The following is a 60,948-nucleotide window of genomic DNA, read 5'->3' on the forward strand; positions in this document are numbered from 1 at the left end:
AAATTTGAAAATACATCATTTTGGTCTTTGGCCCACATTTAGCTGGATGTTTTCCTCACACAAACACTGAGGCATTTCAGAAAGTGTGCTCCAGCTTTTCTGATAATCTCAAAATTGATCCACAGAAATCTAGCAGAGCTGATTCTGACCAATTCGTTAACAGATGCTGGCTGTGGTGCACCATTTTGTTGTTTGCTGACTGAAAGAGGAGAGAGATGTCAAGATGTTTCAGTGTGGAGGGCGAACCTTTCAACCAACTGAAAGTGTGGATGCAAGTCATTTCCACATGTAAACAACGCTCTCAGATGGATCTGCCTCAGTATAGCATAGCCTGTGTTCCTACTTTATCATTCATGTGTGCAAGAGAGACAGTGCATGAAAGAGATAAAGAGCTCTGGAGTTAATGAGAGAGGGAACACAGCACTTTATGCTCACACCCAGATAATGAGTAAGATGCTGAGCAATGCACAAGAAAGGAAGAAAGGACTCTCACAGAAGCCTTAAATAGTACAAATGAGTCCCAGTCCCTCTTTAGCATGTATCCGTCAAAAGGAACAGGATGTGTGTGTGTGTGTGTGTGTGTGTGTGTGTGTGTGTGTGTGTGTGTGTGTGTGTGTGTGTGTGTGTGTGTGTGTGTGTGTGTGTGTGTGTGGGAGCAAGTTTACAGGACACAGGCAGTAACAAGCCTTGTCATCATGTGTCTACTGTGAGAGGATCCCAAGCTTTTGACCTCTTCCAAGATGTCTGTATGATTATTATGGAAATCTAATATTTAGAGATGGTGTCAGTGTTCAAACAAGCCGCTTGTCACTTTGGACAATTTTAAGACTAAAAGTATGTGAGATGTTCAGCAACAAAACTCTGTCTACCGTGCATTTAGCCTTAGAAAACCCTGAGTACAAGCACACCAACTCCTCAGCAGAAAGGTTCCTCATTGGACTAGAAAAACCTCTCAACCAGCAGTGAAACAATGTGACAGTAAACCGCTCCATTGAAAAAGCAGCACAGTTATTTTTTTATTTTTTTTACATCACTTTAAAATAAGCTTTTAACAATTCGCATGTTTGTGAGAAATGGTCACATTTCCGCAGCAGGAATTTGACAGGAGTTTGACAAAATAGTGGTTGTCATGACAGTAAACTGATCATTCCTGTGGTTTTTAATGTTTTAGCCTGTTAGCTTTGAGTCGCGTGTAATTTGCATTGGTGGCAACCATTTTCCAAAGCATACCATAAGTTTCAGACTGATTTCCTACCCTCCAGCCAGCCGTTAGTTTCCACTCAGCTCACTCAGTAAGAAAATCAACTTGAAGACATTTGAAACCTGCCTGACATCACAGAAAGGGTTTTGTCCTGTTTATTACGTTAATTCATTTTTTTATTTATCTGTGAAAGCTGCATTACCAGGGCACGGTGATGCAGTTGCAAGCAAGTCTGTTGTCTTTGCCAACCTGGTGCATTTAAGGACACTCACTCCAAGATTGGTGAGCGTGCCATCAAACAGCAAACTTTTTAATGCAAGAAAGGATCAGATTTTCATGATCCTTGAAAATAGTATGAAACATGAAACATGGCAGTTTTTGACAGTTGGCAGATCTCTGGTGAAAACTTACGAGATGAGGTGTGAAAAATGGTTATCACTGAAAAAAGCATATACGAGTGGGCTAAAACTTGCTAAGCTAGCGATATGTTCCTTTAATGTGCGCCATAGATTTCAAGTGTGCGTGTGTGTGTGTGTGTGTGTGTGTGTGTGTGTGTGTGTATTAGGGGGTTAGTTACAGGATCATCTCCTACCGTCGATGAAGTGTGAACCCCAGACTTCTCACGTCCTCCACCCCCCACCTTTACACCAGCCCAGGTGTCAAAGCCCCCACTGAGGTGACACTTATCACTGGTCTGGGAAAGAGCTGTTCTGCAACAACACACACACACAGACACACAGATAGCAAAGGATGAGTTGGGTCGGAAAATGTTTCCCCTTCTCACCAGATATTAAGGTCTATAGATTATCAGGTCCAGACAAGACTGATAAGATGACCGTGTTTCGTAGATGACGCAGTCTTGGTTCTGGGATCGTCATTTACTTCTTAAAACTGCCTCAAGTCTGTCTATTAAACTGCCCTGAAGAGATTTAGACCCAGCTACTATTCACTGATCTACATTTTCTGGCTCATTAGCTTGCTCAGCATGTTGGGCCAAGTCTCTAAAACTAATACCCACACACACACACACACACACACACACACACACGCACAGATTTATCTACGACTACCTGCATGGTGTCTGTTTTTAGGCAGCGTATCTTGCTCTGCTCTCCCTCCTCCTTTCCTCTAAAGATAAATATGTCACTCACACTGCAGAGGATGTTTGAGTGTATGTGTGTGTGTGTGTGTGTGTGTGTGTGTGTGTGTGTGTGTGTGTGTGTGTGTGTGTGTGTGTGTGTGTGTGTGCAGAGACAATTTGGGATGTTGAGTCACCCGCTAAGGGCAGATAACACAGCAGACAGACAAACACATCAGCATTAAGAATCCAAAACCATTCACATATGTCTAATTTAGGGCAGACTTACCAAATGCACACAACATTTACAGTTCTGCTTTGTTATTATCACCTCAACAGCAACTTCAGTTTGAGCTGTGCAGGTTCACCATGCAACAGAACACTTCAACAGGACACAGAGGACAAACATGAACACAGAATATAAACATTTGTGGAGGACAGTAGCCAAATGGTTGCAGAAGTGACCTCCTGACCAGAGGGTCACTGGTTCACATTCCTGGACTGGCAGGCAACGAAAGTGGCTGAGACACAACAGCTTCCATCAAGACAGCTGTAGAGCAAGGTGGCCAACACTCACTGCACTGGATCTGTCCAGCGGCATCAGTGGCATACTGTGGTTTGTACTTGACAAATGCTAAGATGCTACAGACAAATAAAACAGCCTCTCTGCTACAGCACTAAATCTGTTGTCAGTGGAAATGCTCTGCCTAACGTTCACAAGACGATCATCAGATTACCACTGTGAAACACAGCTTGCAGACAGACATAAGAAGAAGTTGCACTTTTTCAGACAATTCTCTGAAATGGTATCTGAGTCCCAGCAGTGCGAAAGCCTCGTGAAAACTCTGCTGCTGTGTGGTGCCTGCAGCTGAGTTCTGCTCACTGCTTTGGTGTGCCAGGCGGCCTGGTTGAGTCCCGGTGGCTCCCTCTAGGCAAATTGTTTGCACACATGTTAGCACACTAGCAAAACGTGCAGGGTAAGATGATATGGTATGTCAAAGCTTGTTGCTGTGAGATTGTTTTGGTCAACTCTGTGCCAGCTTGACTGCAAGCTGTATCCTGTATTATCTCGAAAACAACTGTTAAGCTATGTTTTTCTATCAGACATCCCAAACAACCTCAGCTATTATATGACATTAGGACATAGTGTGTCTTTTATATGAGGTCTCACATACCCCTGGAGTCTCCTCCAAGTTAAACAACTGCATTTGATTCTCTTCTAAAAATGGATCATCCTGTTTGTCTGGGCTTGTGTGCAGTCACTACTTGCAGCAATTATTTTAAAGAGACCGGACAGCACTGTATTTCTCCAAACTGATGTTTTATCTTTATACAATTTGTGTCTATCCACCTGGTAAACACAACTCATGCAGCTTTCCTTTGGTGACGCTGCCAAATGGCTTTACTGATGAGCTCTCCAGTCACACAAAGTGGGAAAACTTGTTGCTGCTGCTCATGAGGGAAGATAAAGGCTTCGCTGCTCTCTTGTGGTTCCCCACTGTCTGCTGACAGGCAGTCTGCCACAATCTCTGCAGGAGTAAGTTGTTCATGTATTAGTGGGTTTAGTTGCCTAATAGGCCAAAAGTCTAAATCACATTTTATGCTCTCTCAGAGCACAGATACTGCTACTGTATGCATTTTCCAAAATGTAATATCTGAAAGCAGACTTTCATACAGACTGAACTGAAAAGATTTCTTTACAAGAATTTGTTTTTCTTTTGACTGGAAGACACAAGACCGTTGTGACCTTTGATGTTTGACAAGGTTTCACTGTTTCTCTCTTTGTTGGAGACAGTTCAAACATTGTTTCCCCAAACTTTCTAATGGAGGGTGAGTGAACCTTTTATTGCATGATGTCTTAATCTCTCCTGTGCCATCATCACATTTTAATTCTGGAAAGTCTAGAGACCCCTGCACTCGTTTTTCATGAGAAGTACAATATTGAGCAAAGAAGAATCTATGCAGAAAACTACAGAACTTGTCGTACACTGTATTAAAACAATTCAAATAAATACATCAGCAGAGATCTCCCATGGTGCTGTGTGCACTTAAAGCATGATGAACCTTCATATGTACCTGACCTGCAGCCCTTTTGAACATATTTTAAACACTGTCTCAAGTTGTTTCTCTGTCAACAAGAAAGACAACTCTCCATGTTTATCAGTCAAAATGGAATAAATCGCTAACTATCACTTGTGCTGTCTATATAATTTGTGTTTTCCCATTAAATGAAGGTGTCTTGACTTGCTGGATCTCAGTAATAACAGGTTGCCACTTCTTGTAGACCCTATGTAAGTAGTCTAGTCAGTTGTACTGTAATTGTCCCTGTAACTGGGTGTGCCATCACTTGTGACATCCCTGTGATAACAGCCGATGTCCTCATAATTGGTGTTATCCATTGTGCTGTCCCTGTAATCTGCAGTGCCCCACATGAGGAGTCCTCCAGGTGACACTTAGACTGCCTCCAACAGGGCTGATGTTTGATCTGTTACAATTCAGCATCTTGGCCTTCACATGTAAATGAAATTTGATGCAGGGATGTAAGTATTCATCACACCTGCCCGGAGTCTGCATGTGGTTACCATTTAAAAACCATTCAAATTAGCCTTCATTTAAATTCTGGCCTTTGATGATCATATGTTACCCCAAACCAAAAGATCCAAATGTCAATGTGATGGACTGCAAAAATAGCTAAACACAAATGAGATTATGGATTAGAACAGAAAGTGTCAACCTGATTTCTGTCATAATTGTGGTTTTTTAACACAAACACAAGTCTGCGGAATCAAGCAATGGCAATCAATTCATATCTGTCAAGAGGGGCACACTTGATAGCAACTTAAACATAGAATAAACCATCAAACTGCACACCACACTCTATTGATTTATTATGATGTTTTGGCAAACAATTGGATTTTGCAAGCATATTTTCTTTATGTATACAAAACATGCACTTAAAAAGTCGTCCACCACCTGATAGCAATTATGTTAATTATGAAGTTTGTACCATAACTAGCACTTCTGGTGTGTGTTTACCACTACTAGGTTTCAGTAGCATGGATAAAAAATATTTTTAAACTCAAAAGACAGACATAAGGAGGAAAAGGAAGAATAAAATACTATAATCCCAAAACACTATGGACAATGATAACCCAGCACACTCAGCCACACATATCATTTCTAGTCCCTTTACTGTGTCTTCAAAGGAGAAGCACATCAAAATTATTTTTATGTCTGGGACGGTTTTTGTGTGTCCTCAAAGCTAGCCCAGAACCAAGGGATCATGTTTTATTCTATGGTTTTATTGAACCAGTTCAACTGTTCACTGAGCCAATGCAATAAAAGAGTGGAGGTAAAAAGAGCAGATGCGCCATCTAGTGTCAGCAGACAGGAAGCACAGCGCACTGCTGAGCACAATTCAAAGAGTCACAGGCCTGTAATGTGAGTTCATCCTAACAGAGATTGTGATACTTTGAATGGAACATTTTCAAGCACATTTATATTTTAACAGCATGTGACGTGTGTTTCATTTGTACAACGAGTTTCTGTGTGTCATTTGTACAGTTGCTTTATCAGTTATGTGCTCTTATTTGTGGCTGTGTCCAGTGTTCAGCTGTTGAACTGAGGGATGTCAGGTGTTTGAGCAATATCATTATTGCAAGCGCTTAGAGTTTCTGTTTGAATGCATGTGTTATCTGCTTTAAACATACCATATGGATGTCCTATGTATTTTAATTCAATATAAGAACACGTGCTGTATGGAAAATCCAAATGTTATTTTATTTCACATTTCCTAAGAAATTTAGCAGCTACAGCTACAATCAAATAAATAAATAAATAAATAAAAATTAAAAAATGGCGTCAATGACAAAACTTTTATTTTGAATTGTTGTAGCTTCGTACTTCCTTCTGCAAGCTTGAACCTGGCGACGAAGACGAAGCGCGACCGACGAAAGGACTTCGCGACGAAGTAAATAAACAGAAAGCAAAATGAACGCGACAGAAAAGAAGCTGGCGGACTTGATACGTGAACACCCGAATCTGTATGACCAAACACGGCGGGACTACAAGGACAATCTGAGGGGACATTTGTCGTGGAAAGAAATCGCAGACAGCATGGGAAAGTCGGAGGAAGAGGTGAAGCTGAAATGGAAAAATCTGCGCGACAAGTTCTGTAAGGCGAAGAAGCGAATGGCCAAGAGAAGCTTCCCTCTGCTGACCGACGACGACAGCCCGGCGGAGCGGCCCGTCCCGGTGCTCTTCAGCCAGCTGGCCTGGCTCAGCGTCTACGTCAAACCCAGACCAGGAAGTGGCATGGGAGACACTGACGAGGTGTGTGTCCACCTGTCTGTCTTTCACTGACAAAAATGTGTTCATGTCTTTGATTTTAAAATATTCGCCAGGTGATGTAACTGAGCAGTTTTAGCTAACTGCGTTCACTCAGTGATTAATCTGTGCACCTGTGCGCAGTACAACTTATCCAACGTATCCAGCGACATCGTCAGAGCGACACATCGCTAACACTGAAGACACTGATTTTTCCTTAATGCTAATCGGAGGAGAACATCAATCGCTAACTGCATCATTATTGACGTCTGTCTCTCGGGATATCCGGCTTTAGTTTTCAGAATAAAAGCACTTGGTGGAAAACCGATGATCAACAACAAATTTAGGTGGGACTCAGCAAAAAAAAAAAAAAAAAGGGGGGGGGGGGTCGTAGTCAGTGGTTCATGAAATTAGATATAAGACCACCTTGGCTTTTGATGTACACAAGTTTATTTCGACATCATAGCCAAAATGTAGGGCACCAAAATCAATAGTGCAACAACAATAAGTGATAATTACATATTCTGAAAAATGGTAAATTGGCTGTATTCACCTAGTTTGACTTTTCCACAAAAAGCTGTCTGAACAACATTGTTATTTTTATATTTTAATGATAAAATAAACAATTGCTTTAATTTCCAAATGAGAGACAAACTGTTTCAAAAATGAAGATTTTAAAAATTAAGACTCGTGTCACTATTAGTTCACCATCTAGCATCAGAAAATAGGGTGCATCCTTTTGGATTTCCTGTAAATTGAATATTACCAAATGCTGTATATAAATAAATGGGAAGTCAGATCTCTCATCAACTTATAAACTCTATGTGTGATCGTAGACACATCGTAGACCTAGACAGAAATATGCTTGTAAACTTTAAAACACATGTAGTAAGTTGTTGCTTTGCTGCTCAGTGATCTCGTGCTGTAGGCTGTCAGGCACGTCAGCTGGCTCCACGTTAAACAGCAAATATGTTAAAATTATGTCCAGTTCCCTCTGTTTACTTTTCATGTCCTGAATCCTCTCTCCAAACGCCTGAAGGAGGTTTCACACTCAGCAGCAGATTCAGGTGTCAGAGCAGGCTTTAGCTCTTGCAGATTAGGAAAATGTTCAGTGTTTCCTCTTTCCAGTTGCACATGGCTCAACTTTAATTTCACTTCAAATGATTTCACATTTGAAAGCTGAGAAGCTGCTGTAGCTTGAAGTTCAGCTCTGAGAGCTACTTGGTAATGTTCACCATGAAGGCCAAATCACACGGACACTTTCTATCACTGAGTTTCATGTCAAGCTTTTCTTCCATCCATCCATCCATTTTCTATGCTGCCTGTCGGGGGGGCTGGAGCCTATCCCAGCTGTCAACGGGCGAGAGGTGGGATACACCCTGGACCAGTCGCCAGTCGATCGCAGGGCAACACATACAGACAAACAACCATTCACACTCACACTCACACCTAGGGGCAATTTTAGTCACCAAATAACCTAATGAGCATGTTTTTGGTCTGTGGGAGGAAGCCGGAGTACCCGGAGAGAACCCACGCATGCACGGGAAGAACATGCAAACTTCACACAGAAAGGCCCCGCCCGGGGATCAAACCGGCAACCTTCTTGCTGTGAGGCACGTGCACTACCTGCTGCACCACTGTGCTGCCAGGCTTTTCTTCATCTGTATGAACTGTTTCAGACAAACTGACACTTGGAAACAGTTTTACTTTGTCCGGTGTAAGCAGCAACAACACAACATCCTTCACAAATTGTCCTCCTTAATGAGGTTTTAGCTTCTTTGCTATTAGCTCACTCACCACAAAATTTGCCTGTATGACACTGTCTCTGTCAGAATGTGGTTTTGTGAAAGCTGCATCCAAACTCTGCCAAAGAGTGTCAACAAGCACATTTGTCCCAGCAGCTCATCCAGTTTAGCGTGTTTGTAGCTGTAATGACTCTTGAGATCGGCCTTTATCATCTCTGTGTTATGCTTTGTGGTCATTGAGCAAGAAAAAATAAGGTGTGAACCCAAAAGTGCAGACTTGACAAAAGAAGCTGAGCAAAAACGGTTCAAAGTGACTTATTTAACAAAAGAAGGCAACCAAAAATCCACCAGTTCAAAATCCAAAGCCAAAAGCGATACTAGAAAAAAACCACAAACTAACAACCAACAGGGAAAACCAAGACTAGACCAGGAATACTCACTGTAGTCACAGGGACCAAGAAAACCACACACAAGGGGATGATCCCACACAGACAAAGGAAAGACACAGACTTACATAGACCAGGGAACTAAACATACTCAGGTGGACACAATCACAATCATAAAGGTGGGAAACATACAGGAAGTAAAGTAACTCAGACACAAGAGGGAAGGCTACCAAAATGAAACAGGATCCTAACACAGTGATCGGGTCCCCTCAAAATAACTTAATCACACTGGTTTACCTCCTACTTCAATAAAAACAGTCACTTGTCTGTTTGTCCTAGAAAACATTACACTCCATCTGCCCCACGTCTACTTTTGTTTTCTTGACAGTCGCTGTGATGCATTGATGTGATATCAGTCCCCATCTGTTCAGGCATGATGCATTCAGGGAAGGATGTGTTAGTCTGTCTTATGTCTTATCTTATTTTCTTTTGTTGCTGAAAAAAGGTAATTGATGTCTAGATAACTTGTTTTGTATTTATGAATTGCCTCATGGGCCATATCAAAAGGTCTCGTGGGCCTTATATGGCCCAGAGGTCCTGCTTCACAGAGAAGTGGAAAATACAAAATTGCATTTTTAAAAATATATTTTTAAAATTGTTATTTTCATCTGTAGAGTTGCAAAAAAAAAAGCGTAAACCTGGTCAAACCTGCCACCCTGTTTCATCCCCTGTGGACTTACAGGTTGCATTGGGAAAATGAAGCTTGTAACCACTGTTTCTATTAACCAGTGATGCTATATCCTGCCACACAGGGAGCTGGAAGTGGCGATGACCTGGAAAAAGAGCAAGATAAAGACGGGAAGCACGGCCCCCTGCCTGTCGTTAGCACTAGTTTTTCTCCTGTGGAGTCCTGTCCAAACAGCCATCAGGAGACGGGGGTCTCTCTTAAACGTAAAAGGCAGACTGCCACAGAGAGCGAGATCAGCTCTGCAGACGCCCTCGCCAACCTCAGAGATGAAGATGAACTGTTTTTGCTCAGCCTGCTGCCTTCACTGAAGAGGCTCACCATTAAAAAGAGAATGGAGGTGCGGATGAAATTCCAGCAAGTGCTGTATGCTGCGGAGTTTGAGGACTGAAAGCCAATAGAGGCATATTATGGTCAATGGAAGGGCTTATTGTAAAGTTCCAGTTCTTCAAGCATTTCAACCCATAAATGTATATTTCTAACAATTATAACTTGTTAATATTTATTTTTGTATCACCACCGCTGTTAATAATATCAACATGTAGATCTCTCTATTCTGTTGTTATCAGAGTTGTCCATGTATCAAGAGTTTTATGTCTTGGTTTGAAAGCAGAGAAATGTGTCTGTCACTTTGAATGTAGGTGATGGAGCCTCCCATTTGTTACTCGTTCTGAAATTAGAGTTACCAAAAGCAACCAAAAACACACTGTGTGAAACACAAATAAGCCAGAATGTGATAACTGGCTCACCCCTTTGACATATACTCAATAAAAAACAGAACAATATATTTAATGTTTATAGTTCATATATGTTCGTAGTCTTTATTCATCTCACCTTTGAGGTTATATGTTGTGCTGTTGTTGTATTAAACTTCATCATATTAAATGATGCTCTTAATATTTTGTCCACACCTATTTGTATAATTGGGCCTTGGACTGGACAACTGTGTGCGTGTGTAACCTGGATACTCAGAATAATGAAAAATCTGAACATGTCAGAGCCATTGGTCGGTTAGCAAGTTGAACAAAATAAATTCCAGTCAACATTTTGAAATAACTGCAAAAACTGTTAAAATGCAGCTGTTTTTCTTCGGCTGTGAAGCTATAACATAGACATCCTCTGTGCCTTGATGGTTTATAGGAAAGTATGAGCTTTAGCTTACATTTCACTGAGGGGACTTTCTACCTGCAGTGATACAATTTCATTGTCTTAGCTGCAAAGTCATTCACTGCCAGACACACACACACACCGATCTCTGGTCCATCTCAACAAGAACCTCCCTCTCTCTCAGTCATCGGTCAGGGATTGGTTGGTATCGACAGGCCTGACCCTCCTCTGATGCAGGAAGCCCTGTTCACCAACATGTGTATTTCTGTGTTTTCATTCATAGCTGCATGTATTTCATTCACATCAACAATGTGTTATGCTGGTGTGCGTGCGTGCGTGCGCGCGTGTGTGTGTGTGTGTGTGTGTGTGTGTGTGTGTATGGTGTGTATGTATTAGTGCCAGTCAGTGCCCCTCTTGTGTTACTGTCTTTGTGTTTTGTCAACACTCTGCCCCCACCCCACCCTCTCTCTCCTCTCATCTCCTTTCCTACACACTGTATTTATACCCCTACAAGCCTCCTCCCTCCTTTGCTGTGTTACCCCCAAACCCCTCCCCCTCTCCCAGGCTTCCTGCTCTCATGTCATTGGGTGCTGTGTGGGGTGATGGTTGTGGTTTCCGTCGGTGATATCTCCAGCGCGTGTACCGGCTTAATGCTTCAGAACTACAGGAGCTTCCACTGAGTCATTGCCTCAGACTCTGCATAGTGGACCAGAGCATAGACTTATCCTTTTTCTGACCAGGCTGCTGAGTGCTGACAAGCTGCAGAAATAAGGATCAACTTCCTCTTTCTACTGCCTGAGGTAAGATACAATATTGACATAATAGCACATTGTACATGTTCATAAAGGATGATAGTGGGAAACACACAGATGGTAGAGTCACATATTCAGTCATCACTTACAGGTTCTGATGATATTTTAACTGTCGTCTTCTAATTTGTAAAATTTACTCCTGCTATTTTACAACTTACCTCTTCTGCTGTTATGGGACAGTATCAACATTGTTTTCTCATTTCCTGCTAATCAAAATATTAATCACTGGCTGTATCAGAATCTTTGTGCATAGCACCACGCCATTTCCAGCACTGCTGCAGAATGAAAGGCTGGCTACTACGATGAAACCGCATCACACCCCTATTGGTGGGAGGGAGTCTCATGGAAGACTATTGATTGGTTGTTCTGGCTGTCTGTCACGTGGAAGGGCGTGTTCCTACAGTGATGAACATGGACATATGGTACAAACATATCACCCTGGAAGTGATGTTCAGTAGTGTTTGTTTAGGTGTGGTTCAGAGACGAAGGGAGCATTGAGACAGTGTGAGGAGGAAGGTGGGTGGAGGGCCGGAGGAGAGAGATGGAAAAGTGATGCTGAGGTAAACTGGAAAAGAGCCCGTGTCATATATACTGTGGATGTGAAATGAGCCTCCTACGCAGGTTGCATGTATCAGATACAGACATGGTTATGCGTTTTCCTCTTGCATCAGGATGAAAATCAGTAACTTACATTAAATTGAAACATGCTGATGCATAGCTGTTTGTTGGCATTATTGGTGAACCGTGGCACAGTGTTAAAGGTAGTTTAACAGACCAACGGACTGAAAATGTATGAGCAGCCTCATGAAAGCACAGGCAAACAACGGAAAGCCAAAAAAAAATAAGAGGTTTACACATTTCTGATAGTGACTCTTGTGATGTGAGTAGGAGAGCTAACAGGTAGTAGAGCAAACAAGTCAAGGCAAACAATAACTCAAAGAAACAGGATACAAAAGACGTGCAGATACAGAGAAACTGCACGCAATGCTCGAAACAAGCTAACAGAGAGAGAAACAAAAGAAATAAAATGTATGGACATCAACACGAAGGCGGCAGCGGCCTGAATTCTGGACTGAGAAGCAGCTATTCAGAGGATTAACACAGGCAGTTTACAGCCAGCTATGGAGGTACTGATCTGCAAGAAACCAGTCATATGATCCCTGGTCAGCCCAGAGCTATTAGAGTCTGGCAAACAGAGGAAGAGAGCAGAGCAGGAGAAGTGGTTCTTGTAATGCAGTTTACTGAGGCCTCCATGCTCTTACAGTTTCTCTCGCTGCATGCTATAATGGATCTGACTTTCTTCAGTTGGTGTACTTGGAGGCTTTTACTTCCATACTATGGTGAGGTGGAGGCCCGCTGAATGCATTCTTCATAAGCTGCTACTGGAAGGAAAGGCAAAGCTTCTATTTGGTAAAACAAAGTGTCAATTTTGAAGGGGATTGTAGTGCTTTCGTGTGTATTAGAATTTAGTAGAATATCTGAGGGAGGAACCTTTTGGCATTTATTATTTATGGAGGTGAACGGTCTCATCCTGCGCTGTTTGTTGGAGGAATGGGAGGCAAAGATGTCTCTGTCTGTCTGTGATCTATCTGTCTGTGATAGAGACTACAGACAAGGACTAAACTTTAAGTCTGTGTTACACAAGTGCATTTTGAGAGAATAAAGTAGCTTGATAATCAGCCACATTGTTTTATTTTATCCATGAATTCTACTGGAACCAGGCCTGAAACGTCAGTTGTAAGCTGTTTCCAGGATTGCTGCCCATCTCGCAGGTTAATGGTTGTGCACCACCCACCTAGATGTGTAGGCATTCAACAAAGTTGGGATGTCCAGCAATATAATCCTTGAAGATATCCTTGTTTTGTGTCTCCTGTCCCATCTGCCTGCTTCTATACCATCTTACTAGCTCTGTCTCCACTGTCTGTTTTGTCCCAGACTGCCCTGCTCAGCTCAGCAGAAGGCCAGCACACGCAGAGACCATCACCGAACCTGACCAAACTGGAACACGCCATATGAGAATAAGACAAAACAGTCCACGTCAGTTCAGGAGGGAAGGCCATCTGGTTCCAGGGAATCAGAGAATCCAGGGAAAAGGAAACCAGACCAGAATCTGCTTGATTTATCGTCTTGCAACAAGGCAGTGGGTAGAGGAGAGTCCCACTCACCATGTACTCCCCTCAGAGTCTCCACCGCTGGGGCATCACTCACAGTGAGAGTATGGAGCGGTTAGCCTACAGCCAAGGTAGGCTGGCAAGTGCTATTTCAATGAATGATCTCATGACTCCCGCTGCAACCTGGTCTCATGTTCTTGTAATGGCTTATGAGTAACAGATACATACCAATCAATGGATTCGTATCACTGCACTAAAACAAATTAGTTTTAAAACAAGGCTGGTGAAACTGCAAGAGGTAATGAAAGATCTTGGCTAAGGTTTAGGAAAACCATCCACTTAAAGTTAACTTCACAACAGATAACACATCTGTGAGTCAGGAATGAGTCACCAGAGGTTAACGCACATGCATAAGCAGCCAAAAGCATCTCTGCGCCTCACTCCTGTCTGAGTATTAGTTTCTACTCTGACCCTAACCTTACAGATACACAGGAATCTATGCGTTTTCCTTAGGAATAATGTCAGTGAAAATTAATTAAGAGCACCTAAGAGTAAATGACAATAACTCTTATAGTAACCTCACACGTCATCACATTTAACGTAGTCACCATCAGTTGAATCAGTGAGGTTGCGCTTTAGCACGATCCATGAAAACAGGAAAGGTTGTGAATAAGTCATGTTAAGAAGATGACAGCTCCTGATACTCTCATAGTATTATAGAACAATTCAGAAAAATGATTAAGATTTTTAAGGAAAAATGTCACAAATTCACAAGTTGCAGCTTTTACATTTGTCATTATTTGCTGGTTTTCTTCATCTTCCATGATTTAAAGACGTCACCTTGGCCTCTTGGAAATGGTGATGGGCATTTTTCACAGTCTTGTGACTCTATAGACTAAAGCAGTGTTTCTCAACCTTTCTGAGCCACGGCACATATTTTACATTAGAAAAATCACAAGGCACACCACCAAACAAAAATATTACAAAAGGTATATTTATTGAAATGAAATGAAAATCTACTCTCAATTTACTCAATTTACTTACTCAGTGTGAAATCTGGGCCTGTTTAGTTAAACACGAAGCTGATATTGTTGCAGGAATTGATGAAAGACACACAGGAAGATTTCACCTGGTGAAATCAGGTGAAATTGGATAATCTTCCACGGCACACCTGATGATTTCTCATGGCACACTTATGTGCTGCGTCACAGTGGTTGGGAAACACTGGACTAAAACAGCAGACTGAACTATGGAGGAAATAATCATGATTATTCCATGATTAAAGTAATCATTAACTATAGCTGTAAATGTCATGTAGCCTGCTTGAGCTTGACAGCTTAATCAGGTTTTCAAAGCCTGTTCAGCCTTACTCTCTTGATTTACTTCCTCCTCCTCCTCTTTACTGGAACATGTGTGGGCGTTTTTTGTTTCCTCTGTCTAAATTCTAACAAATTCTCTTTCTTATTTAAAAAAATTTCCTCTGTGGGTTCAATGCATTGCAATGCAAGACTGTGGAAATACTGAGGTCACTAATTATATTTTTATCTCCCAAAATGCCATTTCTACATTGCTAGATATCTAAATGTTGCGGAGAATGCCAAATCCCTTTACAGTAAAATTTGAAGACATTTAAAAGATCAAGAAATTTAAAAGAAAAATTCAACATGTGTCATAAGTATTTATCATAGAACGCAAACTCATCCTGGTGTCATTAAAATCCTTGCAACGGTCAGAAATACAGCATCAATACTGCACTGCAGGTCATTGAAACTGTTACTACTGATGTATTAATGCACAATTTTTTTTTGGTCATACATGTACAAGTCCCAGCTGTACACACACACACACACACGCGCGCGCGCGCGCGCGCGCGCGCGCGCAGAGTGAGAGAGACATCCTCCACCTGCAGGCGGCCATGCAGTTCTTACTTCCAGCAGCAGGGGGCAGCACGCCCACAACCCAGCAGCCACAGCAGCCACTAAAATCATGACGTATTGCTGCCTTTTGTGTACCGTATGAGCTTGTTGACACCGCCCCTCCGGAGGGTGCAGCGGGATCGTCAGTCAGGAGCCAACTATCGGTTTGCTCTCCTGGTTGTAAACAAATCTCCCTACACCGCGATGTACGGAAAAGACCTCCATTCAAAGAGCAAGTGTCCGCTCCGCCGCTGCTAGCGTCCACCATGTAGACCGACGCCTGTGCTGCACAGTCCGGGGACGGTACGACGGTGGATTTTAGAGTCCAGCGAGACCTGTCAGTGCCTTGGCCGGTGGTATCACATGTATTTTTATGGTGCGATTGTCATAATGGTCGCCGGATGAATTGTCCATCAAGCTAACGCACGCTAGCGGTTAGCAAACCGTATGAATCAGGTTGTTTTCGCACCGAACAGCGCTACTTCGGCATAACGTTAACATTTCAGAGGGACGTGAACATGGCATCCGCCGCAGAGCACGACCTGGCTCTGTCTGAAGCGGACAGCAGCAAGGAGAAGGCTCAGGTGTTTGGGATTTTGAGGCTGCAGGACGAGAAATCTGGTGCTGGGGATAAAGCTAACAGTAGCAGTACAGTGAGAGGAGGTGGTGGTGGTGGTGGAGGAGACGGGCGATGGCAGGCTCCCATCTTCGCTTTGGCCAGGAAAGCATCCGAGACCATTTCAGGGAGCATTCACGTCCTGCCTAAAGTGTCGGAGCACAGGACGTCTCTGCCCGGGGACTGGGCCGTCCAAGGTAGAGTATTAACGTGGGGCGTTAGGGACATGAAGGCAGTGTGTGCGTGTGCGTGTGCGTGTGCGTGCGTGCGTGTGTGCGTGTGTGTGTGTGTGTGTGTGTGTGTGTGTGTGTGTGTGTGTGTGTGTGTGTGTGTGTGTGTACATCCAGTAACTGATTGTTTCAGGACTCGTGAGGAAGTGTGACCTAACCCATACCGGTGTCTTCACACAGACCACCACCAGTCAGCTGCTCGTTAATAGTTTCAGCTGGTGTGTGTAGATGTGTGTGCCAGTGAGACAAACCTACCTGTCTTCCACATGTTAACCGTACCTCACCATCCTCTGTGTGTGTGTGTGTGTGTGTGTGTGTGTGTGTGTGTGTGTGTGTGTGTGTGTGTGTGTGTGTGGTCAGCTGATTTTTCAGTGCTGCTGTCATGCTTTGATGGCACATCCTCCTCTCTTTATGTCAGCAGCCCTGCTGTGCTCCTCTTGTTTTATACCGTCACACACGCCTGAAGCGTCACATGCTGCACTCATGCAAATGGAAAACAGTATTTTGCTTTCTTTCATCCTTCAGGGTTAAGACTGTGTAAGACTTTTGTACACTGCTTTAATTTTGATGTTGTCTGCATGGCTTTGCTGCTTTCATTATTGATTTATTGATTTAATCAATTGATGCTTTTGGCTGTTAAGTGACAGAAAATCATTGAATTTGGCTCCATTAGAAATGAATGCTCCATCCAAAAGCCGATCTGTCATTTTTTTAATAATTAGTAAGTAAGCTGGAACCCGCTAAGGTTTGGCATTTCTGCTTGACAAGTGAATCATACTGCTAATCAGTGGCGGATGATTTTTCTGTCAGTCATCTTCTGTTGTTGTAGCAGAGCTCCTGGCTCAGTGTGCCCACCAGCCAGCGTCCATCACAGGCTTCATTTGAATTATGTAAAACGTGAATCACTCTTAACAGCTGACAGTTGTTTCTGAGCACCAGGGCCTCCTGATAGCTGATTCTGCTGTTTTTTCTTTTCACAAGAACACAGGAAATTCATTTAGGAGAAAGACAATGTGAAATCCACATCATTGCACCACCACCTTTTAAGTCTCCTCAGCGTTTGACGTCCTGTCGTAGAAGTCAGAGGGTTTCCAACAGTCGTGCTGCTTCCGTGAAATCACACGTTAATTTGTCACCGCCTCTGCCCCTGGGCCAACCTGCCGGGCCAATTAAAGCTCATCAACACTGCCAGGCAACATGGCTGCATGTTTTCACCTGACATTGCTCTGTCCACTGCTGGTGTTTGGTTACACATTAACCCAGAGCCCAGAGTAGAGAATGTGGGAGGTTACAGGCTGCAAACCTGCAGTTTTTCTACATGGAAATGTTTTTAATTTTTTTGTCTGTCAAAAAGCAGTTTTTGCTGCAGTATTATCACACTGCTACTGCAAGACACGGTTATGTTATCGTGTTACGCAACAGCTTCAGACAAGACAAGTATCTGCTATGCTAGGATCACATGGCCAACAAATGTGGGTATTGACTTTCTAAATGATTATTTCTGAGCTAATTAATAATGTTTCAGGTTTGGGAGAGTGATCTTACTTTGTTAACATCATTGAAACTCTGACCTGTCGGGGTGGGCTCTCGTTCCCCTCGTTGATCCGTTGCTGTGTGTGACTGCACTGATCTGACATTGATATGAAAACATGCATTCTGGAATCTGCCGTCAAAGCACTCACATTACATTTAGTTTACCTCCCTACAGTGAGCATGTTTCTGATAATGACCAGTTGTCAGACATTAACCTGCCAAACACTCTCAGTTTTCTCACTGTGTTTAGAAGGTTTAATGGCTGGATTGGATAATGTGTAATTGTTCATTAAATGATTTTGAAGCAGCTCTGAGATAGGGGACTAGACTTGAATTACTATCCGGATTCTGTATGTAAATAAAATGATAATGCATATTGGAAATGAGGTGTGTGTGTGGCTCTCGTCCTGCAGCCCTGCGGGACCCCATGGCCATGGAGCGAGCCAACCTGCTGAACATGGCCAAGCTGAGTATTAAAGGGCTGATCGAGTCGGCGCTGAGCTTCGGACGGACACTGGACTCGGACTACCCACCTCTCCAGCAGTTCTTTGTAGTGATGGAGCACTGCCTCAAACACGGCCTCAGAGGTAAGAGGGAGAGAAACATTTTAAATGGTGTCAGGTGTGGGCGTTTGCGCTAGTGTGGCTACAGCCCAGCTTTCTAAAATTAGATGTCTAAGCTGCACCGTTGTGTTTTTTGTGATGCTGCCCTCATAAAAGATGCCATTCCTAGACTTTCATACACCAGGATGTAAGTCTCTCTCCCTCTTTCTCTCTTCTTTTCCAGTGAAGAAGTCCTTTCTGGGCTTTAACAAGTCCCTGTGGGGTCCTCTGGAGCTGGTGGAGAAGCTGTGTCCTGAGGCAGCAGAGATCTCAGTCTCTGTGCGAGACCTGCCTGGGCTTAAGTAAGGAGTACATTTATGCACACACACGTGCGTTCACACACACAATTTAACCTAAAGTCAAGCTGGAGGAACATGAGCCACAACACACACACACACACACACACACACACACACACACACAAACACGCATGAGTAACGTGAGACTGCTGTGACCTGAGCCAGAGCAGGGAAGTACCTGAGTGTGGTTTACTTTCACTTCACCTTTCCTGCTGTGGCTGCTGCCTCACGTCGTCACTATCACTCTACTTCTTTATTATTCTTTTGTCTCTTTGTAGCCCTCAGCGCCAGTATGGACAGATTTGTAGAGACGTAAGTGGTTCGAGTTAACAGTGTGAGTGTTGGTAGTGCCCAATGTGGGAGGTAAAATATCAACTTCAAAAACCTGCATTAATATTCAGGTGGTGTCCTCTAGTGGCTCTAGTAAACACGCTCCTGCACACACTCATTCATACACATACACACACTACATAGCAGAGCTTGCAGGCCGGGGATCATGTGAGTCATATTCAGGTCTTGTCTGATGCAGCGAAATGGGGAACAGATGTGTTGTTTTAGATTGAGAACAGAGTCCACTTCCTCTGGTGGTGCTGAGTCAGATGAACAGACATACAGCAGAGCAGCATTTTTTCAAAACAAGACCCAAAGTGTAGACACAGAGCGATGCAGGGCCACCAGCCTCTAACCCTCAAAACCTCCTAAGAATACAATCTGATCACTGTGTGTGTGTGTTTTCTAGGACTCCCTTAGGAAGGGCCAGAGCCTGGTTGCGCCTGGCTCTCATGCAGAAACGGCTGGCCGACTACTTACGACTCCTCATCACCAGAAAAGACCTGCTCAGGTACACACACAGACACACACCTGGAAAACTAAGTGTTAATGAGTCTTGATTGACAAATCGGGCCCTTAAAGGTCAAGGGTGGTGATATTGTAGATATTTCTTATTGCCAACAAACCCCGTTAAGTTATATTTACAGATTTTAGATACCCACAAAAAGTGTGTATTCATCTGTAATATCAATAAGTGAATGAATAAATTGAATTCAGCATTTTGGTGAGAAATGTCTACACAAATGCAGCAGTTAATAGTTCTCTAAATACCCAGAAAATAACACTTGTACTAACACATTCACAGTAACAACACAGTACAAACAGACTTTTTGCTTTTGCTGGAGCTCCCTTCAGTGTCTGTTGTGTCCTCCACCAGTGATTTCTATGAGAATTCAGCGCTGATGCTGGAGGAGGAGGGAGCAGTGATCGTGGGCCTGCTGGTGGGCCTGAACGTCATCGATGCTAACCTGTGTGTCAAAGGCGAGGACCTGGACTCTCAGGTAGACCTTTAAATGTAGCGTTAATGTAGGAGGCTGTGTCCACTTCCTGTGCCGAGTGGGTCTTTGACTGACATGAGCCGGATTCTCTTCAGTGACTCTCGATTAAGGAAGCAGAAACGCAGACAAGAATCGTCTGTTTCAGTATCTTTGCATCAGGCAGATGGAGGGCAGACACTGTGGTGTCATGTTTCTACGCCATGGGTGGAGACTCACCAATGCAAACACGCTGCACAGACCTTGGTCACACCTGACCGAGTGTGACTCAGATACGTTTAATGTGCCGGAAATGTGTTTCAGTTCAGTCATTTCCTGATCACAAGGTGAGCCAATACCACACACAGATTTCACATTTAATGGCAGGTGTGAATGACTCTAGCATTAGTTGTAGTGGTGTGAAACTGTTTGGATCCCAGTTAAGTGTTTTAGATAAGTAGTTAAGGAATATTTGGCAGCTACTTTGTAGAGCTGCAACTAACGATTATTTTCTGGAAAAGAATTATCCAACACTCCCAAAATACCTTGCCAAAGATTCGGTTTTCACTGATATGAAGGATATGACGAAGGAATGTTTGCCTTTTTTTTTTCACCAAACAATCGAAATTATCAATCGATTGTCGAAGCAGTTTCCAATCATTTTTCTTTCGGTCGACTAATTGATTGATTTTCAATGATTGGGTCTACCAACTGTTGTTACTCTTTCTTTAACTCTATGTAGACAGTGGGAGCTTCTCTGCGTGTGTGTGGTTAATAGGCAAATAAGTGCTATTGATAGATACAGACACACACAGCATCGAAAACACCACATAATTGCAAACTTCCCTAATTTTTGCAATTTCTCTGGCGGTTCGCAACGACTTCAAGCTTGACTCTTTCATCAAATTAGTAGTTGTGAAATCATGTCTTTTCAGAATATGTTTCCTCTGAGTGACACTGGCTTAACTTTTCTTTTTCTTTAATTTGAGGTCGGGGTGATTGACTTCTCTATGTACTTGAAGAATGACATCGATGATTACCGGAGTGAAGAGAGGTACAATCCTTTAACTGTCTCTCCTCTGTATTGAACACATCGGGTCTCTTTGACCCCCTAAATCTAATGCAGAGCTCTGTCTTAATGCCCGTCTCCATGGTAACAGGAACAGCCAGATAGCATCCATCTTGGATCAGAAGAACTATGTGGAGGAACTGAACCGGCAGCTCAAGTAAGACGTTAAGTCTGTCAGGGTCCTTCCAGGAAATTCAAGGACACTTCAAGGAATAGTCATGTGTGTAAAATGCTGTTTTGTGTAACTGTGTCTACACAGTGAGCGATCGAGACGGTCAGTCTGTCCATTTCTGTTGACTGTGTGATGTTTGGGTGGTCTTATGATGCCTTGAATGAAAGGCAGAAAGCTGAATGCCTTTCAAACAGATCCAGTGTAGAGTCAGTTTCAGTTTGAGTCCGTCTGCTTGTTTCAGAAGTGCAGCTCTGTCACATCTGTCCCTGCAGATGGACTCTAGAGCACAACTGTCAGTCACATGTTTTGTTTTCCTCACAAACCTGCCGTCTCATTTAAGCTTAGTTTAGTGAATCTTTCTTTAAAATGCGCAGCTGTTGGAGAGTTCATGTGAGTCGTAACATTGTATTTGTCTGTAGCTCCACAGTTCACGGTCTTCAGGGCAGAGTGGACTCTCTGGAGAAGTCCAACTCTAAACTCATAGAGGAGGTGAGACTCAAAGTCTGATTGTAATATTGTAATAACCCACTTTGTCTGTGTCACGGAGAAGCAAACGCCTGTCACATGATCTGATGAAGTCACCATGTCGTTGTCAGTATTACTGTTCTTGCTGATCAGCCGGATTCTTGTGTTTGTGTGTGTGCAGTTAGCCATAGCCAAGAACAACATCATCAAACTGCAGGAAGAAAACCAGCAGCTGAGGAGTGAAAACAGCCTCATTCTGCTGAAAGCACAACAACAGTTAGAGGTACACGCTCACATTACACCGGCTAACAGGCAAACCGCAGATCCAGCCCTTAATATTCTGACTGACTGAAAAGGGATGTAACTGAAGCCTGGCATGTTCTCCTTCATGTTATTCATCCAGGTGACCCAAGGTGATGTGACCGTGGAGAGAGACACGTACAAGCAGTCGCGTCAGGGGTTGGATGAGATGTACAACGAGGCTCGAAGGCAACTGAAGGAGGAGTGTCAGCTCAGACAGGTCCGACTGCGATCGCTCGTCTGTCTGTGTGTGTGTGTGTGTGTAACGTACACTGTGACCTGTGTTTTACATACACATCTGTGCTTTTACTTTCAGGACGTGGAGAACGAGCTGGTAGTCCAGGTGTCGATGAAGCAGGAAATGGAGCTGGCCATGAAGCTTCTTGAGAAGGATATTCATGAAAAACAGGTCGGCATATATTTTCACATAATGGGAGTTGTTAATGGTGAGTTTTAATCAGTGGACATTGATGAAAAAAATTGATGAAAAAGGCTCAATCGGGGATTTCAGAGCGGTATATTGAGACACAGCCGTTAAAATGAAGATGTGGCTGCTCCTCAGACATCATGTCATAGCAGCGAGGGAGCACATGGCAACGAGCCCTTCGGGGAGCGCAGACTAAAAATATACCGCCAGCCTATGCTCTCTCACATGGAGCAGTGTTACTTTCCCAGCTCCCGTCTCTCTGGCAGCACTGCCAGCATCAGGCCTCTCGCTCTCAACATATGAACTCTGCTACAAAAACACCACCTGCTGAAATGTGGAGCCAAGCTGTGAGATACAGCAGCTGTCATGGCAGCAGCATCATCGTAGCTTCGTTAGGAGGCGCGTCTCCACTTCCTCCCACTGTACAAGAATGAAGCCAAAATATCCCGGATGCGGGCGCAGTCGTGATTGGGGGATGGAGCCGCAGTATCAAAGTCCCGCCCATACACCCGCTGTCAATCACGGCTGTCAGTCACTTGAACATACATCAGTGTGATAAGACCTACCTAAGATGATACAAACCATCTTTAGGAAAAAATATACATGTAGTGTAATGATGTGTAGTTTTGCTCCCCCCCCCCCCAAAAAAAATAAATAAATAAAAGAAATTAGTGTGAAGTTGCTGTAGGAGACTAGAAGCAGTCGCACAGGAGCCTGAACAGGACAGTATGGTTTTCTTTATCAACAGGACACACTGATAGGACTGAGACATCAACTGGATGAAGTCAAAGCCATCAATGTAGAAATGTACCAGAAGATGCAGGTACACACACACACACACACACACACACACACACACACACACACACACACACACACGCTCATGTGGTTGCACTAGTTGTCTTATCACATACAGCACATCTGCTATAAGTATTTCTACTGCTTATGACAGCCAGTAACTCTCGTTTGTCAGTCGTCTGATGACGAAATGAAGAAGAAGAACAATATGATCAGTCGTCTGGAGGAGAAGACCAATCAGATCACTGCCACCATGAAGCAGCTGGAGCAAAGGTGAGAGACGCTGCCTGCGAAGGCACAGCACACACTAACCAGTCCCATGTGTCTCCTCGGTCCTTCCTCCAATCTAAACCAGGCTTCTGCTGTCCTGTAAAGTAAATCTGGCTTCCCTGACACCTTTCTAGACCAGAAGATCTAGAAAAAAATGTATTTTGAATAATTCCTTTAAATTGCATTATTCTGAAGAGTTCTGCATGGCTTAGTTTGGAGCTTACAGAAGAGAACTGGAGAAAGCATTGGGGAAGTGAAGTCTTCTTCCTCATCACTGTTCCAGGGTTTCCCCTGGGAAACGGGTTAGGAGGCGGGAGTCCTTTGAGCAAACACAAAATGTCCCACAGGACAGAACCTGAGACACAGATGAGATTTGATGAGGTTTTGGACGGACAAGTCTCTGTCAGTTTCTTTGGGGAAACCCTGCAATCCTTAATTTCTCATGTCTATTAAATGACATTGCTGATGTTTTCATGCATGCGACGTTCTCTTGCTCACCTCGCGCCGCTCTCGGTCTATATCGCTCCATATCTGCATCAGTCATTGTGAGACCTGCTGGTTCATTGACGCCTTACGATCCCTCCTCACCCCGTCATTTACCAGTCAACACAGTCCACCCCTCCCCTCCCCTCTCCCGTTGGTTTAAATCTGTTCCATCCTATTTGTGATTGGTTGTGAATGTTTTGTTTTTGCTGCTCTGAAGGTTTAATTGGGCTGGTAGGACACAGACCCCGGTTACACTTTTCAGTGGGAGGTTTGTGTTGTTCAGAGCCACTGTTTAAAATCAGAGTATCGATCATAGTATTGATTGAATTAGAGCTAAATCTCCCCCTCAGAGTCACTGTGTTAATAGGTGAACGTAGAGCTTGCTTCCAGGCTTAAATCTGTCAAATTGATGGTGTAGTTTTGTGTCCACTTTTTGTCTGCTGTAGTTGTATTCATCTATCTGTCCACATCACCTTTCTCCTCCCCACCTCTTCTCATTACTCATACGCTTACTGTGGAGGGAAATCTATCCAGACGGAAGAAATCTGATGACAGTGTGAACCTGAAGTCAGATTTCTGTGTTTAAATGCCTTTTATTTCCACTTACTCCTGAGCTGGTGATATTAAAGGTCACTTCAAGTGTTCAGTGTAACCGGGGCCACTTAGAGTACTGATGTATTGACATCCTTTCTTTCTTCCTTCCTTCCTTTCCTCCTTCTTTTCTCCCTTCTGTTCGTCTCTTTTACGCCACCCAATCATCGTTCCATCCATTTTGCTCCCTTTGAAACCTCCTTGTGTCATTTTTTTCCTCCCCTGATTTTATCCCTGCTCCTCCGTGCAGTGATAAGGATCTGCTAAGTCAGACCAGAACTCTGGCTATGTCATTTGTTAAGTGTGCCAGCACAGACACAGAGCACCAGTACAAGCTAGTCAAGGACATCTCCTTCTGAGGGCCAGCACGCACACACGCACACACACACACACACACACGACCGCTTGTGACTGAATGGATAAACGGACTAAACTTAAAGGAACATTCCTGTTTTGTTTTGCGCACAATGTTCAGATGGTTTTTACGGCCTGTCAGCAGCCACAGAATCAGGGGAAACTGGACTGCACGGTTTGGTGCTTTAGTTACTGAAACATGATCATCATCAGCAGTGTTGGGATTCCTAGAGACCACTGTAACATATTCCACCATCTTTAGTCCACTTTGCTGAGTTTGTGCTCAACGCAGACGCGTCTCCGCTGAATGTCCAGGTTTAGCTGCTCACAGAGCTGTTTGACTATTACAACAGTTATGCTTTAATAGAGACTGAGGAAACATTTTGAATTAATCATACGCTACCTTATCTAGTCGCTCACATGCTCGGCTTTGCACACACACACACACACACACACACACACACACACACACAAACAAACAATACATATGCTACTACTACTATCCTTCCTGTCTCCAGTTGTCCGTCTATATGCAGTAACACTGACGGTGAGGTAGTTGACTGTTTGGGCCCTCAGGTATAATCACTGGGTCGTTGTTATTGTTCACATTGAGTTAGAATGAGTATAGTGGGCTTTCCCACTCATATCACAACAGCTCACCCCTTCCCTCGATCAAGAGACAAATTGACAAACACCGTCCCCACCGTGCGTAGTCATGTTTGATTAGTCCATTTAACATCTAAACGTGCAAAAGAATGGAAGATGTTTACCCCAGTTTAAACCTTCCTATGATGATGGGATAGTAGTTTTCACATAGCGATCAAATTGCACAACAGATGTAGAATTACAAATTGCAAAAACTATGGCAAACTTCACAAATTGATGCGTCTCGTTACCAAAAATTCCAACCATTCTTTATTTATGAACCAAAAGCTGTCTCTCTCTCACTTCATATGATGCTTTTCTTATGGGATAGTGACACATCACACGCTCTCTGGCGACATAACATTCAGTCAGTAACTTCCACGCAGCCTCTCAGTGGCATCGCTGTCGGCTCTGCAGAGACCGTTGAGCACCTTGTGGTTCTGTGCTTGGCTGCCTCTTTACCTTCACGAGCAGGAACATGAAAGCTATCATGTAACCTAGACAAGCTGTTTCTCCCGCTGCCTGCGCTTCATCACAGCCGGTCAGCGGCGCTCACCGCAGATGTTCAGTCAGACAGGAGTTTGCGGCCTCCTGCTTTTAATTTCTTGCCAGTTTGCTCTGCATGTGCTGCACCTCCTGACCTGCTTCTGACTGGCTGTGATGACCCTCACTGCGTCTGAAATCAGCCCTTTGTTCACCGCTGACTCCCCACTTTTTACGTACTTTTCTCACTCTATCGTTGGAATCTTTGATGGCACTGTGTAGTGTTAAAGAAAACGACACACTTGTGCACTCAGCAGTAAAAAAGGAGTGATGTCGGACGCAGCCTGTCTCCTTCACCTCAACTGAAAATTGTAAGTTTTAGCCGATGCAAACAGCTGAGTGGGACCAGCAGCTGCAGCCCAGTTCATGTGCTTTACTCCTGCAGGATGGACAGAGCTGAACCACCAAGTGTAAAGAGTTGTAGTTCCACAGCTGTAAACCTCTGCAGAGGGGACGTCAGTGTGTTGTTGTGTCTTGTCCGGGCATATTTATTGACTTTTGTGATAGATCAGGAAGTAATCATTCTACCTATTCTAACTCCGTGTTCATAGTACTGTAACTCCTCTCTGTTTGTAAAGGAATAGTCACTCAGTACAGCTGTTGGAAACTCACAACTACTGTCTTTTACCACCGTGATCAATAAAGTTAGATGTTTTGAAAGTGCCGGGTGTGGTTTGAGTTTTTGGCTGTGTTCAGAGTGCTGTTTAAAGATGGACGCTTTTTATCATATGATTTTAAGGAGTGGCAAAGCTCAAAGTGAGCAGTGGCTGTATGTCAGTGTGTTTCCAAGATGGCTCAAGAAGATTGAAAGCTTTATTAAAATCCTCATATCCTGAAAAGATGAAAGCTTCCTCCCTGTACAAAAATATGAATGAAACACTATGAAATTGGCAGATTTTTCACGTGCAGGATGCTGTGAAGATGTCAGGTGACACTGTGAGCACACTAGGATGCTGCATTCAGTTAGCTATCCTCTTTGTTTCTTGTCCATTCAGTTGCTTTAAGGCAGTTTTCCCTCATCGTTTCACCGTGCATCTTTATTTTGACTCCTCACCCCTTTGTGTTCCTGACTGCTCTGTTTTGAACCCCACAATTCAACTCTCCCTGCACTCTTCAGTTTTACCCATCCTTCAGCCAACCTTTTTCATTCATCCTCAGCCTCCTTTATGTTCCCACTCAGACGCCTCCCCCCTTACCCTTCATCCTCCTCCCCTGTTCTTTTCTCCCCTTCCCTCCATCCCCCAGTTTTTTCTCTCCATGGTCCTGAGTTTGTCCCTGGTTATAATGGTACAGATTACAGGAGGCAGAGAGGCACCGCACCTCGGCCGAGGAGGGAACCAGACGCTTCAAGTTGGACTTTGCCAACAAGGCCGACAGCCTGCAGCGGCAGATCGAGCACAGAGAAAAGCAACTGTAAGCCGAACCCCCGCAGAGACAGACTGACTGGTAGACTCACGCACATACATACATGAACCGTGAACCAGACCTCCTTCTACACAGTTCTTGTTGATCGTAGCTTGAAAAGCAAGACACAAATTTTAAAAACTATACGAACCAGTGTACTCCGATATAATGTGTTACTCAGCATATCCTTTCCTCTGCCTCTGTTTGTCGTCTTTGTTCTTGCTATTGGTGTTGTGTGTGTATGTCTGTAGCCAGCAGCTGGAGACGGACCTGAAGATAGAGAGGGAGTGGAGGCAGACGTTACAGAATGATCTAGACAGAGAGAGGGACACGGTGTCTCAGCTCAGCACCGAGGCGCTGCAGATCAACGGACTAAAGAAGGTAAAAAGATGCACTGCGTACAATATTATACAGTATGCTTGATTACATGTATGTGGCTGTGTGTGTGTGTGTGTGTGTGTGTGTGTGTGTGTGTGTGTGTGTGTGTGTGTGTGTGTGTGTGTGTGTGTGTGTGTGTGTGTGGCCCAGGATGTGCAGAATATGATCTGATGTACGTCCTCTTTTGTGTGTGTGTGTGTGTGTTTTGGTCATTTTTCCAGGAGTTCCATCGTCTGCAGGATGAAAACATTCAGCTGAAGACCATCTGTGAGGACCAAGAACAGGCTCTCGAAGAACTGGGCTCCAAACTCAGCGAGTGCGTATTTCACCTGTCAGGTTCTTTGTGTGTGTGTTGCTGTGAAAGAAAATAAGGAAAGTGTATTCTAAAAGGAGTCCAGTTATTTTTGTCATCATATGAATTTTAGGTTAAAAAAAATGTTACCAAAAACATCTCATGCTGAGATGAAGGAGGAGCATACCAGTGTTTTTCATGTTTTGCCTAATTTACAACAAATCACATCTGATTTATAGTCAAACGAGCTCTCGAAACCATCCTTAAAGAAACCAAGAAGAGAACCTCTTTTTCTTTCAGATTTTTTAAAAATTCAGTCAGAAGGAAGGATGGTCAAAGTAAAAAGGCTGATGACTTGATATTGTGGCTAATTTTATTTGCTCCCTTTGTTTAGCACTGTCTTGTTCTTTTTGTCATAGATCCAAAATGAAGATTGAGGACATTAAAGAAGCCAACAAAGCTCTTCAGGTAGAGTAACAGTGATTTACAGAGATAAAAACAGTATCTGAACCGTCTCTGTCACTAAGATGTTAAGCAAGATATTAACAAAAGAGACCAGACCTGAATAAGCTCCGCATCTTTGTGTGAGTCATTAACAAGGCAGACTTTGGGTTAGTGTTGTCGTGTCTGTAATAATGATAATAATAATGATGTGTTAGAGTGAAACAGAGATCTATTGTGTGGCGTCGTTTCAGGGGGGTCAAGTTTGGTTGAAGGACAAAGACGCCAGCCACTGCAAGCTGTGTGAGAAGGAGTTCTCCATCTCAAGACGGAAGGTCAGTGGTCCAATGACGAGACAAAAGAGGACCTGAAATGCCAACACGACAGCATGAAGGTAACATGGCCATAACTGTGTGTGTGTGTGTGTCTCTCTCTCAGCACCACTGTAGGAACTGTGGGGAGATTTTCTGTAACAGCTGCTCTGACAATGAGCTCCCTCTGCCCGCCTCGCCAAAACCAGTGAGAGTCTGTGACACCTGCCATGCCCTCCTCCTCCAGCGATGCTCCTCCAATCCAACGTGAAGGAACCCCGCCCCGCTGCGATGACAGCATCAAACAATCTGAGCTCAGACTGGTAACCCCCACCCCCACCCTACAGTCCTCTGTAAGACCCACCCCCCTACGGATCTCAGCACAGCGTTTGCTGCTAAGACATGGACTGCGTGCATGACCATGTAGCACATTTGATTTGTCTTCATTTAAAGTATGAAAGTCCCTCACAGACAAAAGGGGACACCCCTGTCCCTCTCATGTCTTTGTTTAACATCACTACTTTCTCTGCAGATGCTCTGCAGTATAAAACATTCAAACCTCTTCATTGTAATCAGACACATGCTGCCTTTCAATGGGGTCGTGTTTACTGTGGTCAGGAGTCCATATGAGGCAGAAGCTGTGGAAATATATTTTTGGGTGGCTGGTAAGTTAATTTTTGTAATTTTAGTCATACAGTTTTTCTTCAAACAACAACGAGGAGTCTTTTGGCATCCTTGTTGCTGTTGCCTAGCAGCAGTGTTCTCACCACTTGAACGCCAACCATGTCGTAACCAGTAGCTCACAAATTCCATTTGAAGGCAGCAACAGAGGAGAAGACAATCAGTCCACTTTAAGGTACAGTAAGTTTAGATATCAGTGACCTTGATGGAGGAAATCATGCAAAGCATGACTGTCTGTCGAGTTCCCTTTGGCTCAGTCTGAGTGCTGCGCTGTCGAGGCTTAGAGAGCACCAGACACTCTTCAAGCAGGTGTGACCATACGGAGGTGACCCACAGCCACCTGCACACACCGATCATCAGATCAGGCTAAGTTTCGGTGGAGAAGAGAGCTCGGTTTTGAAAGGTGGAGCAGCTTGAAGAGTGAAGTGAAAGTGAAACAGCACTGTGACGAGCACTGCTGCAGCTACATGCACACGTTTTTCTGAAGCAAGCCTCCAGTCTCGAGCAGTGCTGCATCATTATATGTGTGTCAACTTCAAACTGTATGCAATGAGTGCAAAGCCAAACAGATGATGTGATTTATACATGCGGTACGGTGGCCTCGTGAGTTGTTTCTCACTCCAAAGCTCCCTCCTTTGAGGTGGGGTGAACAGAAAGTCTCAGGCAGCATTTTCACGGGCACATGGAGATCAAGTCAACCCGACAGCTTAAAGCCAACTTTCCGAACCTGAAATATAAACTTGGTTTATTTCTGCTTAGTTGGCTTTGGTTTTATTTGCGGTCGTTTCACAGTATGTGTACCTGCACATTCTGGGTTTGTACTTATACAACATCATCTGTTCAGACAGAATCGGTACAGAAAGAAAAAGGCCTGCTGGTCAGATCTGTCCTCCAAATATTTGATGCGCAGTGAGACAAAGACTTCTCTGCAAACTAATTCCAGGAACGTCCACTGCTCCCAGCACATTTTGCTGTGCTGTCAGCGTGACGAGACGAGTTCCCCATGGGGCTGTGGCTTTCAAAGGAACTGAAAATCTGTTTGTTTTCTTTCTTCCCCCAGTGTTGGTGCCATTTGTGCCTGTGTAAATGCAACACATCGTACCTGCTTGTGCTTCTCATGTTGCCAAAATGAGCCCTGTATTTCTACAGAGAGGATTTCCATAGAGAGAATGGAAAATAGAAGTAGCAACACTAGCCCATACTAGCCAGTCACACAACCTAGAGTAAAGGCACATTTCACTGTTTGTTGGAGACACTAATGCAGTGGATGCTGCTTAAAGGACCAAGGAGATGCAGACGCTGTCATCTCTGGTGACTGTGACAGCAGCAGTCACAGTAACCGGCTCCTCTGTTGACGAACCACTGATGGCTTAGCTGACAACAGGGCCACCTAGTGGTTGAGAGCAGACCTGAGTGTTGCACACTTCTTACTACAAAGTTTGAACACTTGCCAATTCTGGACTGTTGTGATATAGATTCATTTGAGAATATTTATATTTGATTTTGTGTTTTATGCACATTCATTTTTACTTTCAGAAGTCCAGGGAACTTTGACTTTCACTTGAAGTTGTAATCTGTGCAGGTGGAGACGTTACAGAAGAATGACATTTAACCACTGCTCCATTCCTGAGAGGGAACGTTTGAAACTCTAAACCATTTTTGTTCCTGTTTTTAAAGGTTGAGATGTGTGTTGTGTTTGTGTTGTCAAACTAATGCTGATGGCTGGAGAGTACACGGCCCTCAGTGACGGGTTCTGATACGAGCTCCACTGCACATTCTGGTTTTGTACTTCAATACAATGTTTACAACTTGTGACTTTTCAAGAACTGGAAGTATTCATTCCCACAAAGAGACAAAACAGGCCTGGATTCAGTTCAAGAAGTGTTTCTCTTGTGACAAATATTTGAAAACTCATCATATCATTAAGCACTATAGGCAAATGTGACAGAATTGCATCAAGGCCTGACACGTTTTTGTAGTGTCGCTCTTTAAAATCTCCCAGCTTTCTATGGGACTTGTACAGTGTTGATACCACGTTGTGTATTCATAATGTTGATAATCACTGTGGCCCTTTAGCTTACTAAATCCTGCCAGTTTAATATTAACTCTGTTGCCAACAGTATGTTGCCTTGACTGTGTAGCAGTGTCTGATTAAACGTTACAAAGTCCTTCATGTTTACTGATTGATGTACAGGTCACTGAAACGCACCCTGTTATCGTTTACTGTCGTCGAATGATTGGGTCTTTCTCCTGTCTTTGCTTTTTCACCTCATAAGCAGATCAATCATTTAACTTCATCTGAAATTCAGATGTATTCACAACCATGACAGAAACACCTCTTCAAAAGTGATGTCAGACTCAGGGAGAAAAAAAGAGAATTAAATATAAAATTTATTAGGCAAAATGTACAACAGCTGCATAAGCTATCTTACAGCTCAAATATAGAGACTTTGCTTTACTTCCACTCTTTGAGAGTGGAATATCATATTCAACTCCGTTTTAAATTTTGCAATGAACTTTGAAAACATTCATAAAAAACACACTGGCTCACATTTACCAAACGTTTCAAAGCAGGAAAGCTCATGTGAAATCCAGCTTATGGTATGGTCAAACGTTCTGCCAAAAATAAGTTTACACCAGAATAAACAAGGATTCACTGCTCGGCCTCCTATGGAGCACTGTTCACTTCAACGCCGACGTCAAAGCAGAGAAGTCAAGTGAGTGAAAATGACCCTGCTCGGTCCAAACAACGCAGTGCTGACACAGCGATTCTTTCCTCCAGCATCAAATCCCACAGCTGGAAATCTGTCTTATGAAGTTCTGCCTCCGTGCTGCATCTGCACTGACTTACATCTCCGCCAAACATGAGATGTGAAACGACAAATTAAAGTGCATCCCAATATAGTCACTAAAAACTCTATCACAGTCACCGCCCTTTCAACGCCATTTACAAGTGTGGAAAAATAAACTGGTGTTTGATTTCTCTCAATCAGATCACCAGAGGAAATGTACTTTTCATGAGAAACATGAAAAACTTATAACAAAAGTTATAACATCCAACTGTTAAACAAGAAATCTCAAATTACAGCTGAACCATGTTCAGCACTTAGTTTGTTCTTCATATGCCTTTAGGAATGGTGTAATAATTGTTAAAGTCACATCTGGACCTGTTCTAGTATCTAAAGTGAAGCTTTAGTGGAACCCCAGAATATCAAGAATGACTCTTCCACAACAAACACCAGACGTCAGATCAGCTCTCCTGCTCAGAAACATCAATCGAGCAAATGTGGCCAACAGAGACGCGAGACAAACGTCGGGATGGATTGGAAAAGTGGGGTGACATCATCAGTATGCACCTCGCAGCCCGCTGCTTCTTGAGCCTCCGCCCCCTCCTGAGTTACTATAGTAACCACCACTGCTGCTGCCACCTCCACTGCCACGACCTGAAAGGGTTTTGAAAATATACATCTGTGTCAAATAGGATGAAATCGTTTCTAATGAGTGTAATGACAGTGAGGGTTAACAATAAGACAAAGATCTGACACCTAACCTCTAGTACACACATCTAGAACACCAGCAAGTGCACACAGGTCATCTGTGCAAACCTCAGTACATTACTTTGCACAAATGAATACACCTGCTAGAACAGAAGTGCAAGCAGGAGAGACTCACTCATTTCAGCTGCTCCACTGGATGTTGAGTTCAGAAACAGCTCAATATAGCGATGCTCTGTGAAGAAAACATCAGTCCATCATTCATATTGAAAAACCTCTTCTGTTATTTACTGTGAATGAAACTCACGTTACTTTCCAAGTAAAGTATATTGTAAAATACCTCAAATGCTGTCATGAAAATAATTTGCCTTTCTGATTCACAGTGTTTTGCTTCAAAAAGGACATCTCCAGAGCAAAGGTCGTCTTGAAAGGTTTAGTTTGTTTTAGGTGTAATACCAGGATTATGCTGTCTTTAGAAATGAATTCCAACATTAAAAGCTGCCCCAGTCAAAGTCAACCAACCAAAACCAGCTTATCTGCTGAGCTTGTGCTATTATGCTGCCTCTGTGGATATAACTCATCCACTCCTCTGCTGCTAGTCAACAAGTGGCTTTGTGTCATGAACATGCAGCATGAAAAAGTGGTGTCACAAGAACCAGCATGAGGACGGACGAGCTGAAGAGGAAAAAGAGAGGACGTACGCATGTGGTTCTTGTCTTTGGACATAGCTGCCACAGCGTCCTCATGGGAGCGAAACTCCACATCAGCTTCTCCAGTCGACTTGCCGTTAGGAGCCACGTCGATGTGGACCCTCAGTGGATTCAAAGGAGAGAAGAACTACACACACACACACACACACACACACACACACACACACACACACACACACACACACACACACACACACACACACACACACACACACACACACACACACACACACTTACTACCTGTTTAACAGTCATACCATATATAGCATGGCAGTGCAGTGGAAAAGCAGTGGGGGTGAAATGGCCTTGTGCTTGCTACAGGTCTAATGATGCTGACTGAAACAGCCTCCTGCAGCACAATCCACTGAGTGTAACACCTTCTGACAGCCGGTGAGAAAGGGAATACATATTAAATTATAATTCAATAACTTAAAGGCTTTTTAACACCTCCGAGGGCCCATTTTTGAGAAAACTGTGTTCAGACTTACAGATACCCTACATGGAGCCCCAAAGTTTGAAAATCTTCTAGTAACTGGTCTCAGTACATGTGTGTTAAGTGTGCATGTGTGTGTTCTTACTTTAGCGATGTCTCCCTCTGTGGCACGGAAAGGTAAACCCCTCATATGGACAAAATGGCCACTATGGAAGCCTGAGGAAGCATCACTTTGACTACTGTAACCGTGACCTCCCATCCCTGAGCCCAAATACACAAACACATCCACAGATTACCAATGCAGCCTTTAGTAATGTAGAAGACAGAAGTAATCTGACTTTTCATTTACTTAATGAAACAAAGGATAATAAAAACAAACAGTACATTTGTGTAAACAAATGAGTTATTGGAAAACACATTCGCCTTTCGACAGGGATGCTGAAGTGTTCACTCAGCCTGAGGGATAAATGAAGTTTGGACTTTACCTCGTCCTCCCCTCTCTCCTCTCACTCGCTCATCAAACATGCCGTTGCCGAAGCAGTAGTTGTTGAAACCGTTGTAGCTGTCAAAGCCACTGTAGCCTAGACACAGACACAGAGCAAGAAAGGAAAACTCAAACTGGAATGAGACACATAGAAAACATAACACGACTGAAGCAGGCCTCATTCTTTCACATCACCACCACACAGATGACAGGACTGAATCACAGGCCCACTGGATACTAAAACACTGCTGGCTCTGAAAAAGGAAATAATGAAACTTAGTGTGGGTAAGAGAGCCCATTAGTCAACCAGTGTTAAAGTGTGACGGCTGAATCAAGTCAATGCTGTCTTTAAACCTTTATACATCTGACTGTATGCTTTGCTTTGAATGTTTTCAGTTGTATGACACCATTTCAAATAGTTTGAAAAGTTGTTCTGGTTTGTGAAAACTGACCCATATGAAACTTGACAAAGTTAATATTTGATTAGAGACCTTGCTGGTCAACCAGTCAGTATTTTTGGCAAATATTTCTGCTATTTAAATGTGGCTGAAGGTTTTGTGTCCATTACTGCTTGTTTATGTCACATTTGATGGTTTTGCTCTTTTGCCTCTGGCACTGACCAGTCACACTTTTGCAGCCACCAAATATTCTTGTGTGCAGAAATACAAAACTCTGCTTACCTCCTCCATAGCCCCCTCCACTCCTCATGGTGTCCATCAGAGCCCCACCGCGGCCAGGCCCAGGCCCAAAAAAGCCTCCTCTGGGGCCTCCCATCATGGGTCTATCGTAGGGCCCTGGTCTCTGGCCTCCCATCCCCCGCCTGGGCAGCTCATAGTAGGCTCTGATCTCATTACGACTACTCTTAAAAATCTCTATGTACCTGCAATATGAGAGGCCCATGGAGTGGAGGGGGGCAGAGGAGAGGGTTAAGGTGGAGAAATGGCTTCGCTCGGGTTACATACATAGATATGATTTACAGAGAGAGAAGATAAACACACAAAAGACAAATACTCTGAATAGTGGTCTATTCCATTCCTAAATAGCCATTTTAACCTGAAGCTGAGTGCCTGAATGAGTGAACCTCATCAAAATCTCATCATTAGCTGGGCTTAGGGCTGTTGTAAAGGACTTCTACACCAACCTCACCTCTTGTTTCTTACAGTACAGAAAATCCTTTTAGGTGCTGCGTTGATAATTTTAATGATTTAGAAGTGCAGGAAGTTTGAGGCTTTAATGGTACAGGCTGCCTTGACTGTCTTACTTCTACACTCAATCCCCTCTTCCACAGTTAACTATCTATAAGATATATGTAAAAGGATATAAAAGAAGGGCCAATTGTTGCTCTAACATAATTAAATCGAGCTCCCAGGTCTTAGATGACCAACAGCAAATCTGTGTATGGCATAAAATACTCACACCACTGTAGATTACATGACCTTCATCCCATTATTCAACATGTCACCATAGTTATAATACATGAACCCATTAGACCCCTCCCATTAGCATTTTAACAAATATTACATGACCCACCCGATTAGTTTACCCACTTAATCATTCTTTTACCATAATTATTCTAGCACACCCACCAATGCTTATCATTGACCCACAACAGAACCCATCCCGTTAATACCACAATTACTCTAATGACCACCCATTAAATACTACATTAGAAGCCCAACCCAGTCCAGCCCACCCCTTTCCCGTCTGTCCCACCTGTGCCCTATTCTTTCCTTGTGTTTCCCCAGAGCCTTTTCTGCTATCTCCTTTGAAGCAAACTGCACGAAGGCTTCCCCTGTGCTCCTCCCCTGGTAGTCCACTGGCAGAGTAATCCCATTTGGCACGATTCTCAACCCTTCAACCCAAGCACACATAAATACATAGGTCGGTAGGTAGACTGATAGATATATAGAATAGATAGAACAACACCCACTGCATCACTGGAGCTTTCAGGATTAATATATGTCATGACAGCGAATAAATATCAGCTGTAGTATCTGATAAGGCTGCATTTATACAGGGGGCATCTCAGAAGAATGAAATTACACTTGTAAGGTGCCCAGTGGCAGAATGAAACACATACTGGCCTGGAGTCAGCAACTATAAAATTAAAGTAGACGAATTTTCTCTTGTACACAACCAAATTTAGGTCACAGGTAAAATTATTATTTATTAGTGTGAGCGTACTGGCTGAAAAAAATTCTCAAGTGTCCATTATCCTAGGTAAAGACTGCCAGTAAGCAGAAACTCAGAACTGACCCCAGATCAGTGTCACAGGACTGTCTCACCTCACCCAAACTAGCCCAGCCCATTGAATCTTTTACCAACTTTAGGAGGCATGATATAAAGGTCATACAGCATAAGTGTGTTAAATAATGTGTTAACACTAACTTGGTAAGAAGTCAAATAACAAACTGTAACAAGGACAGATTAGTGAACACAGTTTGACTATACTACAAGAATAAACACACATTAGGCCTTTGGGTCATGACACACAGACATGTTGCCTGACTAAAAGTCAGTAATACCACTTTGTAATATGAGGGAAATCCAAAAGTGAAAAGATAGTGTTAAGTCCTGGCAAATGTGAGTGTATGCTTATGTTGTTGGGTTGATTAGCAAAGTGAAAAGCATTATTCAAAGTGCAGATGGCAGCACTTCACATGTTTTCACAACACATTCTGAGTCACATTTCTTAATATTGTGGCACTGTTTAAGAAAGAGGCTGTACGTGTAAAGTTGACAGCTGTTTCACTTTTGCACAAATTTATTTTAAGAATAATGCTTAAGATGCTATAATCAGATTATCAGAAATTATTGTGGCTTCAAATTCTACCTGGGTCATCACTATAAGGAACTGATCCTGGACTTATGTCTCTGGAACTATTTGTTAGCCATACTTAATGGAGCCTAGGGAGGCATTTTGTCTAATACAGGGCTATGCATATATACTGACTAAAAGACGAGGGAAATGTTTTCAGAGGCTTCATGCATATTAGTGGCTTTGTCTCATTGATTGCCCTGGATTTGCTCTTTTTCCTCATTTAAAATCTAGCAGCGGTTCTGTCAGCACTCGTACACTGTGGTTTTGACAGTGAAAAAAATACACTTGGTAAGCAGCGTGTTTGTAAAAACTATCCCTCAGATTAACAGAAATGGTGTAGTATCAGTACAATTTCAACGAGTAATTAGACAAAAGTTTAAATATTCATGTACCTGAGAAGAACTGAACAATCTCCTCCTTGCTGCAGCCAAAGGGAAGGCCTCTAAGTCTTAGCATGCAGCCACTGCAGCTGTCATAGTCAGCAGGACCGCTACGTTTCAGCACCCAGTCCATCTCACTGCGGTTTGACTTGAACACTGATTCCAAAGAAAGATGGACACACATGTCATGTGTCAAGTACTTAAAAAGTCTGGTTTAAAGCTTACCAAACACACAAGCTGGGAAATGTTTATTTGAGCAAGAAAATCAATATAGGTGAGCCAAAAAACAAACTAACTTGCATGGCAAACACACAGGCCACAACATCTACACAGTAAACCAATGAGCAACAGAGTAAGTTGCACTTTGACTGTATCAGTGATGTTATATAACGCAACAATTATTCAAAGAGAAAGTCGACATAGAGTAAGCACTCAGTGTTGCATCAGTCTGATATGATTGATTACGTGATATGATTACATAGCTTACCCTCGATGTATCGGTGTCCCATGTATTTACGATCCTTGGCAAGGGCATTCTTGAAATCCTCTGCCATTTTCAGCTCAATAAATGCCTCTCCACTGGGACGGCCTTCTTTAGAGTAGGTAAAACACACTCCGTTTACTTTCCCAACGATGTCACAGTCTGTAAATAAGTAAGATTGATTGAGATTTACTTAAAAGGATGACTACTTGGACACATTTCCTGGCATAACAGCAAGACTCAAAATAAATGGGACAACTGGATCCCATCTAATTTGAGTTCCACAAAGCAGAATCAAACAATATATCATTATCTTATTCACCTGAGCTCCTGACAGCACTATAATGTCTAGTGAAATCTGGAACATTAAGATGAGGTAACAGCTCAGTAAAAGTTGAGAGGCCCAGCCCACAGTCAGACGTGTGATGTGTGAGGGAGAGAAGGCTATTGGACACAGCCACAAATCTGACAACACTGTGGTCAAGTGGATTCCACTTACACATATGCAACCTATAAAAAATTGGTTTTGTGGCAAATTTCTATTACGTAGCCGGGCAGAATGAGGGTGCACTGCAGCCCTAAAGTGACTAAAATGCAACAGTTTTCTGTTCTGTTGCATTCAATTCAACAACCGCGATCATCACAATTTCGACACAAAGCAAAATAGTTGAGTTTCAGCTGTAATTTCAGTCTTACACTTACTAAAACTGTTCATGCCTTAAACTCTCAAGATATGCGTGTATTCTCACCAGAGAAGAAACTGGCAACCTCCTCCTGCGTGCAGGACCAGGGCAGTCCTCTGATCCGAACCACATAACCCTCTTCACTCAAAGACATCCTCACTGCCTTGAAGAGCATAACACAGCAGCAACGCATTCAGTTACTATGCCGATAATACAGACACTTGGCTTAAGCACATTACACAGTCATCATCAAATAATGCTATGCTTCCAGCGTCCCCTGACCTCCCAACGCTCCTCACTGTGTGGGGTCCCTGGGCTCAACGCCTAAATTAAGGACATATACATTCTGGACATCAGAAGCCCATATTCCTTTCATATGCATTACACACCCTGATTTAAAAATGTCTTAAAAGTCTTGCATCATGTAAGGGTATGCATAAACAAAACCCAAGAAATGTCTACTATCACTATAATGCAAGTTACTGCAGCTGCCACAAAAGTTAAATAAGCTAACATTTGTTACTTCCTCCTTCCAAGTGTGTCTTAAAGAGTTTTGCTAGCTAACGTAATAACAGCTCCCCTCAACTCACTAAGACCCCTCCACACACAACCTGATAAGACGTTATTTATTCTTTAGTACAGTTAATTCTTTGAAGTTCACCACTAGATAATGTCCGCCAGCCTGGATACTGCCTTAGCTAGTGATGCTAATGTTTCTCTATTGTCAGACTGACGTGCTAAGGTTAGCTTAATAACATTAGCAGTTAGCAGGCTAACCGCTAAGGCTAACTGTAGGACACTGACAGCGGTCAAACGTACAAGGCAAACTAGTTAAATTCCCATCGGTCAGACGCTGTCACAGGGTATCAAAATATGTCCAGAAACAGAAAAACGTCAGACGACATGTCCGAAAAGCGACGATATTATCTTACAGTCGCCTCTTGTCCCCGGTCTCCAGCTCCTGTCCCGAGCCTCAGGTGCCACTGCCAATAGACCCGCTCAGGTATGCTGTCGCGAGACTTGGACACGCACACACACACACACACACACACACACACACACACACACACACACACACACACACACACACACACACACACACACACACACACACACACACAAAATGACGTTGGAGCGTCTCATCGTTTTAATAATGTTAACATTGTTACTACTACTAGTACTACTACTAATAATAGTATTCAAAACTTGCTATGAGATGTTATTTTTGGGAGTTGTAGGAGTTATACGGCTGCAAACACATGTTATTTCTTAACTTCTTTATGGAAACAAGTACTTTTACTGAACTATAATGTATTGTACTATTGCACTGGACATTGTTTATTATTAATAGGCTACGTGAGCTGAGATCTTCCAGGGCATGTAATGAAATGTGCTAATTCTAATCATTTTTTGAAGGCTGATTAATTCAGATACCGCTGCAATCAGGCAGTTTGAATGCTACACAGGTAACAGCGCTCTAAGCATAACTCAAACATTTGTTACAAGCACTGGTCCTTCTGGTGTAGGATTATTACTCATGTACGTGTGACAGGCAGAAATCCCAACTTTATTTCCAATGTCAGATTCAACGTCAGACCTAAAAATGTACATCTGACGGCTTAATATTGAAAATCTGGCAACCCTAGCGGACAGTGAGATAGTGACGCCTGCTGAAGGGGCGCCTGCTGAAACAAAACAGTCAGAGCAGACAGGGTGCGAAGTCCACCGACCGCAGTCCACCTCCATAATCACGGGAGACTCTCATTTTCAAGTCACTTTCAGATTTAGTCTTAACATAATGGAGATCCCTGTATTTACACTAGATGCCTTCACTAATTCACCGTTCAAGGGAAACCCTGCGGCAATTTGTCCACTTATGCATGTGAGTAAGAATATTTAGGTTAAAGTATAGTCATGTCATAATGTAGACTGTGGCAGCCTCCAGTTGGGCTTTAGAAAATATAGCAGCATTGAAGAAGATGCTTCAACTTGCTGCTTCTGAAGTGTGTATTTGGTTGTTTGTTCAAGGATCCCAGCTGCTCCTTCAATTTCTTTTAATCTCTCTATCTGTGTAAAGATAACATGTCGCAACACAAGGTTTGTATTCGTATATTATGCATGTGTTTCTAACAGGAGCTAAGTGATGACTTGTATCAGAAGATAGCAGCAGAGATGAACCTGTCAGAAACGGCTTTCATCACCAGGATCAACCCCTCTGATAACTTTTCTACAGGTCAGATCATTTCTGTTCAATATATCAGCGTTTCAGCAATAATTATGGATCGTAGCTGCAATTCAGTGCATTTTGGTCACTGTAAAGACACAAGAAAAAGATATAAATACCTGCTAGTGGCTACTGACTATAACAATTATTACACATTATTATCAAGTGTTCGCTGGAATAAAGAACATAGTGATATTGCTATGAGAGCCCCAACAGTAATGGGGCTTAAAACATAAAGCCAAACAAGCCAAAAAAAATCACTCTATCCAAAGGTTTGACTAGGACGTGGTTTCTAAGTTTATTTCATGGTAATTTGCAAACATTTGATGCTATGCACAATTACATTTTTTTTTTTTTTTTAGTTCAGCCTCTGATGTTTGCTAATATTCATGTCAAATTTTGCAACAGATCATCCTTTAGATATGTTGTGCAGAAATCTCACAGTGTCTGATGTGCACAGTTAATTTTTAAGGGAATATACTCATTGACAAACTGCTCTATGTACTGTGACTGTGGTGCATGAAGCATAGCAGACAAAGGAATTACAATTTTACTTTCAGAGTAAAGTGCAGGAAGTATCTGCAAGTTTGGACAACCCTCATTTCAAGTTTATGCCTTCACAGGGGAAAATTGTTGGTATACTGATGAGAAATAGTTGCTCTTATATATTACACATGTGAATCATTGAAGATAATAAAGTGCCTATAAAGACCACAGGCTGAATGACAAGTTGGACATTGTTAAAGACATTCAGTTTAGTGAGGCCATTTTGCCCCTGTGTTTTCTTGTGCGTGCACAAACCGAAAAAACACCTGTCCTCAGCAGTCTGGCAGGTTACAATGTTGAACACACAGCTAAGACTTGCATTGTTGGGTATGGGAAGAACAATGCAACGAGTTGTCAGTTAAAAATGCAGCGTGTGGTCGGTCACACATGGTACATCTGCACAGAGAGGAATGTCAACATTTCAAGCAAAGTCATCCTATCTAACCCCAGAAGTTAAACAAGACTCAGACTTCATGTTATCTGATAACGATACTTCACAACTATACATGCACCTCAAACAGCATGTAGTCACCGACTAACAGTTTACATGCAATAATCCTGCTAATAATTATAAACCTGTTGAAGGCAAATTAACTATAATCAATACCTAAAAATAATCAATTTTACAAACATTGCATTTCTTTTTTAAGTCCGATAAACTGCATGAATCTTAAAAAACAGGATTACATTACATGATATTTGGTATAAAGGCAGTCATCACTGAATTAGCATCGTGTATGTCTTGAGTGAACATAACTCAGTCTGCCTTTGTTTCATTGTGCTTGCCGCTCAGTAATTACTTACTACTCACATTAACACAACACCATGGCATTTTAGATTCAGACAAGAAAAGGAGTGTTTTTAAATGTCGCACTCTGGGGACAGTCACCATATGTGTAGACCTCATGTTAAAGTCTGTGTGTGTTAAAGCGCCTGTCTGACATTGTGACGTGATTAACAGCATCAAGGTTCTGCCTTCGATGGTTTACACCAACCAATGAAGTGAATCTGTGCGGTCACGCCACTCTGGCCTCTGCAGCAGTGCTGTTCCAGCAAAAGAGTGAGATACAAAACAAACACACACACACACACACACACACCTGCATGGACAGCATATCAAGTTTTATTTCCAGTTTAAGTATTGGCTTGATTTGGAACAAAGGACACACAGAAAATCCACAAACTTTAACTTCAACCAGTGTTTAACTTCACTTTAACATAGCCTCGTCCAAGAAAAAACACAGCGCAGCTATACACAAGAAATGACAAATAATTGTTAGGCAGTACAGCCACATTGATCAGTTACATGTAAACATAGTAAACCGAGTTTATGCTGTCCTGTGAGCATAATATTCTATGTGTATGTCTGTTAGAGAACTTGAATCCCACCCTGGTGTTTGAGACCAGGAGTGGAGATCTGGCTGTCACCCAGCAGGGGGACGGATATGTCATGGACTTTCCTCTCCACCCACCCACCCAGGAGGTACAGTATGTGTTCAGATAAACACAGCAGGACTAAGTCACAGGACCAGGCAATCCTGGCAGACATTTGCTATTAGAGATTCAATTATTTGTCTCTCCATGTGTATTTATGTCAAGAAGTGAAGGATACATTGTGGACCTGCAGGGCTAAAAGGTATGAAATTATAATCAACACCATGCGACTCAGCGCTAGAAAGAAAACAACACAGTGACAGACATTCAATGAAACAAATTTCATTCCCAACAACACATTGATGTAAACTGGCATCACTATTAAGAAAACAGCTTTTGTGAGACCCAGAAACTCTGCAACATCCTACAGTTATGTAACATACAGCTGGAGCTGCATTAGCATTAGCACTGCAAGATGGGAGATTTTCCAGAGGAAAGTTTTTCAGTACCTTTGCAAACTATTTCAAAAGTCTACAAAATGTTATTATTCTAACAGCTTTTTTCTAAAAATCCCTTCTCTAAGAACCCCAATGACTTCAGAGACATCATCAAGGTCAGTAAGACTTTTACTTTTATAACAGACACTTAGTGTGGCTGTGAGTTCACCTTTCCTGGTGCATGGTTTGCATTAACCCCTCTATATGTATGTGCCAGTGTGATGATGTTCCTGTGTGCGCATGCTCACTTGTGTCTCTACCACTGCATGTGTGATACAGGCTGCGGTTGGAAACAACCCAATCCAGGATGTCTGTCTGAGCTCCAACACTAAAAAACTGTTGGTTCGACTGGCTGACAGCTGTGACAGGTTACAATCAACACATGCACGCACGCATACCAGTAGATATAAGTACACAGGGGCAAGAGGGATAAAGTGCCTTGCTGGAGAGCTGGTTACTCACTCACATCTCCATAAAACTACCCACAGCCAGCCTGAAATTCAAACCACTGACCTCTCAAACACAAGCTCGTCTGTGGTGGTTTGCTTTCCTAGATCCCACTATTTTCAAGCTTGTTTGTGACTCTGCTGAAGTGCTGCATGTGTGTTTTCTCCAGGTCAGTGCTGGCCAGTCTGAAAGTTGACTCTGCTTCTCTTGTGGGAAGTGAGACGAGTGGAAGAGTCACTGGGCTAATCCTCACCGTAAAAGGTAACCAGAGCTGAAAATGACATCCTGTAGCTCAACCAGGTGGACACTGTTGGACAGCTTTATGACTTAGGTTGTGTGTAATTTCAAGTTAACAGTGGTGCAAATATTAAGACATACAGAGTCTTTCATGATATAATTAACTAAAAAAAGTGTCCATCTGTATCTACCAATAGGATCCCCGGACTACCAGCCAGAATACGACTTCTACTCCAGATACTTTTCTCCATGGAATGGCATCCCCGAGGATCCTGTCACTGGTAGACTAATACAACTAGCACTACACACTCTTCGTTGGGTGGCAGTGTGTGTGTGTGATCCAGGGTTCGCCAACAATGTTTGGCAGGCTGCCATTCAATTCAATTCAATTTTATTTGTATAGCGCCAAATCACAACAGAAGTTGTCTCAGGCCACTTTCCATATAGAGCTGGTACAGACCAAGCTCTTTTATCTACAGAGAACCAACAATTCCCCCATGAGCAAGCACTTGGCGACAGTGGCGAGGAAAAACTTCCTTTTAACAGGCAGAAACCTCAAGCAGAACCAGACTCTGGGTGGGCGGCCATCTGCCTCGACCGGTTGGGTGAGAGAGGAAGAGCAAGAGAGAGAGAGTGAGACAGACACAGACAGACAGAAATGCAATCAGAGAGAGAGAGACAGACAGACAGACATGCAATCAGAGAGAGAGACAGACAGACAGACAGACATGCAGTCACAGTAACAGTGACAGTGGATGTAATAACAGCAGTAGCAGTTGCAGTGGATGTCATGCAATCCACAATCCAGATTCAGCCACTTTGGAACCTGCAAGACGACAAAGCACAGAGACTCCGGGGAAGGAGCTAAGTTAGTAACACGCCGTGGTAGGACATGAAAGCGTGCAGATGGAGAGGGACAGAAGGACAGAGGAGCTCGGTGTATCTTTGGAGGTCCCCCGACAGTCTAATCCTATAGCAGCATAACTAGGGGCTGGTCCAGGACAAGCCTGAGCCAGCCCTAACTATAAGCTGTTAGGAGGCTGTACAGCCGCCGAGTAATAGGACCCAGAGATGCAGACCCGAAACAGATTGTGTAAATCAAAGCCGAATTTATTAATAAAAAGGAAAACAGAAAACGCGCTCAACGAGCGGATAATGAACAAACAAAAGACGCACTCAAACGGAGTGGATAAACTGAAGGAGCCCTGACGAAGCGGGTATGACACGAGGCACGCGTGGAAGCGGCAGGCAGACACTGAAAACAAAGAAAAACACAGCACACTTAATGGCTGGAAAAATGTGGACAACAAAAGACGTATATCTGAAATAGAGAGAGACAAAGAGACTTGTACTTACGAACCAACCAAACATCGACACGGAGATCGAGGAATAATCCGGCAAGGAAGAGGAGCAGGTTCATGCCTTAAATACTCTCCCTGATGAGGGAGAGTGACTGCAGGTGAGTCGCAGTGGGAGGAGCTGGCAGCAGGTGAGGGGCTGCCCAGCCACGTCGCCAGGGGTAGAAAGACAGCCACACACACAGGGAAAAAGGGAGAGGAGACACACAGGGAGAGACAGGAAGCCAGAATCATAACATAAGCTTTATCAAAAAGGAAAGTTTTAAGCCTACTCTTAAATGTAGAGACAGTGTCTGCCTCCCGGACAAAGACTGGAAGATGGTTCCACAGGAGAGGAGCTTGATAGCTAAATGCTCTGACTCCTGTTCTGCTTTTTGAGACTTTAGGAACCATAAGTAGACCTGCATTCTGGGAAGTGTTCGAGTGGGGCAATAAGGTACTATGAGCTCTTTAAGATAAGAAGGTGCCTGGCCATTTATGGCTTTGTAAGTAAGGAGGAGAATTTTAAACTCTATTCTAAACTTTACAGGGAGCCAGTGCAAAGTGGCGAGTATTGGAGAAATATGATCTTGCTTTCTGGTTTTTGTCAGAACACGTGCTGCAGCGTTCTGGAGCAACTGGAGAATATTCAGCAATGAATTTGGGCAGCCTGATAGTAAGGAATTGCAATAATCCAGCCTGGAAGTTACGAATGCATGGACTAGTTTTTCTGCATCATTTTGAGACAAAATATGCCTGATTTTTGCGATATTACGTAGGTGAAAAAAGGCAGTCCTTGAAATTTGTTTTACATGGGAGTGAAAGGACATGTCTTGGTCAAAGATGACTCCCAGATTCTTTACAGTGGTGCTGGAGGCCAGCGCAATGCCATCCATAACTGCTATGTCATCAGAAAGTGACTTTCTAAGATGTTTAGGACCTACTACTATAACTTCAGTTTTGTCTGAGTTTAGCATCAGAAAATTGCAGGTCATCCAGGTCTTTATGTCATGAAGACATGCTTGTAGTCTAGTTAACTGACTGGTTTCTTCCGGCTTCATTGATAAATATAGCTGGGTATCATCTGCATAGCAATGAAAATTTATTGAGTGCTTCCTGATAATCTTACCTAAAGGAAGCATATATAAGGTGAATAGAATTGGTCCAAGCACAGAACCCTGCAGAACTCCATAGCTGACTTTAGTGAGCACAGAGGACTGAGAGCGATCTGACAGGTAGGATTTAAACCAGCTTAGCGCAGTTCCCTTAATGCCAATGAAATGTTCCAGTGTCTGCAATAGGATGCCATGGTCAATGGTGTCAAATGCAGCACTAAGATCCAATAAGACTAGTACAGAGACAAATCCTTTATCAGATGCAATTAGAAGGTCATTTGTAACTTTAACCAGTGCTGTCTCTGTGCTATGATGCACTCTAAATCCTGACTGGAAATCCTCAAATAAACTATTATTATTATTATTATTTAGAAAGTCGCACAGCTGATTGGCAACTGCTTTCTCAAGAGTTTTTGAGAGAAAAGGAAGGTTGGATATCGGTCTATAGTTGGCTAAAACCCCTGGATCAAGAGTAGGCTTTTTAAGTAGCGGTTTTATCACAGCTACTTTTCAGGACTGTGGTACGTAGCCTGTTGATAAAGACAGATTGATCATGTCTAGTACTGAAGAGTCAATTAGAGGTAATACTTCTTTAAACAGCTTAGTCGGGATAGGATCTAAAATACAGGTTGATGATTTTGATGATGAAATTATTGAAATTAGTTGGTGAAGGTCGGCAGGAGTAAAACAGTCTAAAACTGCAACAGACTGAGTAACAGTTTCTACGGTTTCTGTTTGAAGACAAAACAGTACCTGTTGACGGCAGGAGCCGATGAATTCTGTCTCTAATAGTTAGGATTTTATCATTAAAGAAGCTCATGAAGTCATTACTGTTCAGAGCTAAAGGAATACATTGACAACCAACTCATCCATCAGTGGCAACCACCTTTTAACATATAAAGGAGGGACAGCTAACAGCAAAACATTCTCCCAGTGTATACATTTGAAATATTTTCATGCAATAAATGTGTGTTAAATGTCTTTTCTCCGTGCAGGTTCCGCCCACACCGTGCTGGGTAGCTACTGGTCTATGAAACTAGGAAAGAAGAAAATGTTGGGTGATTAATTGAACTACTTCCACAATGACATTTGATCAAACTCTGAACCTGTGCAGTTTAAGTAAGCCATAGACTTTTACTAAGCATTACACAAAGTGTCATTTACCTCATGGCAGGTGCTGTTTCCCACTATAAACAGTCCATTACTACTGAACCGAACCATGCTGACACTCTCATTATTCCCTTTGTGTTTGTGTAGCTTACCAGTGCTCCAGTCGAGGCGGGGAGCTGAAACTAGAAGTGAGAGACGACGGAAGAATCAACATAGCTGGACAGACTGTGACTGTACTGCAGGGAACAATCACACTGTAGACACAAAGACACGAGAACAGAGCGGGGGGGATGGTCATTATGTCTCAAAAAAAAAAAAAAGAGATGGTTTACATAAAAAGCAAAACAGCCCATTGTCCAGACTGGTCAAACTGATACTGAAACATCAAGCCTGTCAACATACTCTAGGATGGAAAGAACATCTTGTTTTTTCAATTATTTATTCACAAAATCACAGTATTAGAAAAATTAGACAAAATACAGACACAAAACATGGAAAATGAGGTTGTGTTACAAGTAAACTGATCATCGGTTAAATCATCAGTTAATTAACATTAGATTGCAAAGGCAAAATGGTCTGAGCAGACTTGATTTCTTTCTAAATGGTCGTCGCCTATAAATTCCTGGAGATCTCACTGATGCTCATGATACCAGGTCATTCTGTCTCCGTAAAGCTTTAGATCTGCTCATCTATTCTGCTGTACGCAAAGAAACTGACTCAAAAACTTGGGCTTACTATAGTTTGTGCCTTTACAGACAGTACAACATTATAAACTGATGTTTTTAAAGTTTTGTTGTTTCCATTTGTTTTCTGTTACAGGCCAGTGCAGCCCATTTACAGTACTGTAGAGTTTGATCACAAAGGCTGCATTTCAGTGGACTGACAGAAAGCTCTGAGCTTATCTGACTGTTGTAGCTGAGTGACATGAACTATAATATATTCACCTGACAAATGAATCTGTTAGTTAATTCTAAAACACTGTCAGTGTGCAGTCTGAGTTGAGCTTTGATGCTCAAAGGCCATAATCCACCACAGTGTCAGTTCATCACATTTTACCTGTGTGGCCTCTTATAGCAGCAGTACAATTTTCACATTATAGACATTAACCATTAATTTAAGTGAGTTGCGTTTCAGATGGAAACAGGTCTCTGGCTCATAAAAGGCTGCTGGGGTTCAGTCTGGAGATTAGATTTAAGAGCGTTTGCTACTCATGTCAGTGTGAATGGTTAGAGCCCAAACCAAAAAAAATGTGGCAACAGGAACAGCAGCTGAACATTGCATGTGTTTCAATATGTACATTTTATAATACAATAATAATAAAGTCCCCTCTTTCTCCAAGTGCTTTGTATAATATAATTGTTCAGTAATGAAACTTACAATCTTTAACCAGTATGAGAGAGACCAGAGTCCTACATGTTCCTCAGGTGTCAGTCCTCATGTGTTGATAATTAAGCTGCATCTCTAGTTATAGTCCACCAAGTGCCTCTTTGGAGGGGCACAAAATAGTCACAAGTGGACTGCAACAGTAGGTGACAGTGGCGCCTGCAGCCCACAGCCTCTGAAATACTTTAAGCTGCATTTTGTGTTCAAGGATGGACAAGACAGCAGTCGGCAGTCAATCCAGGCCCTGTGGAGGTGGTCCAGAGCCACTGGCTGCTCCACAGACCCAGGTGAGCTGAAACACCTTCATGGCTTCATAGTTTTCTGTCACAGGGGGATGCTTGGGAAGGCCTTGTGTGCAGCAGGCGGGAGCTGGATAATGTGAAGTACAGGTTCAGGAAAAATCTTTCTAGAAACAACATTACAGCTTAAAGACACAGAATAATCATAATCATGATCAAAATAATGGGCTGCACAGTGGCGCAGCAGGTAGTGCACGTGCCTCACAGCAACAAGGTTGCTGGTTCGATTCCCAGTCAGGCCTTTCTGTGTGAAGTTTGCATGTTCTTCCCGTGCATGCGTGGGTTCTCCCTGGGTACTCTGGCTTCCTCCCACAGACCAAAAACATGCTCATTAGGTTAATTGGTGACTATAAAATTGCCCCTAGGTGTGAGTGTTTGTGCCCTGCGATCAAAAGTCAATCAAAAACTGACCTGAAGCAGCCTTGAATGAACTTCTGCAGTAACCAGCTTCACAAAACACTGGATTTAGTAATAAATGGCTAAAACTGATGCCAGGAGCACTCCCATTTAAGAGTATCTGAATTTGTGCTGCAAATTAAACAAGGAAATGTTTAGTGGCAGCCCCCAGTCATGACATGTATTTAAAGGATATCATGTTCTCTTGCTGGAGATGGTTGAGTAGTTTCTCCACAGGTGCGTAACGCCGCAGCGTCGTGGCAGAGCCCACCATCAGCAGCTTGTGTTTAGCCCTGGTAATGGCTACATTCAGGCGACGCCAGTCCTTCAGCAGCTCTCCTAACTGTGAATGGAGAAGCAGGAGAGAATCAGGTCGGGCTCCCACTCAGCTATACATGTGCTTGAGATGAGTCGAGAAAGGACCTTGGGGAAGAGAAACACTCACGGTTCCTTCCTCTGCAGTGCTCCTGACAAAAGAGAGAACAATCACACTTTTGTCTCGTCCTTGGTATCTGTCCACTGTGTTCACCTCCACACCGGTGAACACAGAGGAGCGCAGCTGAGCAGAGACAATCTTTAACTGTTGCCTGTAGGGGGCGATAACACCTATATCACTGGGCTTACACCCGGCCTGAATAAAGAAAAATAAGAGGTTAGTGCCATAACAAGCTGCTATACTTTTTACACTGCATTAAAAATAATAAATGACCCTAAAAATTAAGGCAGGACCAGAGTATCAACAGGGCTGCTGATGTACCTTTATCAGCAGTGACAGCAGCTTGTGAATGAGAGCGGCCTCGGTGTGATTGCTTATGCCTCCCTGCTCCACAGACTCCAGTGCTGGCACCTAAAGGCAGCAGCGGAGAGAAACAACATGTAGACTGGCATAATGTGCTTCATCTTACTCACAGCAACAGCCCTATGCCACATCAATCGTCTGCTAAAACAGCTAAAAACACTGCAGGCCATGCAACAATGACAGTAGTGCTTGATTACAGACCTCAGGCGCTTTAGTCCAACCCAAACCAGCACCTTCATTCACATTTTCATTTTCCAGTCAAATACCAACTTCTTTTTTCAACTCATTTCTGCCTCAACACAACACGGTTCAAAAAGCACTGCTTGAAGTGCACTGTGTATCACACCAACCATTGAGCAATCTAGGAAGCAAACAGGGTTGCTAGGTAACAATGTGGCCTGTATCCAAGCCAGGTCGTGCTGGGGATCAGTCTCAGAGCAGGACCTGAGCTCCGACAGGACAGACAGCAGGAAGGGCAGGGCGAGCAGCGCCGAGGCCGTCCTCTCGGATCCACACTCCAGCCGGCCCTCGTACATCAGAGAGTTACTGAGAGACATTATCTGCCTGAAAACACAGAGCACACGCTATTCATCACAGGGTGGGGAAGCTTTTGATTGTCCAAGCCGTTCTCGCCATGCTGTTTTGTAGTTGTAGTGTCATATAGTAGAATTATGTTTTCTTCCGTACGTTTTTTCACCATGAGCTCAAATGGAAGCATTACTGAAGCAAACAGTGTCTCTGTGTGTGGCCTCACCTATTCATCCGGTACTGTACGTTGAGTTGGACCACTGCTTCACTGTGGAGCTCCAGTCGCTTGAACAGACTTTCGTCCATCCCAAGTGACCTCAAGAAATACAGAAAGAAATTCCTAACCGATATCTATATGGACACTTTTTTAACTTTGCATTAATGACCTCACAGAATTTGTCCATGACCATAAATCACTGTGAAAACTGACTCATGTTTAACCTCACAAAGAAAAATAACTACAATAAGTTTAATTAGGGAAATAACTTTGTCCCCAACATGCACGCATACACGTACGTATGTATGTACGCGTTACCTGGCTTCCTGATTTTGTACAATTGGTGGCAGTTGTTGGTGATCTCCAACCAGCACAAATCTCTTGGCATAGTAGAGGGGTCCCAAACAGATAGGCTGGCTGATCTGTGATGCTTCGTCTACGATGCAGAAATCAAACCGGCGATGTGTGAAAATGGGATGCTTGATGCCCATACAGGTGGTTCCCACTACCAGCTGGACAGGAAAACATTGAGATAAGGTGTCAACTATTCTAAAAAGCCAAACAGAGCTTATTTCAGCCGAAGTGAATCAGTTAAAGTGTTGTGATTTTCATACTCCACAGTCTAACTCCTCACCTCCTTGTTGTAAAGCTGCTCCAACTCGGACACCGTGTGAACTCCCTTCTTCCGTGTACTTTCCTCTGTGTAAGGCAGGATGTCTGGATGAACCTGGAGGCACAAAACCAGAGATCTAGACTTCTGTGTCCTTACAACGTTCATTTTGTGGGTCAACTATTTCTTTAATATTTCAAACACAGATTATTCCCTCCCACAAATGTTGCTATTTTGACACATTACTGTATAACTTCAATTTGCACTTTAATGAGAGAATGAAGCAGCATTTTTCTACAAAATGACAGTTTATATATTACATACAAATTTTGGAAGTGAAGACTTAATGACCGTACTGTTCTTTACATGCTGAATAACAGACTGTAGCTCACCTTCTGTCCCTGCCCGAGACGCAGAAACCCAACGCGGAAACGCTTCAGCTTCAGCAGGATGTTGTCAACAGCAGAGTGGGTGTAGCTGGTCAGCAACACACTGAACCCACAAGCATGAAGGATGCGAACCTGAAAGACGAAGATCGAGGAGGACAGAGAGAATGGTGGAGGGTGCGATGTGAGAAATGTGAGAGAGAGAGGGTGAGAGTTCTCCTCTCACTCAGGAGAAGATGATGTTCAAGCGTATAGGTCATAGTTAGGGGTTTACCAGGGTGCAGATGGTTGTGGTCTTGCCTGTGCCCGGCATGCCAACAATCAGTGTGTAGTCTTTGGATAACAACACCTTCTTCATGGCCTGCTTCTGCGGTTTGTTGAGACCTGATCACACACACATACACACAAATGAATCAAACAGAATGAGCTGTCTTCAGAGAGGAAAATCATGACACTAATTTAAGAATGAAGCTAGTCCTCCTTTATAGCATTTTCCCCCACACTAATGGAAGTAGTGCAAACCTGAACAGAAAAAAGGACAAAAGAAAGCATGTGGAGACAGGCAGAGAAGAGCAGCTTTGTCACCTTTGAGGATGTTGGCCACAGTGTCCTTGGCCTCTCTTGGCAGAACAGAACTGAGGTTGGAAATAAACTCCGGAGGACGAAGATCAACAACCAGCTCCCTCAGACGATCACTGCACAGACAGACATTTCTCTGAACATCCCTCATCTTCAGGAAAAAGTCAGATGTGCAATTTCACACAACAAAGACCAAAAATAAAAAAGTGTGAGGAGCCTTTTGTTAAACTGCCTCGGAGTTCATTTCCTAGCTTAATACTGCCTCCTCCTGTACCTACCTGTCCTGACTGTTTTCCATCAGTCTGGAGAGATTGGTGAGGTGAGTGCTGAGGCCCACCACACCTTCATCACCGTCCAATCGAAACAACACACCTCTGAAGTTAGACAGGTCTCTGCAAAACACATCAAACAACAAATCAGGCAAGTGATTTGAACTGAGCAGCTGGTGAAAGAAAACTCCAAACAAGTCCCTGTGAGGCAGCAGGTGTACGTGGGTTCCCCTCTCACCTGTCCAGAGTGCAGCTGATCCATGTCCTGCTGACCTCACACAAGTAGCCTGTTGCCAAACCAACCAGGCGACCTTCCTGGTCGCTAACGACAATGCGATCCCCACTGGCCAAACCGCTGTTGGCCAGATCCTTCTGCGGCACTGCGCTGCTTCGCTGGAAACGATGGAGGAAAACCCCTTCAGACTGCACGGTGACTGGACCGCTGAGCTGCACATTCCCCACACAGCTCCCATTCTTCTCACTGGAAACACACGCCAGAGTGCACAGAGTTAAACAGCATAAACAGTGACATTTAAGCCAATACTGCAAAGTGTTTCATACAGTTTTTATATCCAATCGTGTGGCTCTCAACAACGCTCCTTCTCACCTCTCCTCTGCTGTCTGAAGCCACACGCGCTTTCGGTTGTTTTTTCTTTCCATGGTGGCAGCCTCCAGGCAACAGAGCAGCAGCCAATGGGAAAAATAGCTCAGGTGTGGCGGGGTCAGGTGACCCGTCTCCTGCTGCAGGAAGTCACGCACAACATCCTCGGAGACGTCTGCAGAGCTGCCGTCCACCGCCCTGGAGGAAGAGGAGGGGGGAGAGCAGGTGTCGAGAGAGAGAGGAAGGAGGGACGGTAAGAGAGGTCAGGAAAAGAGGACGAGATGGAGAGAAGGAATCATAGCTTCATGAGACCATTTAACGACTATTTGAATAGATTTTTGAATCAACAGTTTTTGCATGAACTGTTGAAATATTGCTGCTGTTTCTTAAAAATGTTAACACTTGAGATCCCCATGGCTGCAGTTCAAAAAGTTTACCTCTCATATAGAGCACAGTTTCTCCTCTGGGGACAATACTGGCAGGTCTGTCTGTCTGTCAGGATATCAGGAAGGCGAGACAAGCGGCTCCGCTCCGCCTCTTTCTCCACACAGTTGTGAATGTGATGAACCAAGGTGTTCCTCAGCTTCAGCAGCTCTGAGATAAACAGAGGTTAGCAGCAAAGGTGATGGAGGAGAGGCAGCCGTGGAAGGGGGTAAGCAGTTTCTTTCTAGATGTCTGATTTTATTTTGTCGCATTACAGAATGTTACAAGATTCTACAATTAATCATGATTAAAAAATATATATATACTGGATGTGATTGTTCATTACTAGTGTTGTGCAGGTTGGTTAAGCCCATGGAGGTATAGTGTACCTCTGCGGTCCATGTGACTGGCCACTACAGGGTGCAGACTGCCAGTCTTGAGGTACAGCAGCAAGCCAGCTTCAGGATTGTATCTCTCCAAGCTCATCAGGGTGTAAAGAATCACCTACACACAGAAAAACACATCTTGATGATTGTGTGTTTAAATGCGCATATATCAATGTAAACCTGGTTTTTCACCTGCCCCCATCAGTCTACGTGTGTGTGTGTGTGTGTGTGTTTAGGTTTACTCAGGTGACCACGCTGTGGTCCACAAACCTGACTGCGATGCTCTATCGAGTTGGACTCCCTTCCAGTTTTCAGCTCCAGGGGCACGGTCCTCTCCTCCGAGGTTCTGTGACTGCCGCTTCGTGGTCTTTGGATTTGAACGCGTGCCGTCACGTCGATTTTCCCTTTCAGACCAAATCTGGGTGACCACACGTTCTCTTCAATATCTGCCAGCTCTGTAATCGTGACAACAGCTGGCGAGTCCTGACACCTGCTCGAAGCTCTGCTGTTGTTAGGGCTGAGGTCACCGAGACAGAGACAGACAGAGAATCACCTTGTGAAGTTGACCAAGCCTCATTCGCTCTTTGTTATTTGTTTTAGGTGAACTTATGTTTATAAATCTGTGTGTGTGTGTGTGTGTGCTTACGTTTTGAGGCTGATCGCTCTTGCTGTTGGGGAGCTGAGGTATTCCTTTGCCCAGTGTTCCAGGGAGGGCAGATAATCATGCAGCTCCTGCTTCATCTCTTCCTGGCTCACACCCAAACTGTACCTACACACACAAAACACAAACACATGAATAAGATGATCCATCACAAAGTATCACTAACAACAAATCCCTGATGTTGTTTTTATTATTTCATTAAAACAAAAAAAACACCGTGGTTTGCATCATTACAAAGAGGGAAAGCTCTGCAGCACCCGCAGAATACAGTCTAAACACTTACATGTCTCCAAGGTGCTGAGGCCTGTGCAGCGCCTGTTCAGCCAGCTTTGACAGCGTACCCAAAGAAAAATCTTTAGCTGTAGCTGCTCTCTGGAAGACTTCGTGGACCATGGTGCCGTTCAGCATTTGCTTAGAGCCACCGTCGAAACTCTGCGTCAAGGCAAACAGGAAGAACAGGAGAAGATAAAGAGTGTAGGATTTGTGACCAAGGTGAAGGTTAAGATTTGTTGTGCTTCCTGTCTTGGTTGGCACTGGCCGTATTTGCATGCGCTTGGTCGTCACTTTTAAGATATCCAAACCACTGTCATAAAACTGACGCTGTGTTACCTTTTCCTCACCTTAGGAGGACAACACAAGTTCACTTTCAGCACTCTAGTATAAAGTCTGGCTGTGTGGATCAACAGGGTGCAGCGAGTTACTGCAGGCAGAGTCTCCCTTTCTGTCTCACTTCTGTCACACTTACAGATAATGAGTCTTGTCGTCCCTGACTCCAGTAAAAAACATCCTAAAGTCTGTCTCATTCCCTCTGCTGTAGGCTCTGCTCTGAAGCTATGCTGCTGTCCACTGAGTGAGAGCTCACCAGAGGCACAGAGGCAGCAGGCTGACTCAGTGGCTGCTGTTGTGTTTATTTCTGGGTTCTTAGATCTATCCATAGAGTTGAAAGTTCGGTTTATGCTGTTATATCGCCCAGAACTAGTGACATTATTAACATGAAATAACGGTTAGTGTTCACAGTGTCCTGCCCACTTCAAAATAAAATAGGAAACTTCAGAAAAATGCACAGTAATCAACCAACATAAAAAACAGGACGTTGCATCAGTAAAGCCTTTTACCTTGAACATGTCTCCCAGGACTGCACGCCTCATGCAGCGGATGGAGCTGGAGATGCTGGTACCTGAGATGAGGCTGTCAGGGAGTAAAACCAGGAAGCCCTGCTCCCTGTCCACTAACCAGGATCCACCATCAGAGTGGCCCTCCAGATGCACCACGTCACCACGACAAACAGGCGTCATCTCCCTGAAAACACCCAAGAAATGACTGCTTTATATACGTTTAAAAAAAAAAAAAAAAGTGGTACTTTCACAAATATGGGCTTCATGTGGGCAATGAAAGGGAAAATGTGACGTACATTACTATGAAAATGAGGAACTAAATAGCAGCAGAAGACACTAACAACCACCATTACCATCCGTCTTTCAGCAGACACGTCTCAGTTGGATGTAGAGATTTGGAGCATGAGACAGTCAGTGTTTTGTGTCCAGGCCTCTCCTCCACCTCTAAAACCCAATAGCGGTTGTTTGTGCCTCCAGAGAGGATCACATGGTCTGGCACCTTCCTGTAGGGACAGAGAAGACTTTTTTTTCCCTCAATAATTGGCCATGCATCATTTTAAAAAACCTGAATCAATTCACACACTTGGAAGAATAAACGTGTCTTGACAACTTTCCAGCCGAAAACTCACTATAAGGTTACTATCAGGGATCAGGGAAGTTTTTAGCAGGGCTTGAACGCACATACACTCCCGCACCTGTCACGTGCTCCAGCCTCAGCCTCACATTTCTCCCTCCATCACTGACATGAGCAAACTCTGCACCGACATTGTCCCAGCCAGCGTGTTCACGCGTTTCTCACCGAGGTTTTTTGGATTTATCCGCTGTGACCAGGCCTTCCTCATGATCCATCTGATCTGCAAACCAGCTCTCGTCTAGTTTCTCTTCCACAGCACACGCTGCTGACGTCCCTGGAAAAAGTAACAAAATAAAAAAAAATTGAAAAAAGATGAGCTAGCAGGAAAGAAAAACAACTGTGTACTGCATTGATATGGCTATCATAATATGGCACACAGTAAACAGCCATCTGGGATTTTATGATATCATTAAATATCTTAAATGTTATCTTCTGTCACCATGTTTCTAACTGAAGGTCTTTCAGACATTTTGCAAAGGAGAAACGCTTTAGAAAGTTTTTTCAATGAAAGATGCAATGAAGCGAGTTGAGGAGAATTCTGCAACATGTCTGCGTTTTTGTCGCAGTCGTGTAACGTCCGATCATGTCAGCAACATGCATTTTTGTAAAATAATAACAATTCTATACCAAACATGCAGTAGGTGACAGAGTGTACCTCCAGCTTGCTGCTGATCTGATGATGTCTCGTCTCCTTTTGATGACACCGTTGCGGCTCTTGCAGCTCCTTTCTTGTTCAGGTCAATCCCTCCCTCTTTTGCACTTCTCTGTGCTGCAGGTGTGATCGTCTGTGCGCTTGGTTTGTCCATGTGAGCGGTCAGAGTGCGAGTGTCCTCGCCCAGATGAGGGTGTGGGTTTCCACTGGCTTTCGCTCCAGCTGCTTTCTGCTCTGTTATCACAGTAAAACCACAATCCTTCCTGTTTTCATCGCCCTCTTTGACGTCTCTCTTCCAAACAGACGTCAGTGACAGGATCTTGTTTTTCTTGTCATTAAAGACCGTTTCATTACCTCCGCTGTGACTGTCTGACCAGTCACTGGAGGAATGAAAGGTCTCCTCAGGGCCAATCACAGGCCTTATTACCTTCATGTTGCTCCCTTTGGGACTGAGCACAGTTCTTTGTGCCGGTGGATTGGCAGTTTTTGGTTTCTTGGCATTGTGGGACTCTGGAGGAGGGCTGAGGAGTCTTTTTAGGGCGCCAGAACATCCCTCTTCCCTCTGGGTTTTTCCTCCATCCTTGGTCATAACTCTCCGTCCACTCTGCCCTCTGGATCGGGGACTACGACAGATGGGGGACAGCTGGTTGAGCTTGTCCAGGTTCACCACCTCTCTGCTGGGCTGGGGGCTCGGCTGACTTGGATCACTTGAGGTAGAATGCCTGATCTGACTCTTTGGGGTCTCAGGAACAGAGAGGAGGAGATCTGGCGAGGAGGGCGGGAGGTTATCAAGGGCCCCGAGGATACTCCTCTTTAAGGGGGAGTGGGGTCTGAAAGTATAGACTCCACCATCTTTGATCTGAGGTTCAGTCTTGGCAAGTGAAGCACCGGTGACGGATAATTTTGTGGAAGATGACAAGTCCTAAAAATGACACAATCAAATAAGTATTTCAACACATAACCACGTTTTTTCTGCCTATTATTTTACATAAATATTTGAATGGATACAGGTAATATTGGAAAGCTCTTTATCATCATTCATTTTTATTTTCTATTTTGTTTCATCAGGCTCCTTGTCCCTTTGTTTTATATAAAGACAAAGAAAGAAAGAAAGAAAGAAAGAAAGAAAGAAAGAAAGAAAGAAAGAAAGAAACATCCAGGGGATTGAAATGTTGATTGCTGTGTCAAAATAAACACCATCATTGGTCACAATCTTTATTTTTCCTCCTTTTGTTCCATTGTTTCATACACTATCGTATCATAATGTTTTTCACGTTAGTGCACAGCACTCTAGAGGTGCCTGCACAAGCTGCAGCCTTTGCTACCTTTGTCTCAAAGAAAATCCAGGGAAACCGTGAAGACCCTGAGATTTTGTTTACAATGTTGATGTAAATCAGAAGGAAAGGCAATAGTGCATTACAGCAGAGCAGAAACAGACTAAAGAAAAAGAAGCTAAACTAAAAGTACCTGAAAACAGAAAAAGTTGGCTTGGTTTCATGGGTTGTCTTTTACTTGACAGTGACCGTGAAGTGCTATAATAATCTGAACTTATTGTTTTTACTGGGTAGAATGAACAGTATACATCTGTGTTCACTTCACAATTAGACTCGAATCAGTTAGAACTCAAAATTATCAAGGATCTAAATGATCAGTAAAGGTATTAAATAATAATATAAATATCAGATTTTACAGTCCTGTGAGGATGAGAGATGTTTCCTATGACTAATTTCCCTGATGTTTAAAAGAAAGTTTAAACTTAGACTAGTCAACTACTACTAAACCCCTGAAAACAGTGAAAACAGCACAGTTTAATCTATAAGGTCAATTATAAAGGTCCCGACCAGTGAGGGAGCAACATTTAAATGACTAATGACACACATCCCTAGTCAAGATTAGGAAGAAATAAGGGCAAAAAAAGACAAAAAGAACAAGGAAAAGGCCGTAATGAGAGAAACAGATTTACCTCCTGGGGGTTTTGAGAGGAAAAGAAGGAGGAGATGTTCTTCTGCCCTCCTGGTACCTGACAGAAACCACACAGCAGCAAACATTTACAAGCATTTCATTTCAAGCCATTTGGTGGAAGTTAAACGCTTCAAACTGAAAAAAAAAGCTTCAAATGGGAGCAGGGTTGACTGAGCTTCACATCAAATCATCAACAGTGATAAACTTATGGTGACAGCAATAAATCATCGTCCATGTTCATTTAGACAACACGTGCAGGTGCAGGCTGCATCTTCAGCTGATGAACCATTGACCCTCAGCTGTGTCAAACCTCTCGTCGTTTCTACATAAATGACGTGTTTTTCTGTTTCCGACATCCTATGAAGATGACCAGACAAATAAAAAGATGGCAGCACTGGCAGGATCAATGAAATCAATCAAAGCAGACAGACACGCAGCTGAGTTCATGACCGATGGCAGGTGACAGACATTTAACCGTTAACGTCTCATCAGCTAGCTAAAAACCTTCTCAACTCACCTTGGTTTTCTTCAGTTTTGTCCTGTTCATGATGCCTCTGATTCAGCCACAGCTGTCTGTATTCCTGTCCGTATCTTGTCCAGCAAGGGTAAATGAGCTGTTTATTAGCGATGTTTTTTTAGCTAACAGACGGACGCGGTTGTGAGCGGGAGGCTAACCTCAGCGGCATCCGCGACCCGAGGAGCGAATTCTGCTGAAGTCTGAAGGACTGAGCTCCTCCATCACCAGCACACTGTTCACCTCCCAGCTCATCCCGTTTCTGCTCCGTGAAAACTAGCGGACTGCTTCAGTGATCGGACTCATCTTCTTCGGGGTCTTTGTGCTGTCTTGGAGCGCAAAAGTTTTAGTTTCGCGCAACGGAAATGACGCCAGCGCACTTCCGCTAGATTTTTTTTTTTACAACAAAAGTAAAACTGCCTACTTCAGCAATACAGATAATTGAATAAACCAAACATATCGAAATAAAATCATGTATTTTTTTTTTTCTAAAAGCTGTTTCACCGTGTAACACAATATTCGT

The 60,948-nt window shown here is 43.3% G+C and overlaps 5 protein-coding genes across 8 annotated transcripts; 3 read left to right on the top strand and 2 right to left on the bottom strand.

The window, feature by feature from the left end:
- Nucleotides 1-6,192: 6,192 nt before the first annotated feature.
- LOC139333670 (uncharacterized) lies at nt 6,193-10,376 on the top strand. The gene is made up of 2 exons (XM_070966268.1): nt 6,193-6,611; nt 9,549-10,376. Exons 1-2 carry the CDS (start codon nt 6,270-6,272, stop codon nt 9,870-9,872), a joined length of 666 nt encoding a protein of 221 aa, XP_070822369.1. The 5' UTR covers nt 6,193-6,269; the 3' UTR covers nt 9,873-10,376.
- Nucleotides 10,377-13,486: 3,110 nt separating this feature from the next.
- On the top strand, nt 13,487-31,806 carry rufy2 (RUN and FYVE domain containing 2). Of its 3 annotated transcripts, none has more exons than XM_070968511.1 (19): nt 13,487-13,642; nt 18,220-18,393; nt 18,593-18,710; nt 19,447-19,548; nt 19,915-20,038; nt 21,001-21,065; nt 21,172-21,237; nt 21,672-21,741; nt 21,899-22,000; nt 22,121-22,237; nt 22,334-22,426; nt 23,193-23,267; nt 23,418-23,515; nt 27,425-27,544; nt 27,787-27,916; nt 28,135-28,229; nt 28,625-28,673; nt 28,901-28,981; nt 29,085-31,806. In XM_070968511.1, exons 1-19 carry the CDS (start codon nt 13,567-13,569, stop codon nt 29,226-29,228), a joined length of 1,899 nt encoding a protein of 632 aa, XP_070824612.1. In that variant the 5' UTR covers nt 13,487-13,566; the 3' UTR covers nt 29,229-31,806. The 3 variants fall into 3 exon arrangements, with proteins under 3 accessions (XP_070824612.1, XP_070824604.1, XP_070824594.1); XM_070968493.1 differs by lacking the exon at nt 13,487-13,642 and adding an exon at nt 15,528-16,240; XM_070968503.1 differs by lacking the exons at nt 13,487-13,642; nt 27,425-27,544; nt 27,787-27,916; ... (2 more) ...; nt 28,901-28,981; nt 29,085-31,806 and adding exons at nt 15,518-16,240; nt 24,840-26,795.
- A 210-nt stretch (nt 31,807-32,016) lies between these two features.
- Nucleotides 32,017-40,134, bottom strand: hnrnph3 (heterogeneous nuclear ribonucleoprotein H3 (2H9)). 2 transcript variants are annotated; one of them, XM_070968523.1, is made up of 11 exons: nt 39,944-40,134; nt 39,191-39,287; nt 38,448-38,603; nt 37,973-38,116; nt 36,473-36,611; nt 35,440-35,639; nt 34,761-34,856; nt 34,421-34,536; nt 33,834-33,969; nt 33,311-33,367; nt 32,017-33,081 (listed from the first exon to the last, which is right to left on the bottom strand). In XM_070968523.1, exons 2-11 carry the CDS (start codon nt 39,276-39,278, stop codon nt 32,984-32,986), a joined length of 1,230 nt encoding a protein of 409 aa, XP_070824624.1. In that variant the 5' UTR covers nt 39,279-39,287; nt 39,944-40,134; the 3' UTR covers nt 32,017-32,983. The 2 variants fall into 2 exon arrangements, with proteins under 2 accessions (XP_070824624.1, XP_070824633.1); XM_070968532.1 differs by having other exon boundaries at nt 40,057-40,113.
- A 788-nt stretch (nt 40,135-40,922) lies between these two features.
- LOC139334423 (phenazine biosynthesis-like domain-containing protein 1) lies at nt 40,923-48,277 on the top strand. The gene is made up of 10 exons (XM_070967291.1): nt 40,923-41,006; nt 41,258-41,357; nt 42,856-42,954; nt 43,268-43,377; nt 43,852-43,881; nt 44,045-44,133; nt 44,382-44,473; nt 44,647-44,730; nt 47,897-47,959; nt 48,159-48,277. The coding sequence occupies exons 1-10, from the start codon at nt 40,923-40,925 to the stop codon at nt 48,269-48,271; spliced, it is 864 nt and encodes a 287-aa protein (XP_070823392.1). The 3' UTR covers nt 48,272-48,277.
- A 1,234-nt stretch (nt 48,278-49,511) lies between these two features.
- Nucleotides 49,512-60,726, bottom strand: dna2 (DNA replication helicase/nuclease 2). Its single transcript, XM_070964156.1, has 25 exons — nt 60,429-60,726; nt 59,913-59,969; nt 57,953-58,871; nt 57,463-57,571; nt 57,017-57,166; nt 56,664-56,847; nt 55,832-55,980; nt 55,534-55,656; nt 55,158-55,404; nt 54,891-55,005; nt 54,516-54,672; nt 54,085-54,276; nt 53,716-53,958; nt 53,487-53,600; nt 53,215-53,324; nt 52,904-53,013; nt 52,636-52,764; nt 52,268-52,360; nt 51,952-52,145; nt 51,643-51,732; nt 51,239-51,452; nt 50,847-50,936; nt 50,535-50,720; nt 50,286-50,432; nt 49,512-49,772 (listed from the first exon to the last, which is right to left on the bottom strand). The coding sequence occupies exons 1-25, from the start codon at nt 60,456-60,458 to the stop codon at nt 49,719-49,721; spliced, it is 4,206 nt and encodes a 1,401-aa protein (XP_070820257.1). The 5' UTR covers nt 60,459-60,726; the 3' UTR covers nt 49,512-49,718.
- Nucleotides 60,727-60,948: the final 222 nt, after the last annotated feature.

This window comes from Chaetodon trifascialis, chromosome 1 (assembly GCF_039877785.1).
Source record: "Chaetodon trifascialis isolate fChaTrf1 chromosome 1, fChaTrf1.hap1, whole genome shotgun sequence".
NCBI lineage: Eukaryota > Metazoa > Chordata > Actinopteri > Chaetodontiformes > Chaetodontidae > Chaetodon > Chaetodon trifascialis.

Excerpts from the sequence above, each read along its gene's own strand:
- LOC139333670 (XM_070966268.1), top strand. The coding sequence starts at position 6,270 with ATGAACGCGACAGAAAAGAAGCTGGCGGACTTGATACGTGAACACCCG. Across the intron at positions 6,612-9,548 it reads GCATGGGAGACACTGACGAG|GGAGCTGGAAGTGGCGATGA; the intron begins GTGTGTGTCCAC and ends CCTGCCACACAG.
- rufy2 (XM_070968493.1), top strand. The coding sequence starts at position 15,946 with ATGGCATCCGCCGCAGAGCACGACCTGGCTCTGTCTGAAGCGGACAGC. Across the intron at positions 21,238-21,671 it reads GAACTGAACCGGCAGCTCAA|CTCCACAGTTCACGGTCTTC; the intron begins GTAAGACGTTAA and ends ATTTGTCTGTAG. Across the intron at positions 28,230-28,624 it reads CTGGGCTCCAAACTCAGCGA|ATCCAAAATGAAGATTGAGG; the intron begins GTGCGTATTTCA and ends TTTTTGTCATAG.
- hnrnph3 (XM_070968523.1), bottom strand. The coding sequence starts at position 39,278 with ATGTCTTTGAGTGAAGAGGGTTATGTGGTTCGGATCAGAGGACTGCCC. Across the intron at positions 38,117-38,447 it reads GGGACACCGATACATCGAGG|TGTTCAAGTCAAACCGCAGT; the intron begins GTAAGCTATGTA and ends CTTTGGAATCAG. Across the intron at positions 33,368-33,833 it reads CAAAGACAAGAACCACATGC|AGCATCGCTATATTGAGCTG; the intron begins GTACGTCCTCTC and ends TTTTCTTCACAG.
- LOC139334423 (XM_070967291.1), top strand. The coding sequence starts at position 40,923 with ATGGAGATCCCTGTATTTACACTAGATGCCTTCACTAATTCACCGTTC. Across the intron at positions 41,358-42,855 it reads CTCTGATAACTTTTCTACAG|CATCAAGGTTCTGCCTTCGA; the intron begins GTCAGATCATTT and ends CGTGATTAACAG. Across the intron at positions 44,731-47,896 it reads CCCCGAGGATCCTGTCACTG|GTTCCGCCCACACCGTGCTG; the intron begins GTAGACTAATAC and ends TTCTCCGTGCAG.
- dna2 (XM_070964156.1), bottom strand. The coding sequence starts at position 60,458 with ATGAACAGGACAAAACTGAAGAAAACCAAG. Across the intron at positions 54,277-54,515 it reads AACTGTGCTCTATATGAGAG|GGCGGTGGACGGCAGCTCTG; the intron begins GTAAACTTTTTG and ends CTCTTCCTCCAG. Across the intron at positions 49,773-50,285 it reads ATCTCCAGCAAGAGAACATG|ATTATCCAGCTCCCGCCTGC; the intron begins ATATCCTTTAAA and ends CCTGTACTTCAC.